A 72089-nucleotide genomic window follows, 5' to 3' on the forward strand; every position below is an offset into this window, starting at 1 on the left:
CTCTTCAATTTCTTTCTTCAAAGACTTAAAGTTCTTGTCAAATAGTTCTTTCACTTCCTTGGTTAGAGTTACCCTAAGATACTTTATGCTATTTGTGGCTATCGTGAAAAGTGATGTTTCTCTGATTTCCCTCTCTGCTTCTTTGCTTTTGTGTATATAAGAGGGCAACTGATTTTTGGAGTTGATCTTGTATCCTGCCACATTACTAAAGTGTGGAATATATAAGCATTAGAGTACTACTCAGTGGTAAAAAACAATGACATCTTGAATTTTGCATGCAAATAGATGGAAATAGAAAATACTATTCTGAGTGAGGTATCCCAGACCCAATAAGATGAATATGGTATGTACTCACTCATTAAGTGGATTCTGGCCATAAACAAAGGACATTGAGCCTGTAATTCGGGATCCTAGAGAAGCTCAATAAGAAGGTGAACCCAAAGAAAAACATAGTTATTCTCCTGGATATTGTAAGTAGACAAGATTGCCAGGCAAAAATTAGGAGATTGGGGGTGGGGATGGGGTGAGGGTAAGGGGAGATGGGGAGAGAGAAGTGAAAAGGGGAGGATGGGGAGAGCTTGGGGGAATGGGAAGGTTGAGATGGAAGAAGGGTGGATATGGGAGCAGGGAAGTATATGTCTTAATTAAGGGAGCCATTTTAGGGTTGGCAAGAGACTTGATTCTATAGAGGTTCCCAGGTGTCCAAGGAGATGTCCCCAGCTTGTCCCTTGGGCAGCTGAGGAGAGAGCACCTGAACTGGCCCTATCCTATAGCCACACTGATGAATATCTTGCATATCACCATAGAACCTTTATCTGGTGATGGATGGAGATAGAGACAGAGACCCACACTGGAGCACTGAACTGAGTTCCCAAGGTCCAAATGAGGAGCAGAAGGAGGGAGAACATAAGCAAGGAAGTCAGGACCGCGAGTGGTGCGCCCACCCACTGAGGCAGCAGGGCTGATCTAATGGGAGCTCACCAAGGCCAGATGGACTGGGACTGATGGAGCATGTGATCAAACCGGACTCTCTGAATGTGGCTGACAATGAGGGCTGACTGAGAAGCCAAGGACAATGGCACTGGGTTTTGATTCTACTGCATGTACTGGCTTTGTGGGAGCCTAGTCTGTTTGGATGCGCACCTTCCTGGACCTGGATGGAGGGGGGAGGACCTTGGACTTCCCACAGGGCAGGGAACCCTGACTGATCTTTGGATTGGATAGGGAGGGGGAGGGGGAGGGGAGGGAGGGGGAAGGAAATGGGAGGAGGTGGAAATTTTTAATAAAAAAGCTAAAAGAAATTAATAAATCACCCCCCAAACCCCAAGAAAAACAGGAAAAAACAGGTGTAGTAAACAGTTCAAGACCTGGAGACTGAAATAGAGGCAATAATGAAAATGCAAACTAAGGGATCTCTGGATATGGAAAATCTGGGTAAATGAATAGGAACTACAGAGGCAAATATAACTAACAGAAAACAGGAGATGGAAGAGAGTATCTAAGTGTTGAAGATACTATAGAGGAAATCCATTCACTGGTCAAGGAAAACATTAAATCCAACAAATTTTTAACACAAAACATTCAGGAAATCTAGGACACCATGAAAAGACCAAACCTAAGAATAATAGGGGTAGAAGAGGGTGAAGAACTCCAGCTCAAAAACACAGAAAATATATTTAACAAAATCATAAAATAAAGCTTTTCTAACCTAAAGAAGGATTTCCCTATGAAGGTATAAGAAGCTTATAGAACGCCAAATAGACTGAATAAAAAAAAGGCCCCTCACTACATAATAATAAAAATACAAAACATACAGAATAAAGAAAGAATATTAAGAGTTGCAAAAGAAAAAGGTCAAGTAACATATAAAGGTAGACCTATCAGAATTAAATCCTACTTCTCAATGGAAACCATGAAAGCCAAAAGGTCCAGATGTGTTGCAGACACTAAGAGTTCACAGATACAAGCACAGACTACAAGACCCAGCAAAGATTTCTATCACCATCGATGGAAAAAACAAGATATTCTATGACAAGGCAGTAACCAACAGCTAACTGGATGTAAAGCCTACTCAATAGATGAAAATTCATGTCCGGTATTGCAAGCCATGGCTAGTGTGGTAATGGATCTTAGGATATCATACTATCATCTCTTTTCTAAACCAATATAATTCCAAATACCACCCTAAATACCTATCCTTATACCCACAGATGAGTGTAGCTCTCAGCCCTCATCAAAGAAGCTTCTTTGTGCAGCACATGGAGACTATTACATAAATGCACAGCTGGTCCAAATGCAGAGAATCAGCTAAACGTGGGGTATTCATTCCCAGCTGGCAGATCTCCAACACAGTCACCACCTAGGCTCAGGGAAAATAGTGGAAGAGGGAACAGGAAGACAGCAAAGGTTAGAGGACCAGGAAACATGCATCAAGATTTTGAATTCTAGATATGACAGGGAATCTATGCCTGTGAAATCTCAACAATATGGATACTTAAACAGAATCTGAAAAATAACAACATCAGTTGACTTACCAGTGTGGGTTGGGAAATTTTGTAGGACCTACCTCTAAATGAAGAGCTCTAGGGAAGCAACAACTATAGAGAAAGGACAATCAGTCTTCCACAGGGTAGGTGCCCTGATTGGTTATCCAACACCAAATGGTCAGTCTTCAAACATATGCATAAAAACAATGCTAAGTGGACTAGCCCAGCTCTGACCCTCAATTGACTGTTGATAGATCCAGACTTGTTTAGGCCCATTGTAGGTGGATGTATATGTTATGAGGTCATGACTGATCTGGCTGACCTGGAGAGAATCGCACAGCTCTGCTCAGGATCTTTCAGTTCTTATATTTTTCTGTCCCACTTTGGCAATGATTTGTAAACTTTAGAGAGGGTAGTATAGTATAAACGTGTCTTTGTGTCTGGGAACAGTCAGCTCTCACTTGCCACTCTCAGGTCTATTAGAAGCTGCATGTCTGTGCACACACCAGTGTTTATATCAGAGACAAGCTTCTTTGATTAAGGGTGGGATTAATATTTGACTATGAGTATGACAGTAAATATTTAGAAAAAATGCCATGCTTCCCATTTTTTGACAAAACATCGATTCATAAAATTCCTTAGAAAACAAGAATAGAAATCTAAGTTAATTATATCTTTGTCTAATTGATGGATGATAGATAGAAAGGACCTTTGTGTTTTTGTGATTGTGTGTTCACGTATATACACTCATGCGTTCCATATCTCAGATACTGGAGGATCATATTGAAGAAAGTGTGCTGTGTGATCTTGATCTTCTGTGACTGCTCTTCATGGAACATCTTTGGAAGGAACTTAACTTCTGTGTGTGTCTCATCCTGGAAGGAGATTTAGGCTGCCCCAACTCTGGTGCCAGTGCTTTCAGGGTTAGTAGTCCCTATGTTAAAAACTGTTTTATTAGTAAGTATCTTTGTAAAGAGTAAAGTTTTCATCATGAAATTTAAATATAGGTATAAGAGTATATTAACCTTCACCTCTAAATTCAACTTCTGGGAAAACATGACACTTCTCTTTTGGGTATTATTCCTTTAATATAATACTTTATTAATTCTTTGATTATTTCAGATTGTGTGATTTTACATTAATCCCCTCATCTACCAACTCCTCTATCAACCCTTTCCACTGTTCCTTCACTGCAAACCCAACTTGTAGTTTCCTCCCTCTGTCTACCAAGTTCAGATTGTAGTGCTCAAGGAGTCTTAGCAGTGTGACCTATCCTAGAGCGTTGTCAACCTACATGGAGTAAGCTCATCAAAGAAAACCAACTGTTTCCCAGTAGCTGTCAAATGCAAATAGCTACCTTCATTTCTCTGTGCTGAGTTCTTTGTCTGGCTTGAGCTTGCATAGATTTTGTCCATGCTGCCCCCCAGTTTCTGTGGTTCATATGTAAAACTGTAATATGTGTTTGGGAAACACTGTTTCCTTGATGTTACTCACAACCTCTGGTTCTTACAATCTTCCCACTCAATCTAACAATGTAGAAAATACTAAGGATGCCTATTCTCTGTACATTGACCTTTTGAGTAACTTGGTGTTAATTACCATATTGCAAGCAAAAGTTCTTTGATGAGGAACAAGTGATACACTGATCTATGGGTATAGCAATAGGCCGTGTGGAATCATTTCAATGATATGCCCATTTAGCAGAACAATAATATTGCCTTCTCCCCTAGGGCCTGTGACCTACTCAGTCACAGATTCTTGGCTGCATCAACAGTACCAAAAGCAGGTATTGGTTCCTTCTCGTCGAGCAAGTCTCTAGATATAATCAGAAAGTAGTTGGTTGCTCCCATAACATTCCTGACACAATTGCACCAGTGGGCATATGTCATCAGGCCAGTCATTGTAACTCATAGGTTTCACAGATGGGTAAGACTAATGATGATTTTCATCCTCTGGAAGCATGCCTACGAAACTCCAGAGTCATGAGTTAGTTAGTGCAAGGTTTTTAGCTGAGTGTCTGCTTTCTCTCTCCTTATTCTGTGTCTCAAGCATGTAGTGTCTTCAGTGCCAGGCAGAGGGTCAAACAATAGAGTTCTGGAGGGTAACCAAGAGTATTATCAATAGCCTATAATACTTGGTAGTCTGTGGGACCCTGCTGATGAATTGTACAATAGAGATAATTCTTTTCTGGTACTGGGGTTTTTATTTGCTAGCCTAAGGTGACAAGTTACAGTACTTGGGCTCCCATTGTGAGGTAACACTATTAAAACTCTTTTTACATATGTATATGTATACATTTCAGGAAGCTTATATGGCAGTAGGCATCCAAACGGCTTTATCAACTGGTTTTTAGCATTAGCTATCATTCTCTATATTCCCTCCTTTATCCTGACTTCCCATTCGAATTTAACCCTTCCTATTCCATCATTCCCCTTTAACCTTTTATTCCCTTTGTTATGAGGTGTCTAGAACGAGAGTCTCAAGAGTAACTCAGATGATGCTATGTGACACTCCAATCCCAGATGGCCAGATAATTTTCTTACTTTGGTTATCAGAACTCAGACTTTGTTTTTTCTTCTCAGAAGATGCTTTAGATGTGATTGAGGATATGGAGAGAAGTAAGTGACCTGCCGAATAAATTCTATTGACTTTGCCCTGTGGTATGTGCACTAACCTGTGTGAGCCATCCATCAGTGGGGTTTCCTAGTCTCAGGTGCTGAACTGATGATTCTTTCCCTATAGGGACATGGATAACGGCAGTCTCGTCTAAACCCTTCCTTACTGTCAGAAGTATCGACGGTCACAGGAAGCTAACGTGCTTCACTGGTGTTGATTCAGTGCCTCTGTGCTTCTCAGAGCAGGGCTGAGGCTAGTTAAAGGCTTTGTTTCATCTTCTTCATTCTATTCTTCCATCTCTAATTATAAAGTAATATTATTTTTATAGTTGCCTTTATTTTTTTAGTTAAAATTCAATTACATTGATTTTTGGAAGACTTTTTAATCATTTCAACAAGACAAGCAGGCTCTAGCAATGGCACTTTAAACATGTAATGTGCTCTTTACAGCCAGTCTTCTTAGAACAACAAAGGAATGAGAAAAGACAGGGCTCACAAACACATTGACTACATATAGCTTTATTGAGAAACAGTCATCAAATTTCACGATTAAGAGTCTTATGCGATTAAATAAACCTACATGTTGCAAAGTGGCAAACAGTTGAAGTAGACAGTTTTCAGATATGGCAAAGATGAAAGATAGCATCTAAAACCAAGAAAGACAATTTTGGGCAACCAGGTGGAAAATCCCCAGTTTCTCCAGCTGCAACATAAGACTGAAACTGAGAAAGAAAGAAAGAAAGAAAGAAAGAAAGAAAGAAAGAAAGAAAGAATGACCTTTGAGTCACTGCTCTCGTCCCAGTGACTATGTCCAAGGACAGGATATTTCCTGTTTTGGAGAGTCCTGGTTAAGCCAGTTATACCCAGATTTGCATTTTAGTTAGGAAATTGTTGGACCAGCCCACCATCTAGTGGCTCTACGTCCTACTGGGTGGGGCAGCCAGTCCTATAAAAAAGAGTTGGATGAAGAAGTGTAACACCATTGCTACTCAAGCCCCAGACTACGGAGAACCTGGTGAGTCTGATCTCCTGAATTGATCTCTGTCTATGGTCTTCTCATGTAGTTTACTTTAGAGAGAACAGTTGGTGATTTCAAACTGTGATCATGGGTTGAATGTTAGTTACCAATCTAAAATTCAGCAACGTGGCAGAGTGATCCATACTGTGTTAGCTTGTTTCTGCCTTTGTGTATAGGTGGCTGATAATCCATATGGAAAACCAAGACAATAGGGAAGGGTTGCTTTGAAGATGGTGACAGAACAGAGTATTTTTATTTTCTTACATTTTGGTGCCCTTTTCAAAGGCCTATCTCTTGGCAGGCATTAGAGACCTTTTAATTTTCCTAGGTATCCTCTGATGTGAAACCCATGTTCTGTCTTGAATTTTACAGGTGCTAATGGTGATAAGGATTGGTTTTGAGATTACTTAGGGTTTCAGAAATTGAATATGTTGTTTTGGCAAGAAATACTATATTCTTTAAAACAGATGTTTTTGGGTATGGGGAATGCAACCAAAGAAGGATCTGCAAAGTTAAATGAAACAAAACACTAAATTGGAAGGGAAAATCTAGGAAGTCCTAAAAGACTTAGTTGGGAGTACTGTTTGTATGCGAGAGAATTACTGTCCAAAATCCTATAGACCAGTTTTCTTTATGAAAATCACCTCTTGTGAGAATTGCTATGCAATGTCTTTCAGATCCTGAGCCTTCAGCACGATGTCTTACCAACAGCAGCAGTGCAAGCAGCCCTGCCAGCCTCCTCCCATGTGCCCACCTCCAAAGTGTCCAGAGCCTTGTCCTCCTCCAAAGTGCCCTGAGCCATGCCCTCCTCCAAAGTGCCCTGAGCCTTGCCCTCCCCCACAGTGCCCTGAGCCTTGCCCTCCTCCACAGTGCCCTGAGCCTTGCCCTCCTCCAAAGTGCCCTGAGCCTTGTCCTTCTCCACAGTGCCCAGAGCCATGCCCCCCTCAGCCATGCCAGCAGAAATGTCCTCCTGTGCAACCTCCTTCACCCTGCCAGCAGAAGTGCCCACAGAAGAACTTGTGAGTGCTTCAGCAGTCACCAGGACCAAGATAGGAGAAGGGACTCCATCTCACCTAGTTCCATAGCAACTCATCTACCGTTCCTTCAAAACCTGTCATGGATTTTGAAGAATCTTTTCCACTCTTCACCCCTGATATGCCAAAGATGACTGCTGATAGGGAAGATATTTCCATGAGACTATTCTCCTGCTACCGTCAAGGGACTGCTGAAAATGATCCTTCCTCTGTGGCACAGCATCCCAGATACACAGAGGGAAGAACAGCAGGTGTTACCCCAGTGCCCTCTGAGGAACCTTTCCAGTCTGCCTGTCACCTGGGCAGAGGCTTTTACAGCTTAGATAATTGTCACTGTTGTTACTCAATAAAGCACAATTTTGGTGATGGTATAGAGATGTTTCTTTGAAAACTTTCCTTATGGGTAGTATGATTTTTCCTCTTATTCTGTATTATTTACTTTTATTTTTCCTGCACATAAATAACTCACAAGAAGTGACTTAAGGAACTTATTTTGGCTTACAGATTGAAAAGGTACAGTCATGGCGTTGAAGGCATGGTGGCAGGTATATGGTTACATTGCATGTACACACAAAAAGTGGAGAGCAGACAAAGAGTGGTCCATGCTGCAAGATCTCAAACCTCACCCTCAGTTACCAGCAAAGTTCCACCTTCTTTAAGCTCCACAACTTTCTAAACAGTTCTAACCTCCCGATTCAAGCACATGGGATTATGGAGGGCATTTATAGTCAAACTGCAAGGAATGATAGGCAAAACCCTAATGATCAGTTTTCTCTGAATTTGAGGCCGTAGTAAACATTATTTTTAAAATATTTCAAACTCTTCTTATTGTCTTCAAGTATTATTTAGTTCTTTTGAGGAACAAATTATTTAAGTAGTGAGGAATTCAGTTCCTCTTCCCCAGTTCAGAAGACTAACATGCACACCATAAACTTGTTCTGGGCACAGAGTTGTCAGTTCTTTCATTCGGTTACCATAATGCCTGAGACTGAATTAGCTCTTAGTAAATAGCTATCAGCAGCCCTGGCCCATTGTTACTTACATGTATAAGTTATTCAAATGTAACTTATTTGTAACTGGTACAGAAAATACGATTTAAATGTACTATTCTGAACATTTTATTTCCTAGTCAAACTCATTTTTTTATTCAATATTTCAGGAAAATGAAGTTTTGGGGAATTGGTAGAGTGCCAGTGCATACTCCTAACAGTCCTTAAAATGTAGGGATTACATAATAAAAGAAAGGAAGGGGACCACGTGGAAGATTTTCTGTCTCCGCTATACACATGCCACCTTCCTTCTCTAACAATCCACATCCTATTACCATTATTTGCCCAAGTCTTCTGACTCCATATTTGAAACATTTTGGTGTTTTTAATGTTAATAAGATTTGCAGTCACTGCTGCCACGCAGATCAGTTACCAAGTGCCCAGCCTCCTAACCAAGTTAGTTCTTACATATTGTGGTCCTGTGTGTCCACGTGGGATTGTAAGTGGATGAGTCTTCTATTAAGTTTAAACTACAATAACCACAATATTGCTAAGGTTGTTATATTAGAAGTGCCTGAAGATAGGCCTGAATCATTCGAGGTCCGCACAGTGTGAGCCCAGCCTAAGGAAGCTGAGTTACCTCTCTAATAGGTGTTGCAAAGGATAGGGTGATGAAAGTGTTCTTGGGAAGTTGATCAGCATGTTATAAAGTTGATAATGTAGGTTGTTTTTCGGTTCTGAATATTAGGAATAATGCTGCTATGAACACAGTTGAACACACGTCCTTGGGGTATGATTGAGCATCCTTTGGGTATATGCCCAAGAGTGGTATTGCTGGGTCTTAAGGTAGATTGATTTCAAATTTTTTGAGAAATTGCCATACTGACTTCCAAAGTTGTTGTACAAGTTTGCATTCCCACCAGCAATGGAGAAGTGTTCTCCTTACTCCGCATCCTCTCTAGCATAAGTTGTCATGATCTTAGTCGTTATGACAGGTGTAAAATTGTATCTCAGAGTCATTGGTCTATTTGGTATTTTAATGTCTAATTTCTTGAGTTCTTTATATATTTTGGAGATCAGTTCTCTGTCAAATGTTGGATTGGTGAGGATTCCCATTCTGTAGGCTCTTGTTTTGTCTTGTTGACCGTGTCCTTTGCCTTACAGAATCTTTTCAGTTTCAGAAGATCCTATTTGTTAATTGTTGTTCTCGCTCTCTGTGCTACTGGTGTTATATTTAGGAAGTGGATCCTTGTGAGAATCATTAAAGGCTACTTTTTACTTTCTTTTTCATCAGCTTTAGTGTAACTGGATTTATATTGAAGTCTTTGATCCATTTGGACCTGAGTTTTGTGCATGGTGGTAGATATGAATCTATTCACATTCTTCTACTTGATGACATCCAGTTATGCCAACACCACTTGTGAATTTTGAATTTCCTGCTAAAAATATAGACAGGTGTGCCTATTCCCAGGTTTCATAGTCCAGGATTATCAGGTTCCAGATGTATCCTCACCGGTACAACCAGGGCACTTCTCTGTCCCATTCTTTCTGACAGTTAATGACCCTTCCCACTGCTAGCTCCATTCATAGGGACAATATTAATATATTTTTTTCTCCTAGCCACCTGCCTTCTCATCTCCCTCAAGAAACAGAGTCCTGAGATCTCCAGGATGGCAGTAAACCTGATGCTTCTCCAACCATACTGAACCATTGCTGAAATAGGCACACCTGTCTGTATTTTTAGCAGGAAATTTAATAACTGAGATAATGAACTACCACTATTTTAAGTCATCAAATGTCTTTGAACAAATCTAAGAGGGATAAATGAGCAGAAATGAGACAACATTTTTAATTACATAGGGAACCCCAAGTCTCTCCATAGTTTTTGGAGAACACCAGACTTAGAAGCAGTGCTTGCCATTAACTACTGAGTACAAGAGGTCCAAAGATTTTCCTTGGGGGGAAGATTTAGTTTCCCTGTTTTGGCAGGATGAGACAATCATCCCCAGTGTAGCATCCAGGAGGCTAATAAGGTAGAAGGCTACTTTCTGCTGTGTGGGTGGCTTTGCCAAACCCAAAAACAAGCCTCCTGGCAGAAGGTCTTTTGTGACCCATGTGTCTTCTTGGAGGAGCTAAAGGATGCTGCAGGAGCTGGCATGTCTGTGTTCGAAGCTCTTTTGTTAAATGCCATACTCTCAGATCTGTAAAGGCACTTGAGGATTGAGTACCATTACCTGTTAGTTATATTTAAATTAGACATATAAGTTAAATTTAGACATGTATTTTACCCAATGAGTTAGAGCTTACCAATGTTAGTAAATGTAAGAAGATTAAAAGGAATATTTTAATAAGTCAAAGAAAACTAACACATGTGAGTACTCTTATTCAAGATGGAGCTGAGGTAAAAATGGAGGCTACCCATGAGTTTGTATTTTTCCAGAGATGTTTTAATTTGGAGTTATAAGTTTTACAGATCTTAAAACACACACACAAATACACACAGAGAAATAAGACAAGCATATTTTGGAAACAAACATATATACACACATAGACATAAAAGCATAGTGTGACCACATTATTTATTTATTTATTTTTATTCCTTCCCCATCCTCCCGCCCCTCTCCCCCTCCCCCCCACTCCTCTTCTCCTCCCTCTCCAGTCCCAGGGGCAGTCAGAGTTCCCTGCCCTGTGGAAAGTCCAAGGTCCTCCCCCCTCCATCCAGATCTAGGAAGGTGAACATCCAAACTGTCTAGGCTCCCACAAAGCCAGAACCTGAAGTAGGATCAAAACCCGTGCCATTGTCCTTGGCCTCTCGTCAGCTCTCATTGTCCGCCGTGTTCAGAGAGTCCGATTTTATCCCGTGCTTTTTCAGTCACAGTCCAACTGGCCTTGGTGAGCTCCCAATAGATCGGCCACACTGTCTCAGTGGGTGGGTGCACCCCTCGTGGTCCTGACTTCGTTGTTCATGTTCTCCCTCCTTCTGCTCCTCATTAGGACCTTGGGAGCTCAGACCGGTGCTCCAGTGTGGGTCTCTGTCTCTATCTCCATCCATTACTAGTTGAAGGTTCTATGGTGATATGCAAGATATTCATCAGTATGGCTATAGGATAGGTTCATTTCAGGTTCCCTATCATCAGGTGCCCAAGGAACTAACTGGGGACATTGCCCTGGGCATCTGGTAGCCACTCCAAGTTCAAGTTTCTTGCCAACCCTTAGGTGGCTCCCTTAACTAAGATATGAGTTTCCCTGCTCCCATATCCAACCTTCCTATATCCCCAATCATCCCGTTTCCCCAAGTTCCCCTCATCCTCTCCTTCACACTTTTCTCTTTCCATCTCCCCTTACCCCCATCCCACCCTACCCCCAAGATTCCAATTTTTGGCCCGGCAATTTTGTCTATTTCCCATAGCCAGGAGGATAACTATATGTTTTTCCTTGGGTTTGCCCTCTTGTTTAGCTTCTTTAGGACCACAAATTATAGACTCAGTGGCCCCCTATCCATGGCTAGAAACCAATTATGAGTGAGTACATCCCATGATCTTCTTTTTGGGTCTGGGTTACCTCACTCAGGATAGTATTTTCTATTTCCATCCATTTGCATGCAAAATACGAGAAGTCATTGTTTTTTACTGCAGAGTAGTACTCTTATGTGTATATATTCCACACTTTCTTCATCCATTCTTCCATTGAAGGACACCTAGGATGCTTCCAGGTTCTCGCTATTACAAATAATGCTGCTATGAACATAGTTGAACAAATGCTTTTGTTATATGATAAGGGATCTCTTGGGTATATTCCCAAGAGTGGTATTGCTGGGTCCAGGGGTAGGTTGATCACAATTTTTCTGAGAAACCGCCACACTGATTTCCAAAGTGGTTGCACAAGTTTGCAGTCCCACCAGCAATGGATGAGGGTACCCCTTTCTCCACAACCTCTCCAGCAAAGACTATCCTTGGTGTTTTTGATTTTAGCCATTCTGACAGGTGTAAGATGATATCTCAAAGTTGTTTTGATTTGAATTTCTCTGATCGCTAAGGAGGTTGAGCATGACCTTAAGTGTTTTTTGGCCATTTGAAATTCTTCTGTTGAGAATTCTCTGTTCAGTTCAGTGCCCCATTTTATAATTGGATTGCTTAGTCTTTTACGGTCTAATTTCTTGAGTTCTTTATATATTTTGGAGATCAGACCTTTGTCTGTTGCGGGATTGGTGAAGATCTTCTCCCAGTCAGTAGGGTGCCTTTTTGTCTTAGTGACAGTGTCCTTTGCTTTACAGAAGCTTCTCAGTTTCAGGAGGTCCCATTTATTCAATGTTTCCCTTAATGTCTGTGCTGCTGGGGTTACACATAGGAAGCGATCTCCTGTGCCCATATGTTGTAGGGTACTTCACATTTTCTCTTCTATCAGGTTCAGTGTGTTCAGATTGATATTGAGGTCTTTGATCCATTTGGACTTGAGTTTTGTGCATGGTGATAGATATGGGTCTATTTTCATTCTTCTACAGGTTGACATCCAGTTGTGCCAGCACCATTTGTTGAAGATGCTTTCTTTCTTCCATTGTATATTTTTAGCTCCTTTATCGAAAATGAGGTGTTCATAGGTTTGTGGGTTAAAATCCGGGTCTTCTATATGATTCCATTGGTCGACTTCTCTGTTTTTATGCCAGTACCACGCTGTTTTCATTACTGTAGCTCTGTAATAGAGTTTGAAGTCAGGGATGGTAATGCCTCCAGAAGTTCCTTTATTGTATAAGATTGTTTTGGCTATCCTGGGTTTTTTGTTTTTCCATATAAAGTTGATTATTGTCCTCTCAAGATCTGTGAAGAATTTTGATGGGACCTTGATGGGGATTGCATTGAATCTATAGATTGCCTTTGGTATAATTGCCATTTTTACTATGTTGATCCTCCCAATCCAAGAGCAAGGGAGATCCTTCCATTTTCTGGTATCCTCTTCAATTTCTTTCTTCAAAGACTTAAAGTTCTTGTCAAATAGATCTTTCACTTCCTTGGTTCGAGTTACCCCAAGATATTTTATGCTGTTTGTGGCTATCGTGAAAGGTGATGATTCTCTTATTTCCCTCTCTGCTTTCATATCCTTTGTGTATAAGAGGGCGACTGATTTTTTGGAGTTGATCTTGTATCCTGCCACATTACTAAAGGCGTTTATCAGCTGTAGGAGTTCTTTGGAGGAGTTTTTGGGGTCGCTTAAGTACACTATCATATCATCTGCAAATAACGCAAGTTTAACTTCTTCCTTTTCAATTCGAATCCCCTTGATCACCTTATGTTGTCTTATTGCTATTGCTAGAACTTCAAGCACTATATTGAAGAGGTATGGAGAGAGTGGACATCCTTGTCGTGTTCCTGATTTTAGTGGGATGGCTTTAAGTTTCTCTCTGTTTAATTTGATGTTAGCCGTTGGCTTGCTGTAAATAGCTTTAATTATATTTAGGTATGACCCTTGTATCCCTAATCTCTCCAAGACTTTTATCATAAAGGGATGTTGAATTTTGTCAAATGCTTTTTCAGCATCTAATGAAACTATCATATGGTTTTTTCTTTCAGTTTATTTATATGATGGATTACATTGATAGATTTGCGTATGTTAAACCAGCCCTGCATCTCTGGGATGAAGCCTACTTGATCATAATGGATAATTTTTCTAATGTGTTCTTGGATTCGGTTTGCCAGTATTTTGTTGAGGATTTTTGCATCGATGTTCATGAGTGAGATTGGCCTGTAATTTTCTTTCTTGGTTGAGTCTTTGTGTGGTTTTGGTATCAGAGTTACTGTAGCTTCATAGAAGGAATTTGGCAATGACTCTTCTGTTTCTATATTGTGAAATACATTTAGGAGTATAGGTATTAGGTCTTCTTGGAAGTTCTGGTAGAATTCCACATTGAAACCATCTGGTCCTGGACTTTTTTTGGAAGGGAGGTTTTCGATAACAGCTTCTAATTCTTCGCAACTCACAGGTCTATTTAGGTTGTTTACCTGGTCCTGGTTTAACTTTGGTATATGGTATTCATCTAAAAAGGTGTCCATTTCTTTAACATTTTCCAGCTTTGTGGCATACAGGCTTTTGTAGTAAGATCTAATGATTCTCTGAATTTCCTCTGTGTCTGTGGTTATGTCCCCCTTTTCATTTCTGATTTTATTAATTTGCAAATTCTCTCTCTGCCGTTTGATTAGTTTGGATCGGGGTTTATCAATCTTGTTGATTTTCTCCAGGAACCAGCTTTTTGTTTCATTGATTCTTTCAATTGTTTTCTGTGTTTCTATTTTGTTGATTTCAGCCCTTAGTTTGATTATTTCCAGTCTTCTACTCCTTCTAGGTGAGTCTGCTTCTTTTTTTTTCTAGAGCTTTCAGGTGGGCTGTTAAGTCTCCAATGTGTGCTTTCTCTGTTTTCTTTAAGTGGGCACTTAGTGCTATGAACTTTCCTCTCAGGACTGCTTTCATAGTGTCCCATAAGTTTGAGTATGTTGTTTCTTTATTTTCATTGAATTCAAGGAAGACTTTAATTTCTTTCTTAATCCAGGTATGGTTCAGTAGTTGACTGTTCAGTTTCCATGAGTTTGTAGGCTTTCTGGGGGTAGCATTGTTGTTGAATTCTAGCTTTAATCCATGGTGATCTGATAAGATACAGGTGGTTACAGATATTTTTTTGTAACTGTGGATGTTTGCTTTGTTACCGAGTATGTGGTCAATTTTCGAGAAGGTTCCATGAGCTGCAGAGAGGAAGGTATATTCTTTCCTATTTGGGTGGAATATTCTATAGATGTCTGATAAGTCCATTTGATTCATTACCTCCATTAATTCTCTTATTTCTCTGTTAGGTTTCTGTCTAATTGACCTGTCCATTGGTGAGAGAGGAGTGTTAAAGTCTCCTACTATTAATGTGTGCGGTTTGATTGCTGCCTTGAGTTTTAGCAATGTTTCTTTTACGTACGTGGGTGCTTTTATATTAGGGGCATAGATATTCAGGATTGAGACTTCATCCTGATGAATTGTTCCTGTTATGAGTAGAAAATGTCCCTCTCCATCTCTTCTGATTGATTTAAGTTTGAAGTCAACTTTGTTAGAAATTAGTATGGCCACACCTGCTTATTTCTTAGGTCCATTTACTTGATAAGCCTTATCCCAACCCTTTACTCTGAGTAGGTGTCTGTCTTTGTGGTTGAGGTGTGTTTCTTGTAAATAGCAGAATGTTGGATCTTGTTTTCATATCCAATCTCTTAGTCTGTGCCTTTTTATAGGTGAGTTGAGTCCATTGACATTAAGTGATATTAATGACCAGTGGTTGTTAACTCCGGTCATTTTTTTAGTAGTAAATTTTGTGTGTTTCCCTTCTTCGAGTTGTGCTGGTGAAAGGCCTCTAATTGTCTGAGATATTGTGGTCAATGTTGGACTCCTTGGTTAGTGATTTTCCTTCTATTACTTTCTGTAAGGCTGGATTTGTGGCTACGTATTGTTTAAATTTGTTTTTATCCTGGAAAATTTTGTTTTCTCCATTTACAGTGAACGAAAGTTTGGCTGGGTATAGTAGTCTGGGATTGCATCCACAGTCTCTTAGTTTCTGCAGTACATCTATCCAGGACCTTCTGGCTTTCATGGTTTCCATAGAGAAGTCAGGTGTAAGTCTGATAGGTTTACCTTTATAAGTAACTTGGCCTTTTTTCTTTGCAGCTCTTAATATTCTTTCTTTGTTCTGTTTGCTTTGTGTTTTGATTATTATATGGCGAGGGGATTTTTTTTTTTTTTTGATTCAGCCTATTCAGTGTTCTGTATGCTTCTTGAACCTTCATAGGTATATCTTTCTTTAGGTTGGGAAAGTTTTCTTCTATAATTTTATTAAATATATTTTCTGGACCGTTGAGCTGTACTTCTTCTCCTTCTTCTACTCCTATTATTCTTACGTTTGGTCTTTTTATTGTGTCCCATATTTCCTGAATGTTTTGTGATGAGAGTTTGTTGGCCTTGCCGTTTTCTTTGATCAGCGTGTTTATTTTCTCTATGGTATCTTCAGAATCTGAGATTCTTTCTTCTATCTCTTGTATTCTGTTGCTTATGCTTGTTTCTGCAGACTCTATTCGTTTACCTAGATTTTCCATGTCCAGCCAGCCTTCTGTTTGTGTTTTCTTCTTTGTCTCCATTTCAGTTTTCAAGACTTGAACTGTTTCAATTATCTGTTTAATTGTTTTTCCTTGGTTTCCTAGGGTATCATTCACTGATTTACTCAATTCTTCAAACTTTCTGTTATACTTCTCATCCATTTCTATAAGGGCATTTTTTACATGCTGTTTAAGGGCATCAATCACTTTCATAAAGTCATTTTTTTCTACTTCTTCATGATTAAGGTGTTCATGTCCTTTTGTTGTGAGGTCGCTGGGTTCTGGTGGTTTCATATTATTTTTCAGATTGTTGGGTGAATTCTTGCATTGGCGCCTGCCCATCTCTTCCTCCGAATGCTCTCCTATGGATCTTCTTTTACAGGATCAGGTCTCCTTGCCTACTGTTGTACCTTCCCAGTGATGGTACTCCCCAGTGATCGTTCTCCTGGTGCTCCAGTGATGTCTCTCCTGGTGACAATATCAGATCTCCTTGCCCAATGATGGCTCTCCTGGTGCCAAGATTAGCTCTCCGTGCCCAATGATGGCTCTCCTGGTGCCGAGATCAGATCTCCGTGCTGGTTGGGTAGTTCGTAAACAAAGCACCTACCTTGCTTGGTGCAGGCAGGCCAGTGAGACAAAGGAACTCCCGCCTGCCTGTTTGCCCTGAGGATTCGCCCCCTGCGCCCAGACAGGCTGAGCTAGGCAGTGTTATGTGCCCAAAGAAGGAAGGGGGCAGAAGGAAGAGGGTTCTGGATGCAAGCTGGATGGGCTAGGACGAGAGAGGCAGTCTGCGGGGAGTAGGGTCTCTGCAGGGAGCCCAGGAGGGATGGGGGTGGGTGAGGAATTTCTGAGTTCCCTGTCCGGGGCTGCTGCCGCGTCACCAACTCACCCCAATGATGGCTCTCCTGGTACCGAGCTCAGATCTCCGTGCTGGTTGGGTAGTTAGTAAACAAAGCGCCTACCTTGCTTGGTGCAGGCAGGCCTGTGAAACAAAGGAACTCCCGCCCGCCTGTTTGCCCTGAGGATTTGCCCCCAGTGCCCAGACAGGCTGAGCTAGGCGGTGTTATGTCTGACCACATTATTTTAACAGACAGATAAATAAATTTTTTTAGAAACCTGTGTCAGCTGACCAACTTAAAAACCCTGGTATAGGTGGCAGAAGGGAAGTACACAGGTGGTCCCATTAAGGATTAGATTAGCAGATGCTGCAAGAGAGAACAGAAATAAAGGATAGAACACCTATGCAGTTTTAGAGTGGAAGGACAGGGAGGTGGGATGATGGGGGGAGGACAGAGTCCCAGCATGAGACAAACAGCAAACAGCCAGAGAAGCAGAGAGGGGAGCAGGGAAGGGGAGTGGAAGCAGAAGCACAGCATCCAGAAACCATGGGTATGAAGCCTTGTTTGTTTTATGTTGGGTGTTAGATACCCCCAATTTAAATGATTTTTGCAAAAGGCAGCCCAAGGGTGTTTGGAGATCAGGCCTCAAATTGCAAGTGTCCGTTTTCACGAGTCTATGCCAAGTATCGGCACTACAATGCGTCTACTGTGATAAGACTCTTGAGTCAAAAAACAGAGTGATGTGAGAATTGCCTGGGCAGATGTCTCCATCCCATGGAATCCCACCTCAGCAAGGACTGTCTCACTGCTTTTGGTCAGGCTGGGGGTCCAGTGTGGACACGGCTTTAACAGACCACCCAACAAACCTAAGGGCCCATGTTTTTGAAAAGGGGGAACTCACCAGACAAAGCCGATCTTAGCCTGGTGGAGAGCATGGGCGAGAAGGGCGTTTTCCAACACGAAACCCTGGGCCAGTGGGAACCCCCCTCCCCCCCGCCATGGGACCTCCAAATGTTAAGTTTTTTTTCCCAGCCCAAACCTTTCTGCTTATGCAATAATTCAAATTAGACCAAATCAGATCAAATTAGAAGAAGCCCAGGTTCAATGGACACTAGCACTCCCGGGTGGACCTCCGGGAAAACACAAAGAGGGGAAAGGTGAACCAGAACCACAATGTGTTTGGTCTCTGGGGGCCAGTTTAAGTAGCCTTTGGGAGTGGTCTTGACCCTCTCTGGGAAGGGATCACTGTTTGCTGGGCTTTCTTGGAGGTGTAGTCTGGACTGTGGCAACTCCCTGGGGAGGTGGCTTGAAATGGAGTTTTCCACCCAACATTCCAAAACGGATGCCAGAGGCTGGGGTGAAGCCCCGCCCAAACAGTCATCGATTACAGGCGAAGGACAGTTAAGGTACCCTCTCCACCTCTGCCTAGATTCTTAGCTGGGGTCATCCTTGTGGATTTCTGGGAATTTTCCTGGTGCCAGGTTTCTCTCTAACCCCATAAAGGCTCTCTCTATCAAGATATCTCTTTCCTTGCTCTCCCTCTCTGCTCTTCCCCCAACTCAATCTTCTTAGTCTCTCAGGTTCTCCTCTCCCACATGTTGCGAATATTTCAGATGTGTGGGTTTATGCAGATGGTGAAATGAAGACTCAGAGACACGTGAGAATGAACTTAGCCTCTGTGGCTGCAGGGGGCTCAGTCGCGGTGAACTGAAGCGCCTTCCCGCATCTTTATTTTTTTCCTATATTAACATTTTAGTTAGTGGATTTCTATATCTTTAAACAAACTGGTGGACGCTTCTGACAATACAATGCCAGGTGCAAATACCTGATTCATGAGGTACCACGGTTTTCTGGGTTTCCTCTAGACCTAGTTTTGCATAGGCTTTGTGTCCATGGGAAACTCTCAGTCAAGATTCACAGAGGAACAAAATGTATCTGTCGCACAAAGAAAGGCGGAGGGAATGTGTGAAAACTCCAGAGGCAGGCCAGGCATAGCCCAGCTGGGTTTCAGGGGCTAGTGGAGGTTTCTTGCTCTCCCTCTGGTGCCAGGTCAGCAGGACATTAAGCCACACCCCCTTCCGCCCTCCACACTCCCCCCACACTCCCACTCTACTCAGGAGATCTTTATTGCCCCTTCCCAGGGGGATCCATGTACTTCTCTCTTAGTGTCCTCCTCATTTCCTGGCTTCGTTGGGGTTGTGGACTGTAGGCTATCTATCCCTTGAAATTTGCAGGCAAATGGATGGAACTATTAAAAAGCATTCTGAATGAGGACGAAAGACCCAGAAAGACAAACACGGTGTGTACTCACTCATTAGTGGATATTAGACTTAAAGGAAAGGAGGTATCTTGATAGAGGGAGTCATTATGGGGTTAGGGAGAAAACTGGTGCTAGGGAAATTTCCAGGAACCCACAAGCCTGACCCCAGCTAAGACTCCTAGCAATAGTGGAGAGGGTGCCTGAACTGGCCTTCCCCAGTAATCAGATAGGTGAATATCCTAAATGTCACCATAGAACTTCCATCCAGTAACTGAAGGAAGCAGATGCAGAGATCCACAGCCAAGCACTGGGCCAAGCTCCTGGAGTCCAGTCGAAGTGAGGGAGGAGGGATTATATGAGCAAGAGGGGTCAAGATCATGATGGAGAAGCCCACAGAGACATCTGAAGGGAGCTAGTTAAAATGTCCTGCAGAGATGAGGAGAGAGCATGAGACACAAACAAACCGATGTGTATAAGTTTATTGAGAAGATCTGTGCAGACGAACTGGGGAAACGGTGAACAGAAGGGGAGGAGGAGAGCATGGGAATGGTGCCTTTAGCTTTTAAAGGTTTCCCAGCACATGCGCATGAGGGGGAAAGGCATGCCCACATCAGATGCTGATGACTGGCAAGGAACGCTACACCCTGTGCCTGCATACGGGGGCTTCTACGTCAGACGCTGGTGATGCTAATGGCGGGTGACTCACGCATGTGCACCTGGGATACATGTACTGGCCTCAGAACCCGGAAGTGGCTAAAGGAATTGCACTAGTGGGAAGTCATGGACTCTAGACTGATTTTTGGGAAGCCTGCATGGGACTGAACTTGGCCCTCTGTATACAGGCAATAGTTGTGCAACTTGGTCTGTTTGAGGGGCCTCTAGCAGTGGGACCAGGATCCATCTCTGTTGCAGGAGCTGGCTTTTTGGACCCCCTTCCATATAGTGGAATGCCTTGCTCAGCCTTGATGCAGGGGGAGGGCCTTGGTCCCGCCTTAACTGAGTGTGCCAGGTTTTGTTGACTCCCATGGGAGGCATTACCCTTAGGAGGAGTGGGTAGGAAGGTTGGGAGAGGTGAAGTCAGAGGAGGGGAGGGAGGGAAACTGTGACTGGTAGACAAAATGAGTAAAAAATTTAAAGTTAAAAAAAAAGTTGGTGCCTTTCTGGAGACCTTTTGTGCAGACATCTAGTAATAAATGTTAACTATTGCTTCTAAATGAGAGTGGAATTTTCTGCTGTATCACGAGGAAAGAAAACATAGGGTTGCATGAGGGGGTAAATCTATAGGAAGATGCTAGAAAACATAGGGTGTGTGTGTGGGGTAAATCTATAGGAAGATGCTATGAAAACATAGGGTGTGTGTGTGAGGGGGTATATTTATAGGAAGATGCTATGAAAGAAATGAAGACTTGTAGCAATTGTGTTTGAGAGACAAACCATTCCTGGGGATTGAATGAATGAAGGTCTGCCTCTTTACCAGGGCTTCCACTTACTCAAAGTGTAGGGCAGATTTTCTTGTGAATGTTCTCAATGGAAGCTTTTTATTTAATTTCCTGAGACATGGGCGGGTCAACCTCCCTTCTGGGCACCTTGTGTGTGCTTACTTCAGAGTCTTATTTCCATCTTACTCCAGTGTGCTTAGATTCAGGCCTTTCTTGAAAGCCTTCCTCAATGAAATGCCCCTTCCTTAGTTCCAGGTGTCACCTCTGCAGTGTCCTTAGCTGGGCCAACACCAACCAAAGCCTCATTCTGCCTGTAAAGATGTCTACTCAGAAGTGAACCAAGGTTCAGCTGCCTCCCGACCAGGAAACGAGAACATCAAGACTTCTGAAACTCAGACTAGAGTTGAGATGTATGTATAAGTCTCTGACACGGTCAACAAATGTGCTGTAGACACTTGTCTGTGACATGCAAAGCTAACTGTGTTACACAGACAGCTGAAGTTTCACTTAGCTTCCTGGAAATGGCTCATGTTTTCTGGTGGGATATAAGTTTTCCTTCTGTTCAGATAAAGCTCTGGCCTGAGCATCTGGTGAACCAGGTTTTGTTTGTTACTCTATGAGAACTGCAGTGTATGTGTGTGTGTGTGTGTGTGTGTGAGAGAGAGAGAGAGAGAGACAGAGACAGAGACAGAGAGAGAAAGGGGGAGAGAGAGACTGTGTGTATGAATGTGAGCATATGTGAGCATATGCATGTGTGTGTTAGTCTGTATGTGAGTGTGCTTGTATGTATGAATGTGAGCATATGTGTGCATGTATATGTGAGTATATGAGCATATGTGTGCATGATCTGTATATATGTGTGCATGTATATGTGAGTATGGGAGTGTGTGAGAGCGTGTGTGTGTGTGTGTTTTGGATGGTGGGGTGGAATGCAAAACACATCCCTCTAAGAGATTCCCTGACACAGAAAGAAGAGGACTTGCTGAGATAAGTCTTAGAATTTGTTGGGGGGAATTTGAATTGTGGGTATACAGAAGAAACGAATGAGAAGGGACAGATTCATATCTGCTAGAAGATTCCTTGAAGGGAACAGAAGCAGTTGGATATGTTGGTCTATTTTGGGGACAGAGCACTTGGTTTAGATACGTCAGATTTAGCTTGGTCAGGTACTAATTAAACTCTAGAATGACTCGCGGAGTTGTAAGAGGAGAAGCCTCCTCTAGTACCACTTGTCCAAAGCAAAAGCCTCTGATGACATTACGTAACATTCCTCTGGCACCCTAGGCATCCTCAGTGGGAAGAGCATCCACCTGCCAGGGCTAGGACCCAGTCTTAGTGCCAGGGTCAAGTGCCAACTTAAGGAAGCCCTTGTATGCCCTCCTGTGTCTGTGAGTAGCTTTTGCTTTATGAGGAAAAGGAAGAAGTCACTGAGACAGACAACAATTTATAGTCAGGAGTGGGAGGAGCTTTAATGGGGAAATAACAGAATTGAATCACTTGCATCTTGGTCCCTCTTCAGAAGAATTTTGAATAGACAAACTAGTGCAGGAACCAAGTCCTCATTTGAATTCAGAGACTCAGAGGCCTCATATATGTAGACAAAAAAAACCTTCGTAGTACTTTATTTTCAGGTATAAATGAGAGACGGGACTGTGATGCAAGGGTGGGGCTCAGCATCCCTCCTGTGGTTAGCTCCCCGGGGCACAGTTTTGGACTACATTACTTTTACTTTGTCTTCTGTTGGGTTAGTTCTGGAGTGACAGTTGAGGGGCAGGGCTCAGGAGCCTTGGGGTGGCAGGGCTCAGGGGCCTTGGGGTGGCAGGGCTCAGGGGCCTTGGGATGGCAGGGCTCAGGGGCCTTGGGGTGGCAGGGCTCAGGAGCCTTGGGGTGGCTGGGTTCAGGAGCCTTGGGGTGGCAGGGCTCAGGGGCCTTGGGGTGGCAGGGCTCAGGAGCCTTGGGGTGGTTGGGTTCAGGAGCCTTGGGGTGGCAGGGCTCAGGGGCCTTGGGGTGGCAGGGCTCAGGAGCCTTGGGGTGGCTGGTCTCCGGAACCTTGGTGTCACATGGCTTCTTGATTTGAGAGACACATGGCTCCTGAGGTGGTGGCTGGCAAGGCTGTTTCACTTGCTGCTCGTGCAGCTGAGGTGGTTCTTCACAGGGCTGCTTCTGCTGGTGTGAACTCATGCTTCCAAGATGGCCGGGCCTAGAAACAGAATAGATGATTTACAGAGGGAATGGCTTCACGAGAAACTATTGGCAATGCCACTTCAAATGCATGAAGAAGTAGAGCTTCTCCTTTCTCTCTCTACCACAGAGGGGTCTTTGCCATGAGGGTCCTTAACGGTGATACGTTTGGTTCTAAACTAGCTGGTTTTTCCAATTCTCCCCTCTTCCTCCCTATCATAAGGCACAGCTGGCAACATAGCAGAGGGCTTTAGCAAGAATATGAGACCGATGCCATTGGCCCCTGTGGAAATGTGATGGCATGTGGAAAATAAGAATATTAAAATGCTCACAGCCCACTGCTCATCTGAAATAAGTAAGACGTTTGTCACCTGTAGGACACCTGTGGTCCTCCAGGCCACCTCGCCAGCACATGTGGCTCACACATGTCTTCTGTCTCAGGTGCTTCACTCCCACCTGCTTGCTCAGACTGGCCCAACTGCCACAGATCACCTGCTATGCCAATTTTAGGCAGCTTTCCTAGAGCAAGAACTTAGGAAATTTTTCTTGCCTTCCCATCTTGCCGTAGCTCCTGCCCTGTCTCCTGGCACTGACCCCCACACAGTACTGCCTTTAGTTCCTATTCTTCTAACTGAGATGCAGTTTTATAGAGAAAATTCTCCCTTCTCTGAATTACCCTTTACAGTCCAAAACACCAGATACAGCAAACTCTAACAAACACTTTTATTGAAAGAATAAAATTCTCAGCATTAAACTTGCAGATAAAGAAATGATGTCACTAGAAGTGTGATAGGCTTGGGCTTGTGGTCTTACACAGACACAGACACAGCAAGGATTGGTGGCACACACCAATTACATCTAAAGTTCCTTCAATCGTGACTACTTTTAAGTGAAAGTTTTTACGGTTTACAATTCAGGTGATTCGTCTGCCTTATATCTACAACTAAATTTCAGTAAGAGGAGAAAAAAGACACCCTAAATGCAAACGAGGCACCAGTAAAAAGTTACATAAATGCAGAAAGTAAATGGTGAAGTTATCCATGTAGAGAAGCTTACCTGGTCTGCAGGATGATCACTGGGATCTGGTGTGGCATCCTCTTCACGCTGGCTTTTTATAGAAGGAACAAGCCCTGCCTTGAGGGACTGGGAGTCTTTGGGACTACCGCATCTTCATTACTTACCCGTCAGACATGATTCATCCTAGGTGCTTCACCCACTTATTGGTTTAGCTTAAGTAATGAAACTAATAATGTGACCTTTTTCACATACTGACAGTCGTACAGTCTGAGCATAAACCCTGAAGAATACCCCCCAACACACTCTTCAAATATGATGTTTTCAGGCAGGATGCTATGGGCGGAAAGAGCAATAAGGAAAGTCTAGGAAATCAGGTAACAGAAATCTACTATGATTTATGGATGTCATAAGTAGGGCCTCAGTTTAGATGGGTGGATTGGTGTGATCAGGATGCCCAGTTTAGATAGGTGGATTGGTGTGATCAGGATGCCCGGTTTATATGGATACATTGGTGTGATCTGGATGCCTCGGTTTAGATGGGTGCATTGGTGTGATCAGGATGTCTCAGTTTAGATGGGTGCATTGGTGTGATCAGGCTCTATAGTGGGCAAGGGGTAGCTAGGAGGTGTTTCAGGTTCTTCTGGGAGGCAATGGGCATAATGTCATTACTTTCTTCTACTTGGAACAATTTAGGCCGTAGTTCTACTTATCCGCTACTTAGTGGAAAAAAAGCCAAACAAATAAGAAAACAGACAAAATCTTTAAAGTGATTTTCTCTCTCTCTCTCTCTCTCTCTCTCTCTCTCTCTCTCTCTCTTTTTCTGTCCTCACTCTCTCCCTCCCTCTCCCCCCATCTCTTTCTTTCATTCTTCCTGTTTTTAATCTTGAGAACTCCCTTTCCAAGAAAAGATACAAAAATAAGAGGTGCATGGCTGGGAATCTCTATTAGAGAAGGGAAACTCTGAACTGTGTAAAGTGAGAGGCCCATTGAGCTTCAGGTCCAAAATGACTTGATTCTTCTATTGCAGCCACTTTTTCTATCTAGTGTGGCAAAGACTTAGGCAGATGGTTACAGGGGAGATGGGAACTGAGGAGAGAACAGTACATTGGTGGGGAATGGCAAGGTGGGTTTCCACGGTAGTGGGTATTTGAAGAGCATAGTCACAAACTCTAGGAAGGGCATGCACAGGGAATGCGACAGAGCTCAGCGGAGCCTGGTGAGCAGAGAATCTTTTCTCAAGCTCAGCCAAGTCTTACATGATGGAGAGACTGTGTAAACAGGTTTCTCCTTCAGGAGAAGCTTCTCTCCTAAGCTAGGACAACACTTATCTAACCTGTGAAGATGGTTTCAGCTCACACAGTGTTCACCATTGTGATGTAGGCTGCTTCACCTCGCTTACTCTTTCCTTACCAGAAGTCGTCATTCTCTAGAAAGCTGTTCTTTTTACACCATTATTCAAAGATAATAATCCTTTCTTATGAAGCAAACCCCAAATAAACAAAACAGTTGAATTGATATAAAATATGAGGAAAACAGACTAAAATCTTGAATTTTTCTGGTTTACCATGGAGTTCAATGTAAACAAACAATATTTTCTAAGAGAAAAGCTCTTTGGGGCAAACAATCATATTTAGTTGACTCGTCCTTGAAATCAATATGAAGAGACTCTTTCTCAGATAGAAGCTGCCTGTTCTCTGTTTATTTTAATCCCATATGCGTAACTTTCTCCATGAAAATGCCAAAATAGAATAGTGAAGAATGAAGTCAGAATATGGCACATAGTTTCCATGTCATTTCTTGACTGCATTAAAGAAAATTCCAATTTCTTCAATGTTCATCTATTGTCATATTCAAAACACATTTAAACTGCTCTCAACCCTCAAGATCTCAGACTCGGTGCTGTGGGAGATTGCAACACCCAATGGTGACACATGGCCTCTCCCGAGACCAAGCAGGCCATTGCAGGCCATGTGACAAGCTTGTGAAAGAGTGACTTACAGAGAGTCAGGTAATGACATGTCCTGGAACCTCCCTGCTGGGGTGTGTACCCAGCGTTAGTGAGGCTTCTTGCAGTTAGCGGGCTGTGGGAGATGATGGAAACTTTTTAGGTTTCTTTAGCCCTATTAAAAAAACTGGCTCTCCCAGTTTATTCATTCAAAGAAGTTTTGAGTATCTATAGGCCATCAGGTAGTATTCTTGGCAGTTGGTTGTATCAATGAAAACCAACAAAGATATTGAATCATTTGGACTACACACACTAGTGGAGAAGGCAGAAATCCATTATAAATAATTTAAAAATTGACAGACAAGAATAACTTTATATTTAGTGCTATAGAAAAAAAAAGAAAACCAATGTAAGCAATTAGGAACAGCCAGGAGATAATGGTATTTGTAAATATTCTTCCAGGAGGTGATTTTGGACAGGCCCACAAGAACTGAAGTCATTGGAATATCTGAGGGCAGAATGTTCAAATTAAATATTATCTGAAGCAAATCCTTCAAGCAGGGATCCAAAGCAAATGCTAGAGGGGCCTGGCATACTCCAGTGGCCCAGGGGCTGAGACAGAGGCCACAGTCACACCTGTCAGCCTGCCAGGCATTCTCAGAACAAAATGACTCACCTTCCCACAGCTCTTTATGTGTCTGTTTAAACAATCTTTTGCAGAGTGTGCTAAAGAATGTCTCTTCAGTGCCTTCAATGCCTTGTTCCTGGAATTTTTGTTTTTGTTTTTGAGAGTTTCTACACTATAATGGAAGAGTTACATATATGAGGGATTAAACTCACATCTAAAATCATTTTAATACAGTGAGTTTACCTATTGAGGATTTTTTCATCAAACTTTTAAGTTTAACTATTCATGTGATAATAGGACCAGTGAGTGAGTTGTTAAATACAGAAATGACCTGGACTAGCAGTTTCTCCTTCAGTGACAGGGTCCTGAGAGAGAAGACGAGGAGATGAGGGGCTAGGAAAGTTTGGGATTAGGTTCTGCACAAGCCATGTCTTCTGACAAGGTAGCTTACTAAGAAGAGAATCTCACACACTATTTTCAGGGCAGAAATGGGACACTGCTAGCAGGAACTATCATACAATGGGATGAAGTCAGAATGAAGAAAATCAGGAAACGTTGCCTAAGGAACACAGGGTATCTCAAGGATACTATAGATGGAGCACATAGGGGCTCTGGGATTAGCAACCTTAGCTCAGCATGGTGGAAAAATTGGTTTTCAGTATCCAAAGCCATGGCACTCTCAAGGCTCTGGCCCCAGGCCATTACTGGTTGTGCCAAGCCTATTCCGAGTTTTAGAAGAGGAATTGTGTTCCTTCTCCACACATGGGGCCTCAGGGAAAACCTTGAATCAGTCCAGTCCTCAGCATAGAATTATGAATTTTTAAAAAACCATCTTTTTTAAGAAAATTATGTTATATATTGTACGACAAGTATATGCAAGTGTGATGAAAATAGGGATATTGGTATGATGGCAACTGAATAATTGGAAATTGACCAAATATACCATTTATTGGTCATCACCTGACACCTCTTTTGTTTTCCTGGCTACTTAGGTTCAATAAAAGCTTCCATGGTTTGTAATTTAATATAATTTATTATTCTTAATTAGAACAAAAAGACAAATGAAAACGATCAAGAAGATTTATATTGTGAAAAATGGCAATATGTCTGCAGGATAGACTGGATAGTAGGGGCACATCTGTTATGGGGGAAACTAACCATGTTTTAGTTGGCTTTCAGACCCACTCTATGAGATGGAACCCATACTGAAACTGCTGAAATGACCAGAAACCTGGACTACATATGTCGTGGCTCTAGGGGAAAACCTAACACTATTATTCTGTTAAATGAAAGTGGGCATGGCAATAAAAACTCCTAATGACATACTGTTGTGTAGATGACCGTAGATCGATGCATTACTCAGTCCTCATCAGGGAAGCTTCTTCTTGCAATAGCTAATAATTAATATGAAGACTCACAATGTGTGGAGAGTGAGAGACTTTGGAGCGCTCAGTCCTAAATGGGATGTCTTCGTCAATCCCCTCTCCTCAAGGCTCAGGGATCTATGTGGAAGAGGAGGCAGGAAGATTTTAAGGGCTAGAGGTGTTGGCTGACTCTAAGGAAGCAGTGCTTTCCAGACACACCAGAACTGATGTACGTATGAACTCACAGAGACTATGGCAGCACGCATGAGACCTGCACAGTTTCAAACCTGATATAATTCCTGTCACTGAGGAGGAGCAGTGGACACAAATTCCCATCCCTAAACAAGGAGCTATTTGCAACTGATACCTGCTAGACAAGGGAAAATCAGTCTTCTTCAGTGGCATACCTTGGGTATATCAACCACCCTCCCCAGCAGTCCCCATAAGTTTCCAGTACCACTGGGTATATCAACCACCCTCCACGGCAGTTCCCATAAGTTTTCAGTACCACTGGGTATATCAACCACCCTGCCTGGCAGTCCCCATCAGTTTTCTTTAGTGGAGTACCACTGGGTATACCCTCCATGGCAGTACCCATGCACAGAAGTAGTTGGTCAACACAAAAAGGTTTCTTTTTGTTTGCTTGTGACCTTTATGTTTCATCTGGCTTTGTTTTGATACTTTTTTCTTTATCTTATCAGCATATTTGTTTTACTTTATTTCTTTTTTGAGGGAACACAGAATATGAAATTGAGTAAGAAAAATCTTGCAGGAGTTAGGAGGGAAAATAATATGTTAAAATATGAAAAAATTAGACAAAAGAAAACTGCAACCTATCCTGGAACTTACCATAATTCTTTTCTGTTATATTGCAGCAGCAATGCAATAAACCCGTCTCCTGCCCTTGGTACTGAGGACTTTAAAATTACAAAGTGGTAATATTTTCTTTATGTTTATTGAAATCAATAGTTTCCTGTATTATACCATCTCCACTTTTACTTTTGCTCCATTTTCCTCTGACATCTCTCAAAATGTCTGCTGTGTAAAATCCTTCATAATTTTCACTTGACTGCTACTCTTTGCTGTGCAGAGCGTTTTAGTTTCAAACCGTCCCATTTGTTAAATGTTGTTCTTAATTCCTGAGAAGGAAGCCCTTTCTGGTTGCCATAAGTTGAAGTATATTCCCTACTTGAATCAGTGTATTGGGTTTCATGTGAGGTCCTTGATCAATTTTGGTTTGAGCATTATGTAAACTGAAAGATGAAGTTTTCATCTAGTTTCATTTTGGAGTGCAAACCGGTGAAGCTACTGTAGAAATCAGTATGGTGGATTATCAAAAAGATAGAAATACACCTACCACATGACACAATCTTTTATCGTCTGAAAATCTTCCTGCCTAGGGGTGATACCACCAGCTGTGGGCTAGGACATTCCCACATCAATCAGCAATCAAAAAAATGCCTTCACAGACAAGGTCACAGATCAATCTGATGAGACAATTTCTCTACTGATATTCCCTGTCCATGTATGTCTGGATTTGTGCCGAGTTTACTCAAACTAGCCAGCATAGCCTAGATCTCCATCAACTGATGCACAGATGATGGCAGTGTGGTATAAACACAGAGGGGTTTTATTTGACTGTAGAGAAAAAAAATGAAATATTGGGGCTTATACAGGAGAGTGGATGGAGCCAGAAATACTCAGAATGAACTTTAAACTTTTAGATTTCTATCTTTCAGTTGGGTACCTACAGAAGCTAAACAACTAATAGGATACATAGAAAAGTTCAAAGAAGGAAAAGAGAGAATGAGGGTGGTATAAAGGGGAGGAAAGATAACAAAGGAACAGGCAAGGATAAATGGGGTAGGGGTGTCAGGGAAGGGTAGAAATAATAGGGAAGGATAGCAAACATTAAAGACCCTTGGGAAAGGCATATTGAAATTGAAGCTTCCTAAAACACATGCATGCATACATACATACACATATATACATATATTAAAGTTTAAGTCTCTATAATGGGGGACAATGCTTCTCTCATATACAATAAACTATTAAATAAAAATCTCAGAGCTACCTATGGGTTATTTTATTTGTTGTGGATGAGTTTGGTACCATAAGCCCCCTCCCACTTCAATTGATAAGATTTTACCATTTGTGATGGCTATTCTTGGTATACCTTGAGGGAACTTTTTAAAATTAAATCATTTTAAGTAGGAAGACCTAGTTTAATATGGATTCTTTGGGATGGGAAGATCCACCTTTAATCTGGGACATACCTTTTATTGACAGCCTATATAAAGTACATGGAAGAAGGAAGCTTGCTCTCTTGCTCTTACTGGCAAATCCATTCCTTCACTGGCAATAGAGCCTACTTCTTTGGAATGTACTGAACCAGCTGAGACATTCGGCCTCACGGACAGAACAACTACTGGATTCTTGGACTTTCCAATGGTAGACAGCCTTTGTTGGACTAGCTGAACCACAGCCTGTGAGCCTGAAAGGGATTCTAATAAATCCCATATATATTGGATGTATATGTTCCCCACATGTATGAATGGTGAAGCAAATGTTTTCATATCAAAGAATGCCATCATTCCCAATAGGAGAGTGGACCTCAGTGTTACAGCTCACAGTGAAGAACTAATGCCCTAAAAGCTTCAGGTACACTAAGTAACTCAGCACAAGAACTGACCTGACTGATAACACCTCCAGCCTGCTGGGATCCAGAACACTCCTGATAAAAAGATTGACACTCATGTTGTTATTGTCTCTTTGCATTTTGTTTGAGATTTTCACTCCTTGGTTTTGCTCTTTCTATTTCCATGTTATGTTCCGACATTCTGTGATTGATTCTCTTTGTTATTCGAACCTTTTAGGGTGTTTTTAAAAATATATTTCTCTTACATATTTTTAAGGAGAACAGTGCCTTATTACTGCCAGGTAAAAATCCTGCTCAGCACCACTCAGCAGGTGGGTGGGACTCTGTGTGACGCTGAGTGGCAGTGGAGTTACATCCTGTTGCTCTCTACAGACATAGTGTTCCCGGGAGGGCATGGTGAAAGCTATAGTTTCCGTCAGGCCCCCTCTGCCACCACCACAGTAGGACTGAAATTGTGTCAGTTCTCTGTGCAGAGATGGAGTCCAGTTCCCCTTGACCTCATTGATACAGGAGGCGAGAGCTTCATTGGCATCAATTGGGTCTGAGAGCCAAGGCCTCTTTTAGTCTTTGGTAGGTGTGAGTGTGAACAAGCTAGGTGGACATCAATACCAACATACTGCTCGCAATACTGGTTACACAAAACCGTTAATATTGGAGTAACCTGGTAGTATCTCTTTTACATCTGTGTGAGACTGTAATCATCTCAGTAAAAATTTAATTAAAATTCAGAAAGAGTAGAGGAAAAATTGATTCCATAGTGAGAACTCTAAAGGGAAGATTCTATATATTCATAAAAAGTCTTTCTACAACATTGTCCTATCTTATACACTTTGTATATATAAAACCAACCTTATTCATTTCTATATGTAACCGTGCTAATGACTTTTGACTTACTATTTCTGTTGACATGGTTTTTTCTGATTATTTTTATTTTGTCATTCCCATTAATGAAAAAGATATTATATTAAAATATTATTCTGAACAATGTTTTCTTTGAGATCTCTCTATGCTATATATATATGTATGTGTGTATATAGATGTGTGTGTATCTGTATATATACGTACTCCATGTATATAATTGACATCATAGTTTTGTTCATATCAAATAATAATGAATAATCTTGTTTATGAAAACATATAATGGAAACATAATAGATGCATTTGATGTAGATGTGAGTACAGGTGAGTGGACATTTCCTCATTTGGCTCCTTTTGGAACTGAGATGGTGCCATCACATCCATTCAGTGCTGGCAGAGGTCTACAAGGTTTAATGTTTGCCCTACTGAGTTTCAGCCTTTTTTGATCTGATTTTCCCTTTTGTTCTGTTCTTGCATGTGCCTAACTTGGTTTTATTTATAGAGGTTCCAAGTTAAGAGATTGCCTTGAGTTTTAAAAGAAATTGTTTACGTTTTATTTTTGAACAGTGTTATGATAGTTAAGACTGTGTCTTAGGGTTTCTATTCTGTGATGAAACACCAAAGCCAAAGCAACTGGTGTAGGAGGATCTTCTTTGTATGTATTGCTTTCATTGGTTAAATAAAGAGACTGCCTTGGCCTTTTGATAGGGCAGCAGCTTAGATAGGCAGAGTAGACAGAACAGAATGCTGGGAGAAAGAGGACAGAGGCAGAGAGCGGCCACCATGAAGCTGCCAGGTCAGACATGCTGAATCTTTTCCCGGTAAGCCATGACTTTGTGGTTCCACACAGATTATTAGAAATGGGTTGAATCAAGATGTAAGAATTAGCCAAGAAGAGGCTAGAGCTAATGAGCTAGGTAGCAATTTAATTAATACAATTTCCGTGTGGTTATTTCAGGTGTAAGCTAGCCGAGCAGGATGGAACGAAAGGCCCGTTCTCCTCTTGGGTGGCAAGAAGCAGCCCGCCGCTCCTCCTTACAACAAACTTATACTTCCAGATAATTTTTTATCATTGAATGAAGTCAGAACAGAAACTCAAACAGGGCAGGAACCCGGAGGCAGGAGCTGATGCAGAGTCCATGGAGGGGTACTAGTTACTGACTTGTTCTTCATGACTTACTCAGCCTGCAAATGGCTTGTAGCTGGATCTTATGAAGGCATTTTCTCAACTGAGGTTCCTTCCTCACTGATGAGTTAGCTGTGTCAAGTTAACATAAAACTAGATAGTACAGACTGTATAAAAATTTGAAGTTATATCAAATGCATTTCTCATTACAGGATGGTCATGGTCCTGTGGGAGCAGAGGTAGAATGAAAAATATCTCTCACAGTCTTGAGTGTTTAAACACTAGGTCCCCATCTAGCAGCACTACTTGAGAGACTGTAGAACTCTTGGAATGTGGGGCTTAGCTGTAGGGCATAGGTTACCAAAGGGGCCTTTGGCTTTGCGTCCTGGTCTTGCTGCCATGCCAGAGGCTTTGTTACATGCTCCTACCACAATGGAACCAGCCCACATCCTTTATCACTGTGATTCCTTCTGAAATCATGACCCAAATAATCTCTTCCACCATTAAGTTGCTCTGAAGAATTTTGGGGCTAAGGGGATAGCTCAGTGGTTAAGAGTGCTTCCTGCTTTTCCAGAGCACATGTGTTTGGTTCCCAGCACCCATATCAGGCAGCTGACAACCACCTGTAACTGTGACTACAAGAGATTTAACACCCTCATTTGACACCACTTGAACACATCACACACACACAGTCCTTACACAGAGATAAAAAAAAGTCTTAAAACATTTCTTTTTTTTGTGTGTGTGTGCGCACGTGCCGCCGTGTCAGAGGACAGCATGGAGGAATTGGTTCTTTCCTTCTTTCATGTGGGTTGCAGGCTTCAAACTCAATTTGTCAGGCTTGTCATGCTTGATTGCAAGCCATTTAATCCTGTTTTTGCTTTGTTTTTTTTTAATTAAGTGTGTATGTGTTAGAAAGAGAGAGTGATAGGGAAGGTTTGAGATGGGTAAGTTGCTTTTGCAGGAATTTTGTCACTCCCAAAGAAAAGTAATTTGCTTTTAGAGAGGTGAAGTTCTGGAAGACTCAGGCCCCAGGGTGTTCTCAGTAGGTGGTACCTGGTTAGAAGAAAGTGGTTCCGACACTGTCATCAAATCCACAGCATTATTCAGCAGAGGGATAAACCTCTCACCATCTTAGCCAACATTAAATGACTCCAGTCATTTGTTGGGCGGTGGATTGGGTTCTGAGTTGACAGAGGAGCCCCAAGCTAGACAGCAAAGTTCCTTTGTGTGCATTGTGCAATGCAAGCCAGGAGAGATCTCATGTGCATCCAGGAATCCTAAGTTTGGAGAGGGCGGTGGTGAGTACGGGGGCACAATGGGACACATCAGGGAAGAGAGAATGGAACTTGAAAAGTTGAGCTGGGTGACCTAGACCCACCTAGAGACTTTTCTCAGTCAGAAATACAGGCATACTAGAAACTGCTTCGTAACTTGGTTTTACCTGAATCAGAAAATAGAGGGTTTTTCTTTGTTTGTTTGTTTTATTTTGTTTTTAAAGCAGCCATTGAGGTTGTGGTCCCAGAATAAAGAGGAAACAAAGACTTAGAGAACAAAGCAGAGCTGGGGTTGGGGGACCAATTATCATTTATTTATGTGTAGAAGTTATGATACTGATCCAGGGATCTGAAATGTCAACACCATAGTTGCCAAACTGTATATATGGCTGGCTTGATGTTTAGGGTTTTTATGCGGGAGCAGCATTTTGCCCTCTGAACATTAGCCTAACATTGGGGGAAGGAGAGAGTCTGCCAATCACAGAAGTCAAGCTTGGTGGGAGAGACCAAGTCTGGAAGGCTTTGAGTTTAGAACTCTCGAGGGACACCGAGGAAAGATTATCTCTTGGAGTAGGAAGGTTATGAGTGACTACTGACCACAGCCAGACAAATAGCAGTGTGGTGGGGGCAGCGGGTGACCTCAGAGGAGAGGTCAGGCCCACATGATATAGTGGGAGTCCTTCTCCCAATTTCCACAGGAAGTTTTGTGGGAAGGAGGTTGGAAATTCCCCCTTTTGGTTTGTAGTTGGTCATTGCTGGGGTAACCAGGGAGTAGTCAGTTAAGCATTATTCATAATAGCCAGAACCTGGAAACAACCTAGGTGCCCCTCAACCAAACAATGGATAAAGAAAAGGTGGCACATTTACACAATGAAGTACTACACAGAGGTAAAAATTAGTGACATCTTGAAATTTGCAGGCAAACAGATGGATCTAGAAAAAAACATTAAGTGAGGTAACCCAGACTCAGAAAGACAAATAATATGTACTGACTCATAGCTGACTTTTAGACATAAACCAGAGAAAACCAGCCTGCCACCCACAACCCCCGAGAACCTAGACAACCAAGAGGACCCTAAGAGAGACATACACAGATCTAATCCACATGGGAATTGGAAAAAGACAAGATCTCCTGAGTAAATAGGGAGCATGGAGGTCATAGGAGAGGATGGAAGGGGAGAGGGGAGCAGAAAAAAATGAATAGCTCAATAAAAACAATGAAAAAAGAATGATAAGCAATGAATAAACACTTCCGCTGGCCATTACAGGGTTAATAGGGTAGAGAAGGGAGGAAACCAGAGACGCAAAATCTCTTTGGCTACAGGAACTGTCACAGTTTAATCAAAATGAAGGAGATTTATAGAAACGGCCTGGCAACTGGCTGAGCTGGAAATTCTTGGGCTGCTGGTCTCAGTGGCTGTTGGCTCTTCCCAGATCCACAAGAGAAGACTGGCTTGTAGAGATGGAATAAGGCCCAGAGAGAAGCTCAGTGGGTAAAGGGGCTGACTTGTCACCAAGGCGGACAGCCTGAGCTTGATCTCTGGGACCCACACGGTAGAAGGTAAGAGCCTGTCTCCGAAGGTGGTCCTCTGACCTCCACACGTGGCACTCATAATCTCCACGTGTGTACACAGACGACAGATGAAATGCAATAGGTAAGTGTCTGTGGAAAGGAAAGGTACCGGGAATGCTGTCAACAAGGGCTCCAGAAGGGTCCCTGTGGTCCTCGCAGGCGATCTGTGCTGAAGAACCCAGGAGTGGCTTTGAAAGGGCAGAACACATTTCCTTTAGCTTGCTGATAGCTCATAGGGCATATGTTAAGTGTCACAATAAAAGTCATAAAATAAGTATGAGATAGTATCACATGATGCAATTCTTCTGAAAGATAAACAAAAATAAACATCAATGAAGAGTTGACAGGAAGAACCAACATTTATATTTTGCTGAATTTAGTGTTAGGGATTTTCATGTTTCATAAACATGCATTTTAACAAAGGGACACACCACAGATCGAATCGATGCCACTGAACTGAACACTTTAAACTACCTTAACAGGTAGCATACATATTATATAACAGGTAAGTTAAATGTATTATATATATTTATAAATATATATAATAAAAATATTTTGAAAATAGGCAGATCCAAATGATAGTTTAATGAAAGTGCCTTGCTCTATATTCACAGTGGCTGCACAGCACACACTGCCCCTCTGCACTTAGCATCAGCTTACTTAATAGTGATTCATTCTGCACTCATCTCTAGACTTTTCCACCATTGAAACCGGTGGTGATGTGAAGCCACCTCTGCACGTACGTACCTAACAGGTATGAATGGTGACGTCCTCTCCTGCCTACCTAACAACTTCTCGTCATCTTGTGACAATCTGGATGGTGAGTTATCTCCTTGAACCCCCTTGTGTCTCCGGAACTCTTTGGAAACCTACTTGAAGTATTGCCTAACACGTTGCTTCTGCTTGGGCACCTGACTCACACCTCTGATACAGTGGAACTTAACACACGCACAGCCTGTTCCCTAGGGACTGATGCCGTTTTTCTAAAATTTATATTTTGTTGCTGCTGGAGCTGGCTCACCGTTACCTCGTCCCCTGTTTGCCATCCCTGAAACAAAGATTGGGCTGTAGGAGACAGCAGGGAGCTGGGACTCTAAGCTCTAGGTGTGAGGCAAACACGTTTGTCTTCATTCATGGAAACAGGGAGCAGCTGTACTCAGTGTTCCTCTAGCTCCCCTTTCACTCCTGGGATTTCACAGCTCAGTGAACTGCACTCCCCTAACTTATTCCCTTTTCTGGACTGTGAATTCTATGCCATTGCTTAAAACTCACGCCCTGTTTTAATCACTGGATAACGTGTTCTGTGCATTACTCTGGGACAGATAAGACTAGTTAAAATGGTGGGTGGAATAATCAGAGTGAGGGCATAGTGTGTGCATGTTTGTATGACAAGGACACCGACTGTCACGATCGCCAGAGAGAAAACACCTCTGCAAGGTGTGCACTATGCATCTTTTCCTCCTGTGTCCCCAGATGCAGGACTCCCTTATGTGCTGGACGTCTGGAGAAAGCGAGGGTTGCCTGAGTTAATGAGGGTAGAATTTGTATAGTTCATCATGAGAGTGTGCAGAGATGTGCAGGGAAAGAGTGGATTGGTATGTATCAGGGCTAACTAAAAGGAAAAATCGGAGAACAAAGAGGAAAACTGGTACTAAAGCACATAATGTGAATCCCGACTTTGGGGTGCAGTACTGAGGATGAGAGGTAGTAGCTTAGGGCATAGAAAATGGTTGGGGGGGAGCTGGAGAGACGGCTCAGAGGTTAAGAGCATTGCCTGCTCTTCCAAAGGTCCTGAGTTCAATTCCCAGCAACCACATGGTGGCTCACAACCATCTGTAATGGGGTCTGGTGCCCTCTTCTGGCCTGCAGGCATACGCACAGACAGAATATTGTATACATAATAAATAAATAAATAAATAAATAAATAAATAAATATTTTTTAAAAAAAGAAAAGAAAACGGTTGGGTATGGCTTAGCCAGATACAGAAGGACCTTTGAGTGCCAGTATACAATACCTAGAGACTCTTCCATGGGAGCCTCCTACTGTGTCTTTACAGCCCCTGGAGTACACTGTGATGGTTAATGCTAATGAGATGTCATCTATACCAGTCCTCGTCAGGATATAAGTCTTGACTCACAGAGGGAGGCAAAGGAGTGGGAACGATTCAGCATGTATCACACAGAGACAAGCGTGCACTTAAAAGCAATTTAATGGAGGCAAAGCAGGAAATACACATTTTTTTCCATAGAGAATCCCATAGAGTTCTGCTTCAGATGAACTCTGAGGAATCAAAGAACATTCAAGGCACTGAGATCTTCCACTTAACTCAGAGGCTCTAAAGATACCTTGGAAAATATAGAGAAAGACACCAAAGCATGTATTTTTAGGGTACAGTAGAGAGTGTGGCAAAAGATTGTGATCTCTAGACAATGGGGAAGAAGCAGACAGGAAGGAGTTCAGTAGCAGGTGGCTGGCTCTTTAAGAGTCTGGCTGGCTAGGGACTATGTTACTTCTGCTTGGTCTTCTGCTGAGTTGATTGTGGAATGACATTTGTGGGGTATACCTCAGTAACCTTAGCCTGACGTGACTCTGGTACCTTAGAATATCCCTGGCCAGGTACATTGGTGTAGCCCTGATCAGGGACCTTGGTATAGTTGGGTTCAGAGACGTTCACATAGCCAGCTTCAGAGAAATTGGTAGTGCATGGCCCAGGAACCATGGTACAATCTGGCCCAGGGATGTTGGTAGAACATGGTCCGGGGACTGTGGTATAATCTTGCCTAGTGGTGTTGGTAGTGCATGGCCCAGGCATTGTGGTATAATCTTGCTTAGTTGCATTGGTAGTGCATGGCCCAGGCATTGTAGTATAATCTTGCTCAGCCGTGTTGGTAGACCATGATCCAGGCATTGTGGTATAGTCTTGATTAGTGACATTGGTAGTGCCTGGCCCAGGAATTGTGGTATAATCTTGCTTAGCGGCATTGGTAGTGCATGGCCCTGGAATTGTGGTATAGTCTTGCTTAGTGGCATTGGTAGTGCCTGGCCCAGGAATTGTGGTATAATCTTGCTCAGCGGTGTTGGTTGAGCATGGCCCAGGCATTGTGGTATAATCTTGCTTAGCGGCATTGGTAGTGCATGGCCCTGGAATTGTGGTATAATCTTGCTTAGTGACATCGGTAGTGCCTGGCCCGGGAATTGTGGTATAATCTTGTTCAGCGGAGTTGGTTGAGCATGGCCCAGGCATTGTGGTATAATCTTGCTTAGCGGCGTTGGTAGTGCCTGGCCCTGGAATTGTGGTATAATCTGGCTCAGTGAAGTTGGTAGAATGTGACCCAGGGATTGTGGTATAATCTTGCTTAGTGGCGTTGGTAGTGCATGGCCCAGGGATTGTGGTATAATCTTGCTCAGCCGTGTTGGTAGACCATGGCCCAGGCATTGTGGTATAATCTTGCTTAGTGGCGTTGGTAGTGCATGGCCCAGGGATTGTGGTATAATCTTGCTCAGCCGTGTTGGTAGACCATGGCCCAGGCATTGTGGTATAATCTTGCTTAGTGACATTGGTAGTGCCTGGCCCAGGAATTGTGGTATAATCTTGCTCAGTCGTGTTGGTAGACCATGATCCAGGCATTGTGGTATAGTCTTGATTAGTGACATTGGTAGTGCCTGGCCCAGGAATTGTGGTATAATCTTGCTCAGCCGTGTTGGTAGACCATGATCCAGGCATTGTGGTATAGTCTTGATTAGTGACATTGGTAGTGCCTGGCCCAGGAATTGTGGTATAATCTTGCTTAGTGACATTGGTAGTGCCTGGCCCAGGAATTGTGGTATAATCTTGCTTAGTGACATTGGTAGTGCCTGGCCCAGGAATTGTGGTATAGTCTTGATTAGTGACATTGATAGTGCCTGGCCCAGGAATTGTGGTATAATCTTGCTCAGCCGTGTTGGTAGACCATGATCCAGGCATTGTGGTATAGTCTTGATTAGTGACATTGGTAGTGCCTGGCCCAGGAATTGTGGTATAATCTTGCTTAGTGACATTGGTAGTGCCTGGCCCAGGAATTGTGGTATAGTCTTGATTAGTGACATCGGTAGTGCCTGGCCCAGGGATTGTGGTATAATCTTGCTCAGCGGTGTTGGTTGAGCATGGCCCAGGCATTGTGGTATAGTCTTGCTCAGCGGTGTTGGTAGTGCATGGCCCAGGGATTGTGGTATAATCTTGCTTAGTCGCATTGGTAGTGCATGGCCCGGGCATTGTGGTATAATCTGGCTCAAGGACGACAGTGTAGCCTGGCTCAGGCACTTTGGTGTTGAAGGGCTCTGGAATCTTAGTGTTTCCTGGTTGTGGAACATCTGCGTAGCATGGCTCCGTGGTGGTTATGGGAACAAATTTTCCTTGTGGTGGCGGCTGACAAGGTTGCTTCATTTGATGCTGCTGAGGCTGAGGAGGTGCCACAAAGGGCTGCTTCTGCTGGTAGGAGCTCATGCTTCAAAGGATGCTGACCCTAGAGACAGAACAACTGGTTAGGTAGTTTTGAAGGAATGGGCAGAATACTAAATATTTTTTCTTGCTTTTCTCCTATAAATTAAAGACACTTTTATTTTCCTGAGCTGGATGGAAATCATAGATTATTTTTATAGTTGCTATTTACTTTTACAGCAAAATATTAAAGTGATTTGACCATCTCTGTATAAGAAATAAATGGTTATAGTCATTTTCTTCCTCCCTCCCTCCCTCCCTTCCTCCGTCCCTGCCTCCCTCTCTTCCTTCCTTTCTATTTTTTGTTTTGGTTTTCGAGAAGGGTTTCTCTGTGAAACAGTCCTGGCTGTCCTGGAACTCACTTTGTAGACCAGGCTGGCCTCCAACTCACAGAGATCCACCTGCCCCTGCCTCCCAAATGTTGGGATTAAAGGCATGCACCACCATTGCTAAACTTTAGTCAATTTCATTATGAGGCTCATTTCACATCCATCAGAGTTAAGGATCTCAGGAGAGCCTAGAACATTCTTTCCTTTGGCTGGCAGTTTGCTTTGTGACTGAGCCCACAAGCAGGAAAGAGGGCAGCCTCCAGCTTCATATATCCATTACATAAAGCTCTGTATCCTAAACTAAAAGAACAGGAACTTGGGATGTCTTGGCCTATGAGAAGAAAGGCCAGGAATTTCTCAAGATCTTGTCTTGTACTAGTCCAGCACTGTGGACACCTTTGTCTTTTCTCTCTGCTGGCATCCTTACTGCAGAATGGTACCTTAAAAACTGCTTCCTCTTCTCTAGTCTCTTGAATTTGTTATTTTGTTTTTCACATCTGTATGAATGGAGCTTTTTTATATTTTTTTGTTCCATGATTTTTTTAACCTATGTATAGACCATAAACAGAACAGAACAACTCAAACCAGCAGTAAGCTCCTAGGATTGCTGCAAATCTTAGTTTTTCAATCATTTCAGGCAAAAATGTCTAGAGTAGAACTCTGATAGAAAGACTTCCTGTGAACCTTCCCTCCTACTTGCAAGATTCACATCTGAGCCCCAGTTCACACTTGTCCTCTGCATTTGCTTTTTGTGAGTTCTCACTGCACTCTGCTTGTTCATACAGGCTTGCCCACCATGCCTTCCCACCCCAGGCCTCTGCCACATTCCAAGTCCTTTTCCTTCTCCTGCCCTAGCAAGACTCCGACTCTTCCATTTCTAGTAAACCCTGTGTTATATTTGTGATGAATTATAGGTTCATGGAGCAAAGATTTTAAGATTTGAGCGTCCATATGCATAGAGTAGTGTCTTTGATGGTGAAAATTCTCAACTCGAGTAGAGGACACTGAAGTGCCTGGTCGTGTTGTCTCATCCACGACTTCCTGTCTGCCTGATGCTGCTCTTTATAGAGCCCCCCTTTTCTGATCCTCACCCCACAGCTCTAGTTGGAGAAGGAAGTGAAACATATGCAGTGAAAATAAGTGGACAAACCTTTAGATTGTCAAGAGTTTCCAACCAAGATCAGCACAGAAGTGTGGCAGAAAGTTCTGAGTGGGGAGCCTTACCTTAGAGGATGAAGCTCTCTGGACTCTCGGATCTGCTGAGAGATCTCTGGCCAGCTGGATATTTATACAGAAAAGGAACCCTTCCTTAAGGAAGTAGATTTTTGGAGTTGCTCTGCCTTCATTCCAGCTTTTGTGAATGAAAATCCGTGGCTTAACATTGCATTCATGCCTACCGTCTGATGGTGATGTCACCTGGCCTGACTCTACCGTCCACCCTTGTGATGTGGTTGCTATGATGGGGATCAGGCTTCTTGGGAGGTGATGTATTAAATCAAAATGAAATGATAGATGCCTGGGACTAGAAACAACCCTATCCACTAATCCAGTTCAGCCTCTCAGTATTTGGAGTGGATGCAGAGGTATTTCTCGTTCCTCTGGAAGGTCCCAGGGAAATGTCAATGAAGAACTTACATGCCACCAGACCATGCTGGCGAGGGGAAATAGGAGGCTGCAAGTATGAGAGTTTTGGGAACTAGTTCTTTTCACTGTGGAGGGAGTCCTAAAACGACAAGCTGGCTCTTAAAATTTTTAAATTGAAAACTTTTGATTACCAAATGATAATATGAACCTTCAAAACAAAGTGACGTTTGCTTCATGCAAATATTGCACAAAAATCAAATCAAGGTTATTAGTATATGTAGTACTTTAGTTTTTTTATTTCTTCTTCAGGGCAAATGCATTCAAAATCCTCTCAGCCATTTTGAAATATGCTATGTATTGGTGTTCACTTATTTACCCAATGGTACTGTTAAACACCCCATCCCCACTTCCCTTTCCAGCCTCTGATGGCCGCAATTCTACCATCGGCTTCCAGAAACTATGTGTTTTACTTCCTACATATGAGCAAGCTCAGGTGATGTTTGCCTTTGCCACTTTACTAGCTTCGGTGATCTCCATTTCCAGTCCTACATCACAAATGAAAGGGTCCCATTGTGTGTGTGCACCCACTTCCTTTATCCATTAATCGTAGATAGGGCTGCAATAAATTTTGTGGTTCAGAGGTTCCTTTAACGTGGTGAATATTTTCTTGGGGGACATGCCTACTGGTGGAATTGTAGGGGTGTAAAGTAGTTTTACTTTCAGCCTTTTCTGGTCCTTTAAAAGCTGTACTGACTTGCATTCCCACCAATTCTTTTCTCTGTATCCTGGCCAGAGTTTGTTGGGTTTTGCTTTGTTGATAATAGCTATCCTTACCGGGGTGATGTGGTATTTCCTTGTAGTTTTGATTTGAGTTTCTCTGATGGTTAGGGTTGCTAAACTTCTTTTTAATGTATCTATTCATATTTTTACTTGAGAAATTCAGTACTTTACCCAATAGTTGCATTGGGTTATTAGGTCATTTTGTTCTATTGAGTGATTTTAGTTCCTTATATAATATGGATATTATGTCCTATCACAGATGCAGCCTAAAAGTATTTCTTTTCCAATTCTGAAGTGATCACTTAACACTGCTACTTTTTTTTTTAATTATTTTACTGTGTGGAAGCTTTTGAGCTTCATTTAATACCATTTGTCAACTTGCGATTTGTTGTTTATGCTTTGTGTAATATCTAAAATTGTTTGCCCAGGTCAATGTCTAGAACAATTCCAGTAGTTACAGAAATTTCCATCACGCATTTAAGCCCTTTGATCTATTCATGGTTACCCCTAGAACCAGTGAGGGAGAGGCAGTCTAATGTAATTCTTCAGCATATGGAACTGTTTGCACAGCACCGTTCATCTTTACTGAGGAGGCTGCCCTGCTGTGTCAGGTTCTTTGCTCCTCTGCTCAGTGCAGTTGACTGGAAATGCATTGGGCTGATTCCTGAGCTTTCTATACTGTTACATTGCTCGATAAGTATGGGTTTATGTCAATACCATGCTATTTTAGTTTCTGAAGATTTGTAGTGTTTTCAAGTCAAATATTGCAGTGCCTTCATTTGAATTTTCAAGATAGATTTGACTATTTGGGGGGACTTTTGTGGTCTTACAAATTTCAGGATCTTTGGTATTTCAGTATTTTTATAAGCATTGCATGAATATTTTGACATGATAAATGCTTCTAACCCATGAACATGGAATATCTTGCCATGTGTTTGTATTCTCTTCAATTTCTTCTATGAGTGTTTCATATTTTCTATTGTAGACATTTTTCATCTTATTTTTAAGTTTATTAATAGATATTTTATTATTGTAGGTAGTGTAAATGAGATTGTTCTCTAATTCCTTTTTATGGATCATGTGGATTTAGTTGATCACATGGGTACCGCTCTGTTGCATGGAGAGTGTTCTGTCCCGGCTGACCAGCTAGCTCACACCCGAAGTAATCACACAGAAACTGTATTCATTTAAACTAACTTTTTATTGGCATTTTTTATATCTTAATTTAACCCATTTTTGTTAATCTATGTATTACCACATGATTGTGGCTTACCAGCAATATTCTAACCAGTGTTCGTCTCAGGCAGGAGATCCATGGTGTCTGCCACTGTGCCCTTCTTCCCGGCATTTAGTTCTGTCTACTCCGCCTACCTAAGTTCTGTCCTATCAACGAGGCCAAGGCATTTTCTTTACTCATTATCCAATGAAAGCAACACACAAACAGAAGAAACTCCTACACCAATTTTAGGAGACAATCACATTTCTGGGCCTGCAGGTGTTTTTGAAACTGATAGAACTTTTTCTAGTATTCTACCCTAGATTATGCTGAGACCAGCAGGCAATTCCCTGGACAGCTGCACCTTGCTTTTGGGTTTTCCAGTAGCATGAACCTCTGAACTCAGAAGGAACACCGGGCTTTGCTCTGCTGTCTGGTAAGGATCACTCATTGGGCACTGCAAGCAGTGGAGCTTCTGGATACTGAAATTGTCTCTTAGCCGTTGGGCCACTGTATTAGTTACTATTCTCAGTACTGAGGCAAAGTACTGAACAGAAACAACTTAATGGAGGGTCAGTTTGTCTTGGCTCTTGTGTCTTAAACATACCCATTGCAGCACAGAAGCTGGAGCCTGCTCTGCTGTGGTATGGTTTGTTAGCATCTCAGTAGATCAGGGTGCAGAGAGCCAAACCACAGTCAGACAAACATGTGAAACTCAAAGTGATCCTATATCTGCCAGCTAGGCCCAATGTCCAACAGGCTCCACAGTCTCTGAAGTCCTTTTCAAAGTGTTCAACAAAGGAGCCTCTAGGGATGTTCACACCTAGGCCAGAATAGCTGTGGGATGTGTTTCTTTACCAAGAGATGCCGCTATTGGGGCCCGGCAGTTAGAAGGAGTTACGGGAGGTGTGTGTATGTGTGTATATTGGGGGTGGGGGTCCTATGGTTCCATGGCTCAGGATGGACAGGTTACCTGTTATTTAGTAAAAGGCTGAGGCAAGTGTTGACTAAACACTTTTATATGATAAAAGTAACTTCTGAGTTTTATTATTTATTTAAAGCTCTGTGTGGAGCCTGAAGCTGAAAAAACAAAACAACAACAACAAAACCCCTCTCAGGTAACTGCCTATTAGCTGTGAAAATTCATCATGAGAATCCTTTCCTTTCTTGGGGGCGTGGTCACTGGGTGAGGCTCACCTGGAGACTGGCCATATAAGAAGAATTCAGTTAGCACTCTGAGTGATCTGGGCATGGTCAGATCAGCACTGCTGGAGGGATAAGCTGCTAGCTGAATCTCTTTCTCCATGGTGTTGCGGAAGGAATACTCTGCCACCACTAGAATCTGTACGCTGGCTTTTGTGACTTCTGCCTCCTTACCTTCTTCTTTGTACTGTGTATTCTAGACATTATGTTTTTTCCTGCTTTCTGCTTGAGGAGACACAGCAGAGTGGGCTTTTTATGAATCACCTCAGGATGCTCGGAAAGCTGAGTATTTACTCTAGTCTGAGGGCCCTGGATGCTTCTTTCTGTGTCTTGGCATGCTGACTTGGTAGAGAGAGAAGTGTGGCATTCACAATATACTACGTTCACCGCGGTTTATTGCTATTACTGAGAGTGGACAGTGGCGATTTCCTGGATGTCTCATCGGATGAAACAATACCGGAGGCCACCACTGTAGTGGTGCCAGCCTTCTCTTGTGTGGCACAGAAACAAGAACGCCTCTGATTCCATGAACTCGTAGTCCACGTATTTTCTGTGATCACAGTAGAATGAACCTTAGGTTTCTACTCCACAGTTCCTCTCAATACACAATCTCTTACCAGACATTGCCTTTATGAAGCTTGAACATCCACAAAACACTGCCACTGTGTTACCTGTCATGAACCCGATGCCCCAGGCTCAGCCACCATCCTCAGCTGCCATCCTCAGCCACTTCCATACAGGCTTTCAAAGCCACTTTATTCTCACAGACTCTCTCGTCATAGTTGGTGCTCAATCAGTGCATTGATATTTTTATAAAGAGATTCATGGCTTTAGGGAGGAAACAGAGTGGGGATTTGGAAGGAGGGAGAGACAATGACTATGAAGACAAGAGGAGGATGGAAGAAAGGAAACAATGAAAAGACAGCACTCACTAAGGGAGACTGTTGGCACTGATTTGCTGTCTTATAAGATAGCTGCAGAATGAGCTGAAAAGGTAGAGATGTTTGAACTTCCTTCCCTACCCTCCCTTCTCTCTCCAGTAGTGTCTAGCCAGGCATCTCCCTCTGGGATGGTGCCAGGATCACATTACCCACCAACTTCAGTCCCTGCTATCAGTTAGGTCTCATTTAGGGCTGAGTTCAGGTTCTTTCCTCACAAACCACCTTTAAAGAACTTAGTCACAGGGGGCTCCAGCCAGATGTGCTGCTCCAGCCAGATGTCCTGCTCCAGCCAGATGTGCTGCTCAGCGAGGATTTTGCTTCCTGTTCCTCTGTCCTCTGTTGCACTTCCTGTGAGTCTGCTGCGACTCTTGTGTGCTTCTCACCTGACGTTCAGTTTGGAAACCACGTCCCTCATGCACCCCATTCTGATTTGTAGCTGGCCCTCTTCCCCTTTTCATTGTTTTAGAGGTATTTGACAACACATTCTGAGGTCCCTGGGTACTCTTGAGACATATGTGGAGCCTTGAAGTACAAGGTAGTTCATTCACAAAGGCCTCAGGTTTGCCAGTGGAATTCTGATGCTAATGGGAATCATTTTCTGCTATCATCACCGTGGTAACCCCCCTGAGACACATTTCCTATACATTCTTAGACGGCTGCCTGTGAGCGAGACCTAGGCACTCCTGAAGAGTATTTGATGGTCTTCATGTTTTCATTTTCCTTTTAGTTACTTTTATTTTTAAAAATATTTATATTTTATTTTTAATTTTATCTATACATATATGTGCATCCAAGTTCCAGTACCTGTGAAGGCCAGAGGCATCAGGTCCTCCTGGGGCTAGAGTTACAGGAGCTGTTAAGAAAACCTCACATGGATGCCAAGAGTCAAACTCTTGTCCTCTGTAAGATTCATCTCTCAAGCCCACTTTTAACTAATGTTATTCCTTCTTATTCCTTTCCTTTATTTAATACATTTTAAAATAACCCATATAGGCATAAAAGTTTGTTTCAGATTGTTTAAATGTAATCTCAGCTAAGGCTAAGATTTCTAATGTGTGTGTATTTTATTTGGAACAAAGTGGGTGAGTGTACACAATTTCCCAGTGATATAAATCAATGTTTACTCATGATTTAGACAAATGCTATCTGTAGATCAGCATAATGTTCAGAGTGAACCCACAGGTTCCTCTAGAGTTCTCAGAAACTAGAATATCAGGTAGAGTACTGTGAGTGCCCAGTTGTTGAGTTTACTCATTTTCTGGCGTGTTTGTCATAGGCTGTAACATTTAGGGTGCACGACCGTGAAGAGACACAGATAAAAATCAGCAAAGGAAGTGAGGGCAGAGGGTGGAATACAGAATGATCACGTATGAGTTGCCACTTAATCATTTGCTATTGCAATCACAAGGACAGCTCTTAATTCTCTCAGCAATAGCAAAGGAAAACTCGAACAGTGTGTTTCCAGCGAAGGCTGCCAAGCTTTGGGTGCTGGCTTTCTATTGAAACTGATTGGGAACTCACTCTAAAACCCTTCTAGAAACCAAATTGATACAACATAGTGGAGGCTCCGAAGTGAACAATAGAAAACAACCAATAAATTATATCATGAGCACAAACTATATGTGGTAGCCCAAGTTGCCAAATATGCTAAAAAATCACTGTTATCAGGCAAGATCGTTCAAGGGGTTAGAGCTCACCTCCTAGGACTCAGTAATCTCATTAGGATGAACACATCTGAAATATGGCAGAGTCAGGGAGGGCTAAGAATGATTAAAGAAATAAGCATTATACCGTATAAAGCACAGCCGACGTTTTCACACTTTCATGCTAATGGACATTTGTTCATGCTTTTCCTGCCACTTCCACAGCCTCAGCGTACACATGCCCATGGAGACAGGCTGTTGACGATCTGAATTTCTCAGATGCTAACTTTCCAATAATATAACATCCTGGTGATCACTTAACTAAATTTCCCAATATGCTTCCCAGTATTAGCATTATGACATGCTTTATTTACATAAGATATTTGATAGCAACAATGTCAGTGTCACAATATTTTGCTGAATGAAGGTAGAGAACATAAATCATAGAATCATAGAACCAATAAATCGTAGAATCAATGGAGAATCATACATGCATCAGTACTTGCCATATCCCAGATATCAGTTGGTCATGGATTGGTTATTTCCTGTGTTTCAAGTTGGTTGGAAGGAAAACCAGTCATGTCACCTTATTCCATAGGTTTGACCAAGGCTGGATTCTCTGTGTCATGCATTACCCATTTGAGGAGACAGCTGTTATTAAAGTCATTTTCTGATATAAGACAGACATTATATTTCCTTCTCCCTGGAAGTAAATCCTAGTTAATTTATATGAATAATACTGCTAGATGGCTCTAATGAGTTTAGAATTATGCAACATTTCCATGGATATGGCTCCTGAGACTCAGCAGCTGGGTGGGAAGGCCATTGGCCTTGGTTGTTTTATCTCAATCTAGATGAGAATATTAAAGATAAAAGCTGTTTGCCAACAATAGATCCTAACATCACCCCACTTTAACAAATCCTCCATAACTTCCAAGGCTAGCTACATCCTTTGCTTTCTTTCTTTCTTTCTTTCTTTTTCTTTCTTTCTTTCTTTCTTTCTTTCTTTCTTTCTTTCTTTCTCTCTCTCTCTCTCTCTCTCTCCCTCCCTCCCTCCCTCCCTCCCTCCCTCCCTCCCTCCCTCCCTCCCTCCCTCTCTCTCTCTCTCTCTCTCTCTCTCTCTCTCTCTTTCTTTCTTTCTTTCTTTCTTTCTTTCTTTCTTTCTTTCATTTAAAATTTCCACCTCCTTCCATCCTCCCATTTCCCTCCCACTCCCCCCAATCCCTCTCCATCACTCTCCAGTCCTAAAAGAAGTCAGGATGTCCTGTTTTGTGGGAAGTCCAAGGTCCCCCCTTCACCCAGGTCTAGGAAGGTGTGAATCCAAACAGACTAGGCTCCCAAAAAGCCAGTACATGCAGTAGAATCAAAATCCAGTGTCATTATCATTGGCTTCTTAGTCAGCCCTTTTTGTCAGCCACATTCAGAGAGTCCGGTTTGATCCTGTGCTCATTCAGTCCCAGTCCAGCTGGCCTTGGTGAGCTCCCATTAGATCAGTCCCTCTGTCTCCGTGGGTGGATGCACTCCTCACAGTCCTGACTTCCTTGCCCATGTTCTCCCTCCTTCTGCTCTTCATATGGACCTTGGGAGCTCAGTCCAGTGCTCCAATGTGGGTCTCTGTCTCTATCTCCATCCCTCTCCAGATGAAAGTTCTATGGTGATATGCAAGATATTCATCAGTGTGACTATGGGAGAAGGCCAGTTCAGGCACCCTCTCCTCTGCTGCCCACAGACCTAGCTGAGGAAATCTCCTTGGACACCTGGGAACCCCTCTAGAGCCAAGTCTCTTGCCAACACTAAAATGGCTTTGCTTTCTTTATAGAAGAGAACATCTAATTTGATTATTCTAATAAATTATGCTTCCCACAGTATAAGCTTTCAGAATTAACAATAGGAATACTACCCTGAAATAAATGTCCAGACATATATAGCTTCGCTACCAAATTCTACAACACATTAAATAATATTTAATACAAATGCTTCATAAATCTTTTCAAAAACAGAATGATAATGATTACATTTCAATATCTATTTTATGAACCCTTAATTTCCTCAGCAATGTTTATTGTTATCACATCCAGTTAATACTGTGCTAAATGTTGTTCAATTGGACAAAAGAGAAATCAATCAAAAACTAAAGGTAAAATCATTTTTATCCAGAATGACATAATATTGAGCATGAAAACTCAAAGTAATAAGTAATACTTCTGAAAAACTGAGTATCTTTAAGAGAGGCACAGGACCAATGTATAGAGGCTGGCTATGCCTCCACCCTACTCAGAAACCCACCATTGATGCTGGGTTTTGTCTAAATCAAAAAATAAAATACTTAAGAAAACTTTTGGGTAAGGTGATGGTAAGGTGTATATACTGAAAACACAAAAATACTAAGGGAAATTGTTGAAGACAGAGTAAATTAAAGGGTATCTGAATCATCATTGATTCTTCATACTGTAAAAAAATGTCAGAGTCCAAAGTTGGTTTTCAAGTTCAACAGGCAACCTCCAGAATGAGAAATTTTAAAGTCTTTTTCCACATATAAATGGACAAGTTGGTTCTAAAATCCATGCAGAAGCAGAGGGGCGGTGGTGGCGCACGCCTTTAATCCCAGCACCTGGGAGGCAGAGGCAGGCGGATCTCTGTGAGTTCGAGGCCAGCTTGGTCTACAAGAGCTAGTTCCAGGACAGGCTCTAAAGCTACAGAGAAACCCTGTCTCGAAAAACCAAAATAAATAAATAAACAAATAAAATCCATGCAGAATAGTAAGGCTAAATAAACAAAGAAGCAAACAAACACACAAAAAACAAAGCTTACAAAAGAAAAAGGGGGGATACTTTGCTATTTCAATACTTGATTCAATTTCTTACTCTCGTAGAGGCACATGTATAGGCTAATGAAACTGAATTGAGAGAGAGCAATGTAGCTGCAAGATAGTTCCAAGATTCCTAAATGAGTGAAAAGAATCTTTTCTATAAATAGGGATGGAATTAGCTACACAGTTACATGCAAAAGAATGTACTTTACTACTTCTTAAGCCATAAAAAAGTTAAGTTAAAAAGCTTAAAATCCCTAAAACTATAAAGCTCCAAGGGGAAAACAAAGTTGTCTTCAACCATTATTCCCCTTTGGGTTCCCTTTTAAATGTTCGTCTCTTTGTTAACATTTCCAATTTTTCCATATGTGTTTTTCCACAGTGCATGCAGCTCTCCTTGTCAGATGTTTCATGGATCCAGCATGACATTCTGACGTCTCAGCTCAGACCAGGCTTCTCTCTCTCACGAACATCACACAGATGCCTCCTGTCCTTTCAAGGCCTTCATGAGGAGACTCCCCTAGCACATGCTGCCTGACTTTGATGGCTCTCTGAACCCCAGAGGAAAAAATCCACAACTCTTGAATTTTCCATGCCTCCAAAGCCACTGGCACATGGACCTCACTGCTAAGTTCATTTGCCTGCCTGGGCTAGACTCTGAGCCCCCTTTGACTATATTAGTATCAGCTTTTGTGCGTTGAAGCACTTGTTTTCTAGGAGAAATCGACTCTGTAGGCTTTCTCCGTCTATAAGTTGGAAGCTTATCTGGGTGGGCTTTTGTCCAGAGCTCACCTTCTCCACTGTTCTAGAGAGGTGCAGGCCTTCTCTTGATGCCAGTAATTTCCTTACAGTTGCAGCCTCTTTAAGCACACGCCTTGGCTGGAACATTTTGCTTTCTAGCCCTCTTTTCCTCACCAAACTATATTTTTTTCCTGCCTCACTAATACTTTTTTTCATTATAGAGCCTTGTAAGGGTTATCAATAACGATTGCACAGACTCAATGTTATGCTGTCTTTAAGTTTCTTCCAGAAAAAAAATCATTCTATTAATTTTTAATTCAGACTCTGAAACCTGATAAGTGCCATATTCTAAAATCTCCATAACTACCTCAAACAATCCCATAAATTGGAGATTAATGTTCAAACATGTGAATCTATGGGGGACACCTCTAATGTGAACTACCAAGAATATACAAGGTAACTCCTAATTATCCCTGTTATATGACTGTATTCTCTTGTCAGAGTCTGTGATATCTGACTCCCAGTGAGGGAGAAAGAAAAAAAAAAAAAACTGGAGACAGAATGATGGAGGAGAACCTTTTAAATTTCTTTACAGCCACTTCAACTAGATTGCATGTGACTTTTAATAAATAACAATGCTGCCATGTCCTTGGCTGTGCCACCATGTATAGAAACAGCCACCAGTAATGGAAGTACTGGCTACACGGCAAGGTTTTGATGAGTGTGTTACACCTGAGAATGATGCAGAGAGCCAAATATGACCAGACAGCTGTAATGAGCTGACATTGCCTTTACAGAACCAATGCTAATAAGGCTTTCCTGGGAAAAACAACAGCCTGGTACCTGGTATGTGTGGCATCTGAGTTGTAGAGAAATCTAGGAACTCCTAAGATATTTGGGGGACCCTGAGAATAATTTACAGATTACATGCAATCACTGAGGCCTAAAAAATTGCTTCCAAGATTCTTTTAAGAGATTTTAGTGTTGCATAGCTGGTCCTTGTCTTCCCCCAGTATATAAAACATCCCCAAATAAGACAGACAACTTGACATAAGCTTCAAAGGAGTCATCACCACAACTGGTCTTGGAAAGGGCTAGCCTTGTGCCTCAAGCAGCTGCTGTTAGGTCACACAGCTGGTCTTGGATGGGCTAGCCTTGTGCCTCAAGCAGTGTCTGTTGGGTCACACAGCTGGTCTTGGATGGGCTAGCCTTGTGCCTCAAGCGGTTTCTATTGGGTCACACAGCTGGTCTTGGAAGGACTAGCCTTGTGCCTCAAGTGACCTCTGTTGGGTCACACAGAATGCTGTGAACCCAACATCTAGAAAGGTCAAAGGGTTAACCTTTCACCAATTGGTAACCGACAGGCTCAGATTTTTTTTAATGAATTGAAGACCCTGATATTAACCCACACACCTATGAACATCTGATTTTTGACAAAGAAGCTAAAGTTATACAATGGGAGAAAGAAAGCATCTTCAACAAATGGGATCTCTTGTGTACATGACCTCCACCCTGAAAGCATATTCTTCATGAGCTTACATGTAAACAACGGATTCCTTGTGTGAGGACAGTGCATACAAAAGAACGTTAAGGATTTTTTCATATCTCACTTGGTATCATTTCATAAAACCTCAGTACCTCAGTCATTGCCCCACAAGCCTCCTTCGTGTCAGGAAAGGGGAAAAGGATGAAGCTATGAGAAGAGTTGTATTGTCTGTGTTTCCTGGAGGCTTGAGCGCTCCTTCACACTGGTCATGCAGCTTACAGCAACAGCCATCTCCATGGACACCACTCAAGACCCTGAGTACGCAGAAGCAATCAGCTTAGACGAAAGTGTGCTATTGAGACATACAACCCTACGGATAAAATATTACTCTAGCTCCTTATAACCTCTGGTCTTCCTTTGCATGTGTTAGTTACAAAAACTGAACCACTGTCAAAAACTATTAGGTGGACATTTCCCAAAATAAAAACAATCATAAATCGTAATTTCGATTTCATTCTGAGTAGGATTATGAAAGCTCTTCCCTTCTCGTTATTTTCTTTTGGATTGTAAATCGCCTCTTTGTCGAACATTTCCACACTATATATACTATCCCCATTGGTCAGCTAGTATTCACCGTGGTTATCAGATCTCCTGTCATCATAATACAGGCCTTTTTTTTTCAAAGTCTTTATTTTACATAAAAATGGCTTCAGAATATAAGAATTCCAATTCTAATATTAAGATGTGCCAAGGAAAAGCCACAATGTGCTCCCTTTAAGTTGAAAGACGAAAGTTCTCCACCTAAAGAAGCGAGGGAAAAACATGCTCTGAGGTGAATAAGATTGGTGACAAGTTATTTTGTTAATCTCTTACTGATTCTAATTGTAAATAATGCGTTATCATATGCATGTCCTGCAGCTTGGGCCTTGAATATACCCCTCAAAGGCCCTTGTGTTTAGTACCTAGGGTGCGCTATTAGAAAGCAGTAGACTATTACAGAGGACAGTGACTCTTTCTGAACACAGCGAAGTTGTGTGTGTGTGTGTGAGTGTGTGTGTGTGTGTTGTAGGCAGTTGTGAGCTGCCATATGTGGTACAAGGAACTGACTAAGGTCTTCTTACTGCTGAGCCATCTCTCCAGCCTGAAAGGTGTTATCAATTACAAACAGGCAGTAGGGGAGCGGTCCCACGATGGGAAGCAGTGGATCATCTGAGGCCTCAGCCCGTCCCCTTGGTGGGTGGGAGACCACAGCAGGTGAGAGACAGACAGATACAACTTGTAGGAAGAGAGTTTGGGTATAGAGTTTATTTAGTGGGTTATAGACGGGAAGGGAAGGGGAGAAGGAGAAAGGGGAAAAAGGGGGTGAAAAGAGAGAGAGGCAGAAGCTGCCTCTCTAGAAGAAGAAGTGGGGGAGACAGCTTGCCTCAGCAAAAGTGGGGGGGGGGAGAGGTTGGAAGTGGGCGGGGCTTGTATCTTAAAGGGACAGGGTACCCAGGTTACAGACCAGGCCAGCAGATTATAACAAAAGGTAGTTATTTATGTCAATATTTTCTGGTCCATGAAAACTTTCTCTATGAGGAAATGATGGAGAAGACTGCATGCCATTCAGAGACCCCAGATACTGAGAAGAAGGACGAGAATAATTTAGTCTCAAATGTTAGTTTCTTCAAGAGGAAATATTTTTATGTGAAGGGAAGTCAATGTATATTTGGTGATGTAGAGAGAAGACTGCAGGTTTTGAAAGATCACTGATATTCCCCTTCTCATCCCTTTGCCTCTCACATGTAGCACACTTTCCAATTTCTGTCTGCTCAGATGAGTCACAGGACTGTGATGTATTCAGTAAACTGTGGAAAAAGGGGTGAAGACCACCTGTGGGTCAAGCTTTTAGAAAATTCCTTTCTCCATGCTCGCTTTCCACACCCACACAACAGTATGAAGTAGAGCGATTGGGAAAATAATGTCGAACGCGAAGGGAAATAGAGGCTTCTGATCATACAGATGCAGCTATGGTGGCCTCACAAAATAAACTTCTGTAGTTCTAAGTCGGCTGAATATGTATTTCAGGCTTCAAAATACCATCATTTTCACACATATGTATATATATGGATTAATTATATGTATCAAATATGTATGGTGTCTATGTATCAATTATCAATAATTATTTTAATGTGTTATCTTTTAATAAGACAATTACCACTTATAATTATTATATAGTTTTATTAAATACATGATCCAGAAATTAGAGCAATTTGAAGGTTAATATTTTTCAGTGGGTTTCTGTTTTTTGTTACAATATTCAGAGCTAATGAAAAATGATGTTATAGTATAAAACAAATACATTAGTAATGTTTTCATCAATTTATACAGAATTTTAATAAAGCTATTTATTAATTTATGCAATTTTTAAATTCATGCTTATATTTTTTTCAAAGAAGATTATGGAAGAGTGTGCCCTGCCTATTCTTGCCTTCATGATCATGGAAGGAAGGAAGTTTCTCAGGAAGTCAGATGAACTGGGGAGACATAGTCATCTGAGGAATCAGACATGAACCCAGTGTTCATAAATCTGGTGAGACCGTGGTGTGGGATGTTCCTGAATATGCCAAACATGTGGTACATCTGGGAACTGGACTTACCAAGATGTCTAGGCTCAGCAGGGCCTCATGCGCTTGCAAACCTAGACTCCCTTCTTTGCTCTGGAGAAATGCAAAGCTTACAGGTATGATGTAGGAGCTCATATACAGATCAAGAGACAGAAAAGAGAGCAAGAGTTCTCTAGCTGGGAGTTGGAGAGAAACTCATTAGCTGAGTGATAGACCCAAATATCTATGAGTGATGACTTTTTTTTTTAATTTTAGAATTTAAAAAATGCCACCCAGGATATATCAAATTCTCTGAAGTTCAATCTGTTACGTGGGATCTGTTTCAACAATTGTGGATATCATAGTTCTCCTGGGACAAAGTCAAATAAAGATGAATAAATCAAGAGAGGACCCTAAGGAGAAACCAAGTGTGCATTTCTTTATTTGTGCAAATTGAGGTCATTCAAGTTGTGGACCTGAAAATTCCTGAACTGTGTATAGTGTTAATTTCAAAGCTATCCGAAGCAGCATTTTGCTTTCTGAAATACTGAACATGGAGAAACACTCTACCAAGTCACAGGAGGAAAGAGTTGAGAGGAAGAAGTATAGGCATAAAGGAGACAGACCTTCATTTAGTACTTAATTGGTGTCATAAAAATCAACTGTCCAAAGTAGAATACCTTGGGCTGCTGCTGTAGGGGTCGTGGGAATATTAGAAGCCCTCTAGCAAAGACTGGGAAGAAATTGGGATGAGGGAACCGTGAGCATGCTTAAGAGGAAAGCATGGTCTATATCCCTGGACTCTGTGTTCATCTGGGATCTTTAGAGAACCTAAGAACATTCTGAATGGATAAGAGATCTGTTTCTTCCAGTCTAGCAACATCTTTGCTGGCTTCTGTATTTTTAATGTTAAACTTATGTAGCTCTATATAATGGGGGGAACACAATGCTATTAAAAAAAGAGTGAGTGTTATCAGAGATAACTTTCATCTTTCCATGTTTAGTGTCAGAATTTTTTGTATGAGCCATATATATGTACACGTTGTTAATATAATGGTGTTTTTCATTCATTTTTCTAAATGCCTGAATTTTGTTTATATATTCTAAACATTTTCTATGAGATTAAAAATTCTTTTATGACAATCTTTTAAATAAGTGTGTAACATTCTTTGGGGTAGGTGGTTCCTCTATGGTGTGTAACCAACCCAGATTCCATTAGCAATGACAGACCTGTGTGGCAGCTGTCTGAAGAGATTGTCCAACAAGGCAATGAGTAGTTGCCAAACTGGAAGAGAGAATGACATCATCTGTCCTGTAAGGGATGTACATGTTGAGGTAGGTTCATACCATTGCTTATTTCAGTGATGAAAAAATCCAGAGCCCAGAGATGACTCCAGGGTTTGTCATAGTTAAGTATTCAGGTCCAGTGTGGGAAATGGTATCTAAAACGCACAGCTATTGGCATTATGACTATGAGGGATTCTAAACCACTAAAAAAAGGATTTGTCTAGAGGTTCTTTTTAACTCTCACCCATGATATTTAAAGCTTAATAACTCACTGGTCACTAAATTCCAAGTTGATTATTTGCTTGGGGTAAATCAAATATCCTCATTCTTGTAATCACTTCTGAATATGTATCTCTGTTTTAGTATTTAATTTTGTCTTTTAATAATATTTTTAATTCTTTGATAATTCATATATAAGATATATTTTGATTATACTAACTGCATCTCCCACTCCTTCCCCAGCTCTTGTCTAACTACTACAGATCTATTCAGTACTCTTCCCCAACTTCATGTTCTGTCATCTATCTATCTATCTATCTATCTATCTATCTATCTATCTATCTATCTATCATCTATCTATCTATCTATCTATCTATCTATCTATCTATCTATCTATCTTTTATAATATATTAAGTCTAATTTGTACTGCTCATATACTCATAGGGTAGGAATATTCATTGGATCTTGGTTTACTCACCAAAGGCCATACCCTTAAAGAAACTTAATCTTCCTCCTCATGAATTGCAAATAGATTCTCAACTAGGGGTGTTGTTTCATGAGCCCTCCCTTCCATGCTCGAGTGTTTGCTGCATTGAGCTCTTGTAGGTCTTTTCAGGAACTGTGTAACTGCTGTGTTTCACAGGTGAAGTTGTGCTGACAGTGTTTCACTCAGGTCCTCTTACAATATTTCTTCATTGTCTTCTTGGTTTTCCTAAGCCTTGATGGTATGACATTAACATCCCATTTATGACTGAAGGTAACACAGATCCACTCTCTGGGCTTTGGGCAGTTATGTTCTGGGTAACAGTGTGGCTGGGTAACTGGGTAACTGAATGTGAGTTCAGGTCACAGTCCCTTTCTGGAGGAAGTCAGGTCAGGAACTAAAAGGTAGGAACTAGAGCAGAGGCTTGTGGAGGAATGCTGATTTCTTGCATGTTCTTCTTAGTTTGTTCAGCCTGTTTTCTTACACAATTAAGGACCACTTGCCTAGGGGCAGCACCTCCCACAGTGGGCTAGGCCCTTCTACACCAGTCATTAATCAAGAAAATGTCCCACAGACTTGGCTATAAGCCAGTCTTGTGGAGACATTTTCTCAACAAAGATTTCCTCTTCCTAGACGTGTATACATGGTGCAGGAGTTCCTTCTGTTTATGTGTTGCTTTCATTGGTTGAATAAAGAAACTGCCTTGGCCTGGTTGATAGGACAGAACTTAGGTAGTCAGTGCAGATAGAACTGAATGCTGGGAAGAAAGGCAGAGTGGCAGACTCTGGTTAGAATCTTGCCAGTAAACCACAGTTATGTGGCCATACACAAATAAAGAGAAATGGGTTAAATTAAGATGTAAGAATTAGTCAATAAGAAGTTAGAGCTAATGGGCCAGGCAGTGTTTAAATGAATGCAGTTTCTGTGTGATTATTTTGGGTGTAAGATAGCCAGGTGGCCAGAACAAAAAGCAGGCCCTCTCTCCATCAACATATACGTTTGTATCAAGTTGACAAAAACCAACCAGCACATTAATAGTATATCTCCTTGTAAAGGTGTGTGGGTCCTCATGCTTTGGAATATCTGAAAGGTAAAGCGAATGAAGGAAAACAGACTATAATGACTATAAAATTCTTGTTTATTCATTTTTGCATATGCAAGAACCTGTGGCAGGATACTGGAATACTAGTGACTTGGAGCAGAAATAATGGAACAGAACAAGAGGAGAGCTGTGTTTTAACCATGACTGTCTAGGTGACAAGCTCTGGGTTTCATTGTATAACAGCATTCTGCTATCCAGGGATCTGCTCTCTATGTGCTGTCTTGAAAGCTCATGGTGACTAGGGAGATGACATCTACACCAACCAACCCTTATCCGTCTATAGGTCTTATCCCACAAAGGGAGGCAAAAGAATGGGCAAGATTCAGCAAATGTCACCCAGAGACAAGAATGGACTTAAAAGTAATTTAATGGGCAAAATGGAAAACAAGTATTTCTTCCTATAGAGAATCACTTTTCACATGAATTCTGAGGAACTGGAATACACCCAAGGCACCAAGACCTTTGCCTAATTCAGAGGGCATAGGAAACTTATAATGACACATATTTTTAGGCTACAAATAGTTTGTGTGGTTATATGGTCTCCAGACAAAAGAGACACAGAAACAGACAGGAAGAGAGTGTTCAGGAACTGGTGGTCGGCTTGTTGGGAGTCTGTATTTAGACTGTGTTATGCTTGCTTGGTCATCCACTGCAGTGGACCTGGATTGCCCAGTGCAACGGATGCCCCAGGAAGCTTGCTATATATCTTATTAGGGGCATCAATATATCCTGGCTCAGAGATACTGGTAGAGCATGGTCCAGGGAGTATGGTACAGCATGGCTCAGTAACCCTGGTATAACCAGACTCAGGGACCTTGGTGTAGAAGGCCTCTGAAACATCCATGTAGCTAGGTTCATGGACATTAGTAGAGCATGGTCCAGGAATTTATAGTATAACCTGGGTTAGGGATATTGGTAGACCATGGCTAGGAACTATGGTATGGGCTGGCTTATGGTCCCCTGGTATTTTACACAGAAAATCAGTTCTAAGAAAGTAGAATTTCATTTTGACAACTTCTTTTACAATGAAAGTCTCTGGCTTAACTTTTTCTTCCTTCCCTCCTCCCTCCTCCTCCTCCTCCTCCTCCTCCTCCTCTTCCTCTTCCTCCTCTCCTTCCTTCCTTCCTTCCTTCCTTCCTTCCTTTTTTTCTTTCTCTCTGACTATGATATCACCTGGGTGTCTTTTTTGTCTTGTGGTTTGTTATGGACAATAAATTAAAATAGTAGGAAGTTCTTTGGTTTCTCGGACCAGAAAGTCATGTTTCTTGGACATGTCTCTAATCTTTAGCTCAGATTAATTCTCTTGAAAATTGATGTGAAATGCAGGAGGGATCAGAAATCAGCATTTCTGGTTCTTTCAGAGGACATGGAGGATGTAGAATGAGTGATTCATTTGAGTTCTTCCTGAGTAGAGGATCTGAGCCTAGGGAGCTAGTAAAATGGAAAATATCTCCCTTTAGTCAGTGGGCAATTTTATCTGAATAGATTTGTAGATCTGTGAAAGTGGGAAATACAAGAGGTCAGGAGGAAATTAAGGGAGAAGGGGAGAAGGGAGTGGGGGAAAGAGAGAGAGAGAGAGGAAGAATAAGGAGTAGGAAGAGGATGAGGAGAGAGGGAGGATTTCAAATCAAAGAGAGCCACTGAGAGCCACAGGGCTTCATTAGGGAACAAGTCAGTCTGTGCTATGGCATGAGCTAGGAAGCAGGTGAAGGTTCATCAGGAGCACGGGCTCCTGCTGCCTTTCCTTGGCATGCACTTCCCTCTCTACTAGCATTTGATTGGCTGTTTCCCTCTGGGGCGATGCCAGGGCCACACCCCACCTAAGTTTCTGGTAGCACATTAGCTCTGCTTTAGAGTTGGGTCAAGGTTCCTTTCTCATCAAACACTTCTCAGGAGCCTAGTCGTGGGAGCTCTGGCCAGATCTCTGCTCCGCTAGAGATCTTGCTCTATGCTCATGCTCCTCAGTCCTCCATCAACCCATTTGTGAATGGGCTTAGGTCCCTTGGTGGTTCTGGTGACCTGACACTCAGCTTGGGAAGGATGTCTATTTCCTGTTCCCCTTAGATTATAGATCCTTCTTAGGTTTATTTCCCTAAGATAGCTTCCTTATCTATTCTGAGTGGCTCTTCCTTTCCCTCACCAAAGCCTTTCTGCCATCGACAGATTGAGTCACTTTGACCCCAACCCTGCTGATCCTGTTTGTTTGTTTGGCACAGTGAGTGTCTAAGTTAGTTTTGAGTCTTCTGAGAAACTCTATTTCTTCCTTGGCAATGTTTCTTATGCCCATGGATCTGGCCTCAGTTGCAGAGAAGATAATTCTGACAGATTTTGAGGGAGCATCCCACATCCTCAGCCATCTTAGCTTTTTCTATTGTTTCTCTTCTCAGGAGATGGGTAGTTGTTTTTCTTTCAACTTCATTGTCCTGGGACATTGTTGAGACTTTTTTTTTGGAACCTTTCCATCACCCTCTAAATCTCCTAGATCTTGCTCTCACACCTATCACTGATGTAGAGACTGTCTCTACACATTTCTCAGGACTCTTTATTTTCATGACTCAGGTTTTCTGATGTCAAGGTATTAACTGTGAAAATCTATAATGTGTTTGCAACATGAGAGCTTGAACTTTAGCATCTCTGATAATGCAGTGGTCTCAGTTAGTTCATGGAATATATGAGCTTATAAAAGGTGCTTCTCTCTTCATCTCAAGGACAATATATCTGTAACATAACTTTTTTTCTCTTTCAACAAATCCTGACACTCAAGTTCTAGTTGTCCATGGAGACTTACTGCTTAGTTACATTCTTTATAATCTTCATTTTGGGGTGCTTGATTAAATTCACCTTTGCCTCTTATTCTTTTTTTTTCCATGTTTTTGTTTCCAGAGAGACTAGCATGCTCAGAAGACTTTGTCCTAAGCTCTGATCGTGAGATTCTGTGTTAAAACATGTTACAAAACATACACTCCATCTGAGATGCAGAAACAAAAAGAGGTTGGTGTGTATGGGCTCTGGTGCCCAGGTATGAGGGAGATAGCAGAAACAAGAGGGAGGCCAGGGACCCTAGTGAGAGGAGGGGCAGTGACACTGGCATTGGATAAAAATGAAGATATATTCTTCTTGAAAGGCTTAAAATGCAGAAGAAAGCCATGGTCTTCAGTTGTGTGGACCCATTTTAACCCCCACAAAATGATAATACAACGAAGGGAAGTTAAACATAGCTGCAGTCATGTTGTCCCACAGCAGGAAGGGTAGAAGCAGAAGCCACTAACAAATGTCCCTAGTGTTAGATGATGCCTTGGCATAGAGGGGTAGAAATCTGGGAGTGGGGCACAACTATGGCATAGGGCTCGGAAACTTGGGACCAAACCCTGAGTGTGGAGATAGATCCAGAGGCACAGAGCATACAGCAGTGTTGCCAGTATGAGGCTGTCAATCCAAAAGCAATAAATTTAGTGAGTATGAAGCTCAAGGTATGGACTAAGAGCAGACCTGGTGACCTGCATGGGACTCCACAAGCAGCATCTGGAGCTGAAGAAGTCGATCCTGTTGAGTTAATAGTGGGGCAACTTAGGATTCTCTAAAAGCTCAGAGAAAGTGACATGGACTGCATGATGAATCTGGAGCAACACTGCTTCTCAAGACAGAATCTAGCAAAACAAAAAGCTTTTAGACTCTAAGTAACATATCTCATTTTTTTCTTTCCATTTTTCTCTCCTGAGGAATATAGACTGGGCTCATGCTATTTCCATCTGAGAGTTAGGAATGTAACACATCGTTTGAAGGAATATTGGTAATCCATCCTTTGCCATCAACTTCCTTCCTTCATCTCCTGAGCCTTCTATGTGCATTTCCTCCTCTGTTTTTCTCTGTAAACTTTGTATGAGCCAATGGTTTTACCCTGGGGTTTTCCACTTTCCACATACTCACAGCATGTTAGTAACAGACCACTGTAAGATACTTCACTCCCTAAAACAATTGGTGCTTTAGGAGCAATTAATTTTTATTTGAATGTGATCATATTTTAATTATGGGGTTACCTTTTTCATTATTTCTTTTATGTTTTGAGATCGTAACTACTCAACTTCTTCCTTCCCTCCTCCCTCCAAGTCCTCCCATTTACCCCTCCTTGCTCTCTTTCAAATTCATAGCCTCTTTTTCATTAATTGTTGTTTCATGCATGTATGTGCATGCATATGCATATATTTCTAAATGCAACCTACTCAGTCTGTATAGTTTTATTTGTATTATATTTTCATGATTGACCATTGATACTGGATAATCAGCTGGTGGGCTCTCAACCTGGGTGAGACTATTTGTCCCACTCCCAGCATGCCTTATTTGCCTGCATTTCTTTGTATATGATTGAGGACTTCTAGTATTTTCCCCATCTGCTTTGGCACGTCCTTTATTGTTGATCTTGTTCAGCTCATGTTTAGGCAGACATGTTAATGAGACTTTATGGGTTTAGCTTCTGGCATTCCTCAGAGACATTACCTCACAGCAAACTCTCTGTGCTCTGGCTCTTAGAATCTTTCTGCTCTCATTTCCACAATGTTATCTGAACCTTTTGTGCCAGATATGTTTCTAGATATATCTATTACAGAATATTTCTTTACACTGTAAAGATATATCTGTATCTAAGGCGCCTTTTGATTGGTTTAATAAATAGCTAAATGACCAATAGCTGGGCAGAAAAAGAATAGATGGGACTTCCAGATAGAGAGAAAGAGAGTTAGAGGGATGATCTACGCATGTAGAATTTTGCCAGCAGACTCAGAACAAGTTGGACGTGCTATACTAAGAAAAGGTAATAGAGCCATGTGATAGATTAATAGAAACATAGATTAATAGAAACAGGTTAATTAAGTTATAAGAGCTAGTTAGAAAAAAGCCTAAGCTAAGGTCAAGCTTTCATAACTAATAATAAGTCTCTGGGTCATTATTTGCAGGCTGGTGGTCCAAAGACATTCCAACAAGAAAGTTTGGTACATATATCCACTGGGATTGGGATCCATAACCCTATATTTTGCTTGTGATTTTTCTGCAATAGTCTTCATCTGTTGCAAAGAGTAGTGTCCTTGATGAGGGGTGAGGACTATTCTTAAGTATAAGGACACACATGTAGCTTTTGATGGTTCTTAGTGAATATAATATTTTAGAAGTAGAAGAGTATTAGATACATAATCAAGGAAAGCAACATCATATTATAGGAACTAAATTGTTCTTGAACTGTATGAATAGCTCTGCTGAAAAAAGTAAATAAACCTTACAAAAATAAAATACAATCCATAACCTAACTTCAGATACACAAGTCCCAATGCAAAAATCACAAGAGGATATCATGTTATTATAATCCCTCCAAAATTGCTAATTCATAGAAATGGCCTCTATGGTGAAGTAAATGAAATCCCAGACAAACAACTCAAAGTAACAACCATAAAATGTTTAAAGAATCAGAAAGATCCTGAAAAAGTCATGAGGTAATACAAATAGAAAGTTAATACAAAATATAAAAGGGCAATTTGATGACTAGAGATATGGGTTTGTGATTAAGAAGACTTGCTGTTCTTCTAGAGAACACAAATTTGGTTTCCAGAAACCACGTCAGGTGACTCATAACCACCAGGAAGTCCAACACCCTTTTTGGGCTTCTGAAGGCATTCCTATGAGCAGAAACACACACACACACACACACACACACACTCACATATGCACACATATGCACATACACACTCCCCAAATAATTTTTTTTTCTGGATTTGATGTTTCGTTTTATTTTTAATACAAAAAGTATATGAAATTGGGTGGGTAGGCAGGTGCTGTGGATCTGGGAGGGGGTAGAGAAGAATAAATATAATCAAACTACACTGTATGAAATTATCAAAGAATAAATAAGAACATTATTTTATTTTATTTTTTTTCTTTTTCTGCTTCTAGTGGTTTTTATTTTTTTTTCTTGCTGATTTTTTTATTAATTAATTAATTTAATTATTAAAGATTTCTGCCTCTTCCCCGCCACCACCTCCCGTTCCCTCCCCCTCCCCCAATCAAAGAAAAACATATAAGCATCCCCCTGAATATTAACCTTCATCAGGCGATGAAAGAAGACAGAGACAGAGACCAACATTGGAGCACTGGACTGAAGTCTCACGATCCAAAGGAGGAGCAGAAGGAGAGTGAGCACGAGCAAGGAACTCAGGACGGCGAGGGGTGCACCCACACACTGAGGCAATGGGGATGATCTATCGGGAACTCACCAAGGCCAGCTGGCCGGGGACTGAAAAAGCATGGGACAAAACCGGTCTCGCTGAACATAATGGACAATGAGGACTACTGAGAACTGAAGAACAATGGCAATGGGTTCTTGATCCTATTGCATGTAATGGCTTTGTGGGAGCCCAGATAGTTTGGATGCTCACCTTAATAGACCTGGATGGAGGTGGGTGGTCCTTGGACCTCCCACAGGGCAGAGAAACCTGCTTGCTCTTTGGGCTGAGGAGGAAGGAAGACTTGATTGGGGGAGGGGGAGGGAACGGGAGGTGGTGGCGGGGAAGACCCAAATAAATTTTTAAAAACCTAAATAGTTTGATAAAGAGATGAAAATACTAAAGAAAGTAAATTCTTTCTTAAAGAATTAAGAAATTCTTTCTTAATTCCTTAAAGAAAGGAATTAAGGGATAAAATGGCTACTATAAAAACGTGAGGACCTCAGTTCAGATCTTCCACCTTCAATGTACAAGCTAGGGATGATGCTGCACACCTATAATCCAAGCACTGGGGAAGAGAATAGGAGGGTGGTCAAAGCTCATTGATTAGCTTGTCTAACCAATAGAGTTCTGTGTTCAGTGAGAGGCCTCCTTTCAAAAATAAAGTAGAGAGTGATAGAGGTAGAAGCCTTCAGCTTCCACACACATGGGAAATATGTGCTTGAATGCTTATTGATATGGGATTCCCTTCTGTATGCTATGAATATGAGTTATTAACATTGATTAATAAGCTGCTTTGGCCTATGGCAGGACAGAATATAGGCAAGTGGGAAATCTGAACAGAGATATATAGAAAGAGTAGGCAGAGTCAAAGAGACTCCATGAAGCTGCCAAAGGGAAAGACATTAGAACCTTACTGGTAAAACACAAGCCTCATGGTAAAATATAAAATAATAGGAATGGGTTCATTTAAGATGTAAGAGCTATCTAGGAATACACATAAGCCATTGGCCAAGCAGTGTTGTAATTAATATAGTTTCTGTGTGATTATTTGGGCCTGGGCTGCTGGGAATAAGAGTAGTCTCCGCCTACAAATGGCATCCACAATCCGGGGTATTGATTTATAAGACATAAAAAAAAGTTTAAGGAAAAAAAAGAAAGCTTCTAGACCCACAAAAATGGGAGCCAACAGCAGCTTCTTGGTAATCGTACTTTTTTTTTTTTTTATTTTTCCCAAATAGGCTTTCTTTGCAGGCCACAAGCAGAGGTTTGGCTCCTTTAAGAAATGGCTTCCTGGTTTGTACTGGCAGCATGAGCTGCTCTGGATCTTTTGGGAAGTCCTTCTACAGAGCACTTAGGGTTCATGAGCAGAGTGCTGCAAGTTTCTTAATGGGGACATGGACCCATTGTATCCCTAGAGCTGGGGCAGTGAGCATGGCTTGCAGAGCTGACGGGAAACATACCTCTGCCATATTGAAAGGCCAAAAGAAGTAGGGCCAGTATCCATGGCTGCTGCAACCAAGCTGCTTACCATTTGAAAAGAGCTACTGGTCAAAAAATGATTACAGATATGCAATAAAGACAGATACAGACAGAAATAAAGCTCTGAATGGATCATAGTGTGTTTAAAAATATACATAGACTTGGGAAAGAGAGGGAAAAAGTATAGACAGTTACAAAACAAAATAAATAATTTTAAAAATAAAAAATCTTTAAAGAGACAGTAAAAGTAATGTAAAAGAGTACGGACAGTCATAGATTAAAGGAGTAAAGAAAAATAAGCCATGTAATGATGGAATATACACAGAGTCTGGATTATTGTGTTTTCTTTGAAGTTTTTGACTGCAGAGAGACATTTGATTCTGGGGACTGCTAAACTAAACCAACACACACACACACACACACACACACACACACACACACACACACATTTATATATTAAAGGTATCTTGACTTCACAATTTGGGTCTAAGGATATGTTGCTTTGGAAAAAAAGGTTCTTTTTTTTTTCCACAGAAGATGAGAACCTGTGGATTCCTTCCAGGCTCATGTGGTTTGATGGAATAAGATTCATAAAAGGTCTCCATGAACCCTAAAAATACTTTGCCCAGCAAACATCAGAAGGCAGTTTGGAGAAAACAACACCCAAATTCCCAAAATGATTGTTTATAAATGTTTGTTTTCATTTAAAGGGAGTTGATTATAAATGATTAATGATCACAGTCAATTTCTATTAAAAAAAATAAGGGGGATATGATACAGAGATGAATACTTTGCAATGGTATGGACTTTGGTCTACTGACACAAATTTAAGGTTGATTTTGTTACATTATATTTATGTATTTCTTCTCTTGTTTAAAGTATTATGTTTGTGCATCTCATTTAAAATGTAATATATAATTAAAATTATGGATTAATAGATAGTCATCTATAATAGCCAAGTTTGTAGTCATGTTACTTAGGTTTTCTAGATATATAGAGATATATTTCAGTTAGATATATAATCTTCAACACTTCAAAAACCTACAGAATGTGGCATTTAAAAGGTTTTAAGAACTTAGACTTTTCTCAATAGTGAGACATATCTGCTCGTGGCAGCACCAATTACTTCAGAGAGGTTGATGGACATCAAAGAAACTCATTATGGAATTTGCCTTCAATGTGACAAGGCTAGTCATTTTGTCAACAAACTAGTCTTGCTTGGATTGCTTGATGGTATGCTGTATGAACTGGACATGCAGGACCCACAGAAAAATGACTGCTAAACTTGCATAAAGGTGAGACAGTCCTTTAGGGTTCCTGCTTCATGAAAGAGTCTGTCAGGCATTCTGCAGGACACAGAAGAAAGTGACTGATAAACTGCCAATATAGATGAAACAGTCTTTCAAATTTCCTGCTTCACTGAAAAGTCTGCAAGATACTATGGGCCTGTAGGCTGAATATGGATGCCCCAACGTTACAAAAGAACTTTGTGTGACTGTCCAGGCAGCAAGATGTCTCTGCTATTTCTAGATCTTCGGAGACTGCTTACAATGCACTTCCTGTTTACTTAGGTAATATATCTTTCTGGGGTCTTTGATGGAGTTGAAGACAGATAGTTATAGTTATAGTTTTCCTTAGTTATGATAATAGATAAATTAGATATGAAATTTTAGGTTCACAAAGATAAACTAGGTGATAGAATATTTTTCTTTAATTTTTTTTTATTCTTTTTTACTTAAAATTTCCAACTGCTCCCCGTTTCCCATTTCCCTCCCCCTCCTCCCACATATTGCCCCCTCCCCCCGCTCCCCTCCCCCTATCCCCACCCCCTAGTCCACTCCCCCTCCCTCTCGATACTGAAGAGCAGTCCAAATTCCCTGCTCTACATGAAGACCAAGGTCCTCCCACTTCTATCTAGGTCCAGGAAGGTGAGCATCCAAACAGGCTACGCTCCCACAAAGCCAGTTCATGTATTAGGATCGAAACCTAGTGCCATTGTCCTTGGCTTCTCATCAGCCTTCACTGTCCGCCTTGTTCAGAGAGTCCAGTTTCAACCCATGCTTATTCAGTCCCAGTCCAGCTGGCCTTGGAGAGCTCCCAATAGATCAGTTCCACTGTCACAGTGGGTGGGTGCACCACTCGTGGTCCTGATTTCCTTGCTCATGTTCTCCCTCCTTCTGCTCTTCATTTGGACCTTAAGAGCTCAGACGGTTGATCCAAATTGGGTCTCTGTCTCTCTCTCGATCCATCGCCAGATGAAAGTTCCTGTGCCATTCTCCTTGGCCTCTCGTCAGCTCTCATTGTCCACCACATTAAGAGAGTCCGGTTTTATCCCATGTTTTTTTCAGTAGCAGTCCAGCTGGCCTTGGTGAGCTCCCAATAGATCGGCCCCCCTGTCTCAGTGGTTGGATGCACCCCTCATGGTCCTGACTTCCTTGTTCATGTTCTCTCTCCTTCTGCTCCTCATTATAACCTTGGGAGCTCAGTCCGGTGCTCCAGTGTGGGTCTCTGTCTCTATCTCCATCCATCGCTAGATGAAGGTTCTATGGCGATATGCAAGATATTCATCAGTATGATTATAGGATAGGTTCATTTCAGGTTCCCTATCCTCAGGTGCCCCAATGAACTAACTGGGGACATTGCCCTGGGCTTCTGGTAGCCATTCCAGGTTCAAGTCTCTTGCCAACCCTTAGGTGGCTCCCTTAACTAAGGTATGAGTTTCCCTGCTCCCCCATCCAACCTTCCTTTACCCCCAATCACCCCGATTCCCCCAGTTCCCCTCATCCTCTCCTTCACACTTTTCTCTCCCCATCTCCCCTCATCCCCATCCCACCCCACCCCCCAAGATTCCCATTTTTTGCCCATCAATCTTGTCTATTTCCCATAGCTGGGAGGATATCTATATGTTTTTCCTTGGGTTTACCCTCTTGTTTAGCTTCTTTAGGATCACAAATTATAGACTCAGTGGCCCCTATCCATGGCTAGAAACCAATTATGAGTGAGTACATCCCATGATCTTCTTTTTGGGTCTGGGTTACCTCACTCAGGATCGTATTTTCTATTTCCATCCATTTGCATGCAAAATTCGAGAAGTCATTGTTTTTTACCGCAGAGTAGTACTCTAATGTATATATATTCCACACTTTCTTCATCCATTCTTCTATTGAAGGGCATCTAGGTTGCTTCCAGGTTCTGGCTATTACAAATAATGCTGCTATGAACATAGTTGGACAAATGCTTTTGTCATATGCTAGGGCATCTCTTGGGTATATTCCCAAGAGTGCTATTGCTGGGTCCAGGGGTAGGTTGATCCCAATTTTTCTGAGAAACCGCCACACTGATTTCCAAAGTGGTTGCACAAGTTTGCAGTCCCACCAGCAATGGATGAGGGTACCCCTTTCTCCACAACCTCTCCAGCAAAGGCTATCCTTGGTGTTTTTGATTTTAGCCATTCTGACAGGTGTAAAATGATATCTCAAAGTTGTTTTGATTTGCATTTCTCTGATCGCTAAGGAGGTTGAGCATGACCTTAAGTATCTTTTGGCCATTTTAACTTTTTCTGATGAGAATTCTCTGTTCAGTTCAGTGCCCCATTTTCTAATTGGGTTAATTATCCTTTTAAAGTCTAGTTTCTTGAGTTCTTTATATATTTTGGAGATCAGACCTTTGTCTGTAGCGGGGTTGGTGAAGATCTTCTCCCAGTCAGTTGGCTGCCTTTTTGTCTTAATGACAGTGTCCTTTGCTTTACAGAAGCTTCTCAGTTTCAGGAGATCCCATTTATTCAATGTTGCCCTTAATGTCTGTGCTGCTGGGGTTATACATAGGAAGCGATCTCCTGTGCCCATATGTTGTAGGGTACTTCCCATTTTCTCTTCTATCAGGTTCAGTGTGTTCAGATTGATATTGAGGTCTTTGATCCATTTGGACTTGAGTTTTGTGCATGGTGATAGATATAGGTCTATTTTCATTCTTCTACAGGTTGACATCCAATTGTGCCAGCACCATTTGTTGAAGATGCTTTCTTTCTTCCATTGTATACTTTTAGCTCCTTTATCGAAAATTAGTTGTTCATAGGTTTGTGGGTTAAAATCCGGGTCTTCTATATGATTCCATTGGTCGACTGCTCTGTTTTTATGCCAGTACCACGCTGTTTTCATTACTGTAGCTCTGTAATAGAGTTTGAAGTCAGGGATGGTAATGCCTCCAGAAGTTCCTTTATTATATAAGATTGTTTTGGCTATCCTGGGTTTTTTGTTTCTCCATATAAAGTTGATTATTGTCCTTTCAAGATCTGTGAAGAATTTTGATGGGATTTTAATGGGGATTGCATTGAATCTATAGATTGCCCTTGGTAGAATTGCCATTTTTACTATGTTGATCCTCCCAATCCAGGAGCAAGGGAGATCCTTCCATTTTCTGGTATCCTCTTCAATTTCTTTCTTCAATGCCTTAAAGTTCTTGTCAAATAGATCTTTCACTTCCTTGGTTAGAGTTACCCCAAGATAGTTTATGCTTTTTGTGGCTATCGTGAAAGGTGATGATTCTCTTATTTCCCTCTCTGCTTCCATATCCTTTGTGTATAAGAGGGCGACTGATTTTTTGGAGTTGATCTTGTATCCTGCCACATTACTAAAGGCGTTTATCAGCTGTAGGAGTTCTTTGGTGGAGTTTTTGGGGTCGCTCATGTACACTATCATATCATCTGCAAATAATGCAAGTTTAACTTCTTCCTTTCCAATTTGAATCCCCTTTATCCCCTTATGTTGTCTTATTGCTATTGCTAAAACTTCGAGAACTATATTGAAGAGGTATGGAGAGAGTGGACAGCCTTGTCGTGTTCCTGATTTTAGTGGGATGGCTTTAAGTTTCTCTCCATTTAATTTGATATTAGCTGTCGGCTTGCTGTATATAGCTTTAATTAAATTTAGGTATGACCCTTGTATCCCTAATCTCTCCAAGACTTTTATCATAAAGGGATGTTGAATTTTGTCAAATGCTTTTTCAGCGTCTAATGAAACTATCATATGGTTTTTTTCTTTCAGTTTATTTATATGATGGATTACATTGATAGACTTGCGTATGTTAAACCAGCCCTGCATCTCTGGTATGAAGCCTACTTGATCATAATGGATAATTTTTCTAATGTGTTCTTGGATTCGGTTTGCCAGAATTTTGTTGAGGATTTTTGCATCGATGTTCATGAGTGAGATTGGCCTGTAATTTTCTTTCTTGGTTGGGTCTTTGTGTGGTTTTGGTATCAGAGTTACTGTAGCTTCATAGAAGGAATTTGGCAATGACTCTTCTGTTTCTATATTGTGAAATACCTTAAGGAGTATAGGTATTAGGTCTTCTTGGAAGTTCTGGTAGAATTCCGCATTGAAACCATCTGGTCCTGGACTTTTTTTGGAAGGGAGGTTTTTGATAACTGCTTCTAATTCTTCATGACTAACAGGTCTATTTAGGTTGTTCACCTGGTCCTGGTTTAACTTTGGTATATGGTATTTATCTAAAAAAGTGTCCATTTCTTTTACATTTTCCAGTTTTGTGGCATACAGGCTTTTGTAGCAAGATCTAATGATTCTCTGAATTTCCTCTGTGTCTGTGGTTATGTCTCCCTTTTCATTTCTGATCTTATTAATTTGCAAATTCTCTCTCTGCCGTTTGATTAGTTTGGATAGGGGTTTATCAATCTTGTTGATTTTCTCCAGGAACCAGCTTTTTGATTTATTGATTCTTTCAATTGTTTTCTGTGTCTCTATTTTGTTGATTTCAGCCCTCAGTTTGATTATTTCCAGTCTTCTACCCCTTCTAGGTGAGTCTGCTTCTTTTTTTTCTAGAGCTTTCAGGTGGGCTGTTAAGTCTCCAATGTGTGCTTTCTCTGTTTTCTTTAAGTGGGCAGTTAGTGCTATGAACTTTCCTCTCAGGACTGCTTTCATAGTGTCCCATAGGTTTGAGTATGTTGTTTCTTTATTTTCATTGTCTTCAAGGAAGACTTTAATTTCTTTCTTTATTTCTTCCTTAATCCAGGTATGGTTCAGTAGTTGACTATTCAGTTTCCATGAGTTTGTAGGCTTTCTGGGGGTAGCATTGTTGCT

The 72089-nt window shown here is 41.6% G+C and overlaps 3 protein-coding genes across 4 annotated transcripts; 1 reads left to right on the plus strand and 2 right to left on the minus strand.

The window, feature by feature from the left end:
* Window positions 1-6815: 6815 nt before the first annotated feature.
* Window positions 6816-7142, plus strand: LOC130889891 (small proline-rich protein 2H). Its single transcript, XM_057793826.1, has one exon. It carries the CDS (start codon window positions 6816-6818, stop codon window positions 7140-7142), a length of 327 nt encoding a protein of 108 aa, XP_057649809.1.
* A 15374-nt stretch (window positions 7143-22516) lies between these two features.
* On the minus strand, window positions 22517-22972 carry LOC130890077 (cornifin-B). 2 transcript variants are annotated; one of them, XM_057794021.1, is made up of 2 exons: window positions 22874-22972; window positions 22517-22696 (listed from the first exon to the last, which is right to left on the minus strand). In XM_057794021.1, the coding sequence occupies exons 1-2, from the start codon at window positions 22970-22972 to the stop codon at window positions 22517-22519; spliced, it is 279 nt and encodes a 92-aa protein (XP_057650004.1). The 2 variants fall into 2 exon arrangements, with proteins under 2 accessions (XP_057650004.1, XP_057650003.1); XM_057794020.1 differs by having other exon boundaries at window positions 22517-22972.
* A 14954-nt stretch (window positions 22973-37926) lies between these two features.
* On the minus strand, window positions 37927-39903 carry LOC130889892 (mucin-2-like). Its single transcript, XM_057793827.1, has 2 exons — window positions 38489-39903; window positions 37927-38200 (listed from the first exon to the last, which is right to left on the minus strand). The coding sequence occupies exons 1-2, from the start codon at window positions 39901-39903 to the stop codon at window positions 37927-37929; spliced, it is 1689 nt and encodes a 562-aa protein (XP_057649810.1).
* Between the last annotated feature and the right edge of the window lie 32186 nt (window positions 39904-72089).

This window comes from Chionomys nivalis, chromosome 18 (assembly GCF_950005125.1).
Source record: "Chionomys nivalis chromosome 18, mChiNiv1.1, whole genome shotgun sequence".
Taxonomy (NCBI): domain Eukaryota; kingdom Metazoa; phylum Chordata; class Mammalia; order Rodentia; family Cricetidae; genus Chionomys; species Chionomys nivalis.

What these genes read in the sequence shown, in the direction of transcription:
- LOC130889891 (XM_057793826.1), top strand. Translation starts at nt 6,816, where the DNA reads ATGTCTTACCAACAGCAGCAGTGCAAGCAGCCCTGCCAGCCTCCTCCC.
- LOC130890077 (XM_057794020.1), bottom strand. Translation starts at nt 22,972, where the DNA reads ATGAGTTCACACCAGCAGAAGCAGCCCTGTGAAGAACCACCTCAGCTG.
- LOC130889892 (XM_057793827.1), bottom strand. Translation starts at nt 39,903, where the DNA reads ATGAGCTCCTACCAGCAGAAGCAGCCCTTTGTGGCACCTCCTCAGCCT. An exon ending in TGCTCAACCAACACCGCTGA is followed by an intron (nt 38,201 to 38,488) that starts GCAAGATTATAC and finishes CAACACCACTAG; the next exon opens with GCAAGATTATACCACAGTCC.